Source organism: Nicotiana tabacum, chromosome 7 (genome assembly GCF_000715075.1).
Source record: "Nicotiana tabacum cultivar K326 chromosome 7, ASM71507v2, whole genome shotgun sequence".
NCBI lineage: Eukaryota > Viridiplantae > Streptophyta > Magnoliopsida > Solanales > Solanaceae > Nicotiana > Nicotiana tabacum.
In genome coordinates this window covers 64,098,052-64,148,830 of record NC_134086.1, presented here as the reverse complement: position 1 = coordinate 64,148,830, position 50,779 = coordinate 64,098,052, and the positions used below count along the sequence as shown (strand labels likewise).

General features: G+C 39.3%; 1 protein-coding gene across 3 annotated transcripts; it reads right to left on the bottom strand.

The window, feature by feature from the left end:
- Window positions 1–7,293: 7,293 nt before the first annotated feature.
- Window positions 7,294–24,822, bottom strand: LOC107764482 (chloride channel protein CLC-d-like). Of its 3 annotated transcripts, none has more exons than XM_075257247.1 (23): window positions 24,321–24,822; window positions 23,796–23,868; window positions 21,532–21,753; window positions 21,396–21,442; window positions 21,214–21,312; window positions 20,867–20,941; window positions 18,510–18,598; window positions 17,978–18,118; window positions 17,809–17,879; window positions 17,647–17,726; window positions 17,380–17,529; window positions 16,379–16,438; window positions 16,210–16,284; window positions 15,483–15,634; window positions 10,955–11,090; window positions 10,742–10,873; window positions 10,262–10,339; window positions 10,124–10,179; window positions 9,914–10,000; window positions 9,670–9,826; window positions 9,346–9,447; window positions 9,050–9,096; window positions 7,294–7,626 (listed from the first exon to the last, which is right to left on the bottom strand). In XM_075257247.1, the coding sequence occupies exons 1-23, from the start codon at window positions 24,510–24,512 to the stop codon at window positions 7,551–7,553; spliced, it is 2,397 nt and encodes a 798-aa protein (XP_075113348.1). In that variant the 5' UTR covers window positions 24,513–24,822; the 3' UTR covers window positions 7,294–7,550. The 3 variants fall into 3 exon arrangements, with proteins under 3 accessions (XP_075113348.1, XP_075113350.1, XP_075113349.1); XM_075257249.1 differs by having other exon boundaries at window positions 9,055–9,096; XM_075257248.1 differs by having other exon boundaries at window positions 10,742–10,831.
- Between the last annotated feature and the right edge of the window lie 25,957 nt (window positions 24,823–50,779).

Sequence of the window (50,779 nt, the reverse complement as noted above, 5' to 3'; positions counted from 1 at the left end):
TCCAGCGACATCAAGTTGGTGGAAAGATCAAACCACTTTCATTAGCCTAATTGCCATCAATTACACGAGCCAGTCTAAACTGACAATGTTGAAGAATCAGCATAACCATTGATTTGCTTATTGATTAGAGATCCCCCAAATTTTAGAAATCGTTGACTCTCTTTCTCTCTCAAGCAAGCAAGCAAAAAGGTACAGTAGGATATCACCCTATATTTGCTTATTGATTAGAGATTGCATGACAATGCAAAAGTAAATGGACAACACCAGACAAAACAGTATCTCAAGCATTAGTTGTGACAAAGAGAGTACAATACCCCACCATTGTAAGTAAAAAGATATTATCTTGACAGTGATAACCCACACGATTAGTCAAGTCAAGTTGATGCAGTGCATAAGCACTTCCATTTTTGTTAACAGCATTGAGACACGTAGTGGCGTTAACACTAGACTAGTGATTAGGAAACAAACCCTAGAGTCTAAAGGTTTCAAGTTGAACATGATTGAAACAAATTACTTGGAGTGCAAATTCAGTGACACACTGCATGAGGCAGATGTGGAAGTGAGGATTGATACACAAGTCATCTTCAAGAGAGGAAGCTTCAAGTATCTTGGGTCAATAATCCAAGAAAATGGGGAGCTTGATGAGGATATCACACATCGTATTGGAACGGGATGGATGAAATAGAAGCTTGCATCCGGTGTCCTATGTGATAAGAAGGTGCCACCTAGACTTAGAAAGTTCTACAGAGTCGTTGTTAAGACAACTATATTGTATGGGACAGAATGTTGGCTAGCCAAGAACTTACATGTTCAGAAGATGAAAGTAACGGAAATGAGAATGCTTAGATGCATGTGCGGGTATACTAGGAGGGATAAAATTAGGAATGAAAATATACGGGCAAGGTACGAGTGGCCTCCGTGGTAGACAAGATGAAGGAAGCGAGGGCATGTGAAGAGGAAAACAAATACCCCAGTGAGGAGGTACGAGAGGTTGGCAGTGATAGGTCTAAAGAGAGGTAGAGGTAGATCGAAAAAGAATTGTGGAGAGGTGATTAGAGAGGACATGGCAAATCTTCAGCTGACCGAAGACTTGACCCTAGATAGGAGAGCATGGAGGTCAAAGCTTAGAGTAGAAGGTTATTAGATAGTCGAGCGATTTCTCTCTCTACTCAGGGACGCCATGGTTCTAGTTTAGAGCACATTATCTGCTCCCTCTTCTCCTTATTAGTATTACTATTATTATTCTTTTATTATCTTATTCTCTAATTCTATTACTACTATTGTTTCCTTTAATTTGGTTATCTTACTATTTTTGCTACCAATACTTTTCTTTTCTGCAGTATTTTCATCATAGCGTCTTTACTCTTGTATTTTTCAAACCTACTTTGAAAATGTTTTTCTTTAGCTGGGGGTCTATTGGAAATAGCCTCTCTACCTCACACAAGGTAGAGGTAAGGTAGAGGTAAGGTCTGCATACACTCCACCCTCCCCAGACCCAACTTGTGGGATCGTATTGGTTATGTCGTTGTTGTTGTTAGAGAGGAAGGTAAAATTGCAATGGAATTTCTCATAACGATTTCTAAAACTAGGTCTAATTTTGTTAAACTAGAGGGGAGGCCTAGTAGTTGCCTCCCTTCTCTCGCATCTCCACCCACCCCACACCCACCCCACCCCAAACCCACGCAAAAGACAAAGCAAAATGATTATAGGGTTTTCCTCTCGATTAAATTTTCTCTATTAAAGAATCATGAAGCACACTTGCTCCGTTCCTTGTCACAAATATATATAAAAGTTAAATCCTTTTATTTTTCCTGTATATAATTACTCCTCCTAACAAGGAAGAGTTTGTGACAGTATTCAAGTACAACCCACAATTCCACAATGTGATACAAGTGACACATGCTGAGTACCAGTCCTGCAATGCATCTTCACCTATTGCAACACACACAACAGGGAATGACTCCATTGCCATTACAACTCATGGCCACCATTTTTTCCTCTGTGGTGTACCTGGTCATTGTCAAGCAGGCCAAAAAGTCGACATCAACGTTCTTCGGGCCTCATCATCGGCGTCTCCAAATCCATCTCCTACTTCCAGTCCCATCCCTGCTGTAACATCAGTGCCTGCTCCTTCTCCTAGCCATGCTTCTTATTGGCTTCCTAGTAAAATTGGTATTTTTATGTCTGTTTCCTTAGTTCTTCTTTTTAATTTTGCTTAAGGAAGAGGATAAGTCTTTGAATTTTGTAAGTCTTTTTAGGTGTCTACATGCATGGTTATGGCATTTGTCAATGACCCAAGTTGAAAACATTAGTATCTCTTGTTTCCAGAAATGTAATAATTGTGACACAGTTTATGCCAGTTTTGTCATGTGGTGATATAAAGTTTGTACAAGATTGTACTTTTCGTTTCATGTTATATCATAAATTTTTACATAATAGCTTGCTTGCTTGCTTGGATGGTTGTTATTTATTTGTATCGTATTGTTACTTTAAATACAATTTTTATTTTAATGTTACTTATATTTTATTGTATCGTTAAATTTGTCATAATGTAACGACGAAAAATGTTATTTTATGTAACGTCAAATAAATATATTTTATCCTTATATTTTATATATAATAATTCTATTCTGTATCCTATTTTTTCTTAATAATGTTACACGTTTATTTTTCATATTGTTGGCATCATGAAATAACGACAAATATTTATTCAAACATTGTATTCAACAACCAATACGATTCAATGCAATACAATGTAATACGATATATCATGCATTATGAAACAACACGTAACAATCATCCGAACAAGCCGTAAAGCTTGTTGGTTCTTTTGCTTGTTAAGGGGAAAATGTGAGTTATTAGGTGAATATTTTATGCTCAAATCAAATATTCAAATACTTGAATATTTGATTTGAGCATAAAATATTCTAAGTATTTAAAAAAATGTATTTAACCATCTCCTGACTATTGATGTAAAATGAACGTATTTGCGACTTCTGCACCAATATGTAAACTCTTCAGAAATTGGGAGCTTGTTTCTGGTTTTCAAGTGTTTCCTGGGAGCTAGAAATCGGAACAGATTTTTGGGGCTTGTGATTGTTGGTTTGCCTCTGAGTTTTCACCTTCTGATTGCAGATTTTACTTTGATTTATCTAGCTGATTTTTCCTCCCATTTAGTGGTGCATCTGTTTCAATTGAAAAAGAGCAATCGTTTTGCTCTGCTTCTTTGCTTACCAGTGGTAGCGGCGATAGCTCCTTCTGGTTTTTGGGTCGTGGTATTTTCTGTGTTTTCAGGAATTCTCGGAGTATTGGAGACAAGTTGGGCGCACGAGCACTGACAAAAGAGAGCAACCTGGGCGAGTGTCAGCAAGGGTGGTAGGAAGTGGGCGGGAGCATACAACTACATCGAGCACAGCAAATCAGCCACAGGTTTTGTTATCGGGAGTTGGTACCTCCTGTTTTACTGTTTTCCTTTTGGTGTTAGCTAAATTACTGTTACTTTACTTCGCAATAGTTAAACCTTTAAACTAGGATACTAGTTACCACGTGTTTCCTTCTAGTTTGATTTGTGTACGTTGTGCACTAGCGAGTCTTCTATAGATTGTTGTAGGTGTTGTGGCTACAGTCTGGGGTGATAGAATAAGGGCATGTCCTCGGGTGGGGCAGAGTGTGGGGTGGGGTTCAGGGGGTGGGTCGGGTAGCAGGGGAGGTAGAGGGGGCAAGGGAGCCTATAGGTTGAGAATCGGGTCATGGAACATAGGTTCACTAACGAGTAAATCCATAGAGTTGGCGAAAATCCTGCAGAAGAGGAAGATTAATATAGCGTGTGTCCAGGAGACTAGGTGGGTCGGATCGAGGGCGAAAAATGTGGATGGGTATAAGTTGTGGTACTCTGGTGTCCTGAGGGGTAAGAATGGAGTGGGTATCCTGGTAGATAGCCATCTTAGGAAGTCCGTGGTAGAGGTCAGGCGGGTGAATGATAGGCTAATGACTATTAAGTTGGTGGTAGGTGAGGGTACTTTGAATGTCGTTAGCGCGTACGCACCACAAGCAGGCTTGGATGAGGATATTAAAAGGCAATTTTGGGAGGGGTTGGATGAGATTGTTCGTAGTATACCGCCTTCTGAGAGGTTATTCATAGGAGGAGATTTCAATGGTCATATTGGGTTATCTGCAGGTGGGTACACTGAGGTGCATGGCGGATTTGGTTTCGGAGAGCGGAACGGAGGGGGCATTGCGCTGTTGGACTTTGCCAAGGCTTTCGATCTAGTCATTGCAAACTCGAGTTTTACGAAGCGGGATGAACATTTGGTTACTTACCAAAGTTCGGTGGCGAAGACTCAGATTGACTATCTCCTCCTCAGGAGATGCGACAGAAGGTTGTGCGAGGACTGCAAGGTTATCCCAGGTGAGACCCTCTCAACGCAGCATAGGCTTTTGGTGGTGGACATTTGTATTAGGATAAGGAGGAAGAAGAGGTCAGTACGAGGATGCCCCAGGATTAGGTGGGGCGCCTTAACTAAGGATAAAGCTAAAGAGTTAGAAGGAAGGTTATCGACAATGGGAGCTTGGAGAAGTAGTGGGGACGCAAGCACAATGCGGTCGACGACGGCGGACTGTATAAGAAAGGCGGCGAGAGAGGTGTTAGGGATATCTACGGGACACTACGGTGGACACAAAGGAGATTGGTGGTGGAATGCAGTTGTCCAAGGTAAGGTGGAAGCAAAAAGGCGGCTTACCTAAGGTTAGTAGGGAGCACTGACGAGGAGGAGAAGAGAGAGAACAGTCAAAGGTATAAGGTAGCTAGGAAGGAGGCGAAGATGGCAGTGACGGAGGCTAAGACGACAGCTTTTGCTCGTCTGTATGAGGAACTAAGGAACAAAGGTGGGGAGAAGAAGTTATTCCGACTCGCTAAGGCGAGAGAGAGGACAACTCGGGATCTGGACCAAGTGAGGTGCATAAAAGATGATGACGACAAAGTTTTGATGGGAGATGACCAGATTAAGAGGGGGTGGCAGACCTACTTTCATAAACTTCTACGTGGAGAAGGGGATCAGGATACTATACTTGGGGAATCGAGGAATACTGACAGTCACCATGAAGTAAGTAATTGTAGGGACATTGAGATCGATGAAGTCTTGGAGGCAATGCGTAAGATGAGAAGGGGCAGAGCTACTGGGCCAGACGAAATTCCGGTTGAACTGTGGAGGTGTGTGGGTAGAGCAGGCTTGGAATGGCTTACTGCATTGTTTAGTGTTATATTCAAGACTAATAGAATGTCTGAAGAGTGGAGGTGGAGTACAATGGTCCCGCTGTATAAGAACAAAGGTGATGTCCAAAGCTGTAACAACAATAGGGGCATCAAATTATTAAGTCATACCATGAAAGTTTGGGAGAAAGTGGTAGAAATGAGAGTGCGAAGGACGGTGTCTATTTCAGACAACCAGTTCGGGTTCATGCCGGGACGATCTACCACAGAAGCTATCCACCTTATTAGGAGGATGGTGGAACAGTACAGAGATAAGAAGAAGGATCTCCACATGGTGTTTATTGATATGGAGAAAGCGTACGATAAGGTTCCTAGGAAGGTCTTATGGAGCTGCTTAGAGGATAAAGGGGTCCCGAGTAACTATATTAGGGTGATTAAAGACATGTATGATGGAGCTAAGACTCGGGTTAGGACAGTAGGAGGCGACTCTGAACACTTTCCAGTTATTACGGGGTTGCACCAAGGGTCTGCGCTCAGCCCATTCCTATTTGCCCTGGTGATGGATGCACTGACTCATCATATTCAAGGGGAGGTTCCATGGTGCATGCTATTTGCTGATGACATTATTCTAATTGACGATACAAGAGGCGACGTCAACGAGAGGCTAGAGATTTGGAGACATGCTCTTGAGTCTAAAGGTTTCAAGTTGAGTAGGACGAAGACGGAATACCTCGAGTGCAAATTTGGAGTTGAGTCGACGGAAGCGGGAGTTGAAGTGAGGCTTGACTCTCAAGTCATTCCCAAGAGAGGTAGATTCAAGTACCTTGGATCGGTTATTCAGGGGATCGGGGAGATTGACGAGGATGTCACACACCGTATAGGGGTGGGGTGGATGAAGTGGAGGTTAGCGTCGGGAGTCTTGTGTGACAAGAAAGTGCCACCGTTACTAAAAGGTAAGTTTTATAGAGCAGTGGTTAGGCCTGCCATGTTGTATGGAACTGAATGTTGGCCGGTAAAGAACTCACACATCCAGAAGATAAGAGTAGCAGAGATGAGGATGTTGAGGTGGATGTGCGGGCATACAAGGATGGATAAGATTAGGAATGAAGATATTCGAGAGAAGGTGGGTGTGGCCCCATGGAGGACAAGATGCGGGAAGTAAGACTCAGATGGTTCGGGCACATTCAGAGGAGGAGCACTGATTCACCGGTGAGGAGGTGTGAGCGACTGGCTGTAGTGGGCACGCGGAGAGGTAGAGGAAGACCTAAGAAGTATTGGGGAGAGGTGATCAGACAGGACATGGCGCGACTTAGGATTACTGAGGACATGGCCCTTGATAGGGAATTATGGAGGTCGAGCATTAAAGTTGTAGGTTAGGGGATAGTGTGAATATTTCTACAATACAATAGAGGGAGACAATCCAGTTAGGAGTTAGACTAGGAATGTCATTGGTCGTCTATCGATGTGGGACTTTACCTTCTAGTTGTACTATACAAGCCATCTATTTCGTGGTTCGTATTTCGTATCCTGTATTTCATATTTCATATCTCTTATATATTGTTGTTATTTTTATTACGCATTTTTATGGTACTAATATATCATCTCCTGTTGCTTTTTGAGCCGAGGGTCTCCTGGAAACAGCCTCTCTACCCTTCGGGGTAGGGGTAAGGTCTGCGTACATATTACCCTCCCCAGACCCCACTTGTGGGATTATACTGGGTCGTTGTTGTTGTTGTTGCACCAATATGTAAATTACACACAACACAGACATATACATGCAATCGTGTAAGAGTTAAAAGCATAACCCTTTACCAATATTCTAAGCATATAGAATAAAGATTATTAAAAATTTAAATAAGTATCCTACGTAGTCAAAGTATAACTCTTTACCACTGCTACCATAACTTTTACTCGAGAAAGAAATCAATTTTAATCCCTTTAAATTTCTTTATCTTTTGACTAAAGATACAAAAAGAACTAAGAGGATAATCCAGTATCAGAAATAAATAAAAGCCATCCAAATGCACAAGTGCAAGAAATGCTAGAGACCCACTGGAATCCAAGAATATGTGAAACAGTATCAGTTTACTTTGAACTATTGCTCTATGAAAGGGAGCACAACTTTTCGATTAATTGCAAGAAGTACAAAAAATTGATCTGTTGCTATAACCCCATGACTCAAGGGGAAATGAATACACTATACATTTCCTAGAAGAATCTAATACTGACAGATTTAAGATAGAATCAGATCTATCTACTGCAACCAAAATCTTGAGAGTGGAAGCTGGAAGCTCCACTCTACTGCAGAGATAGCAGCATAATCATTGGGAGCCATTCCATTTTAAAGAAGACCATCAAGAAGCGATTGTCCAGCATCTCCACTCCTCTTGATCCTTCTATTGTTAGTTTGCGTACATCTGATAACCAAAAAGAAGTCAATGTAAGTTGCTTCAGTTTAGAGGAGCACTCGAAACTACCATTAATCCATTGATTGAACAATAACTCTATCCAAAAAATTCTGGCGGATTTAGATTTTGCATAGGTTGATTGATACCTTATTCCCATTTGTTCCGTAATGATTTTTGAATAAAAGAGATCACGATAATATATTTTGTTAGATGCATTAAGGTTTAAGAATTGAGCACAAAAATTCACGGGCTATGCAACAGGCATGGTCTGTGCGGAGCAACTACGACAACTTCTTACAAGTATGAGATACGAGGCTTTACCACTTCAAATAACTTAACCTAGTCACTTTACCTCTAAACTATAGACCCATAATCTAGAGATAGACTAAGGGGTCATTTGGTAGGATGCATTAGATAATGCATGCATTAGCTTTGTGTATTAATAATACATTGTTTGGTAGACATTTTGAACCTATGCATTAGTTATGTAAGCATTAGTTATATATCCTATTTGGTATTATCCTATGCATAACTAATGCATAGAAAACAATGGTATTAGCCGTTTTAATGCATCCATTAGCTTAGTTAAAGACAAAATTGTCCTTCAACATTTATGCTTGATTAAAATATGCTAGTTATTATATTGATGGAAGTTTAAAATAATTCAAATAGTGAGAAATAAAATTATCGCCCTAGTAAATAAATAAATACTTAGCATATTTCCTTTTTTATAAATAAATATTTAGTTCTATTTACAATATAGGTAGACAAATTAAATAATTTTTTTAAAACTTTTTGCGTCAAAAATATTTCTCAACATATGTTTCATTTAGAAAGTTAAAGTGATGGGCTGGTTTTGAGGGCATTTTTGTAAACAAACAATTCTTTTAGAAATTGCACAATGCTTTAATGCATCAAATCAAACAATGAATAAGAAATATGTCAGCATAACTAATACCAGCATAACTAATGCAAGCATAACTAATACCAGTATTACTAATACACCATATTCAACATTATTCTTATGCACCCTACCAAACGATCCTCACTCTTCTCTTATGGAGATACGAGGCTTTACCGCTTCAAATAAATATATCTGTTGGTTAAATGGGACTCCTCCCTCTACTGGTGAACACACGAAACTTGTTTTGATTTTGATTTCCTAACTCTCTTGGGAGAGTAAAATTTAAGTTCAGGTATTCTACACTATCAGGAATCTGTATACTCTCACACATCATATATATTTTGTGTTGTGTTATGAACCACCAGCGATGCTTTACTGTATGGAAGACCTATTTGCATCCACTAGTATGTTTAGACATTTTAGGTACTTGTGTTGTAGCTGTCACAGGATAACTGACAAAAAATCAGGCGCACATCCATAATAATCAAAACAGAATAGATGTCCATCAGTATGAGTAAAGAAAGAGACCTTACACTAGTGGATTGGAGCTCTAAGGCCGCCGGATCATCATTATTCTGCAATATAAAGTCTGGACTATTAACATCAATTGAAAATACGGTAACCACTTTTTTTTCTTTTAAATTAACCGAGAAATCCCCAGTGAGCTGGTCCAACCCATGTTGGCCCACAGGTTTGAAGCTTGGGGTAGTATGGATCTGCCCCTCTATCCTCTCCCAGTTAATACCCCGCTTCGTTCAGATGAATGGTTTGAACCAAAAAATAACCACTTTAAGTATATATGAAGATAGGTCTAGCTAAAGTACCTCAAGTATCAGATCTTTTCGAGTGATCACGCCAATAACACGAGCAGGACGTGGAACAACAAGTAAGTGCCTCAGTCCTAGTTGACGAAAAAGATTATAAACCTGTACCATTAACAGAATGTCAAACATTTTGATCATTTGAAGTTCACCATGGCTAAACTTAGTCCCAGTCATGAGTGAAATAAACTCGTCTTGCACCTTTAGACTCAAAATAACTAAACCTAAGTCTCCAATTTCATGCGACCGTTAGCAAACTAATGCCTTGAAAATTAATAAAGAAAAAGCATTAGAAGAAGCAAAAATTAGAATAAGTGACTACATTACCTTGGTTAATGACATGTCTTCTGGGACCACGTAGGGAGACGGGTTTAAAAATGGGGCTAGATCAATGTACATCTCCAGATCATCTAGGGTGAAATGAATATCATGGAGAGATATCCCTTTACTAGAAACGGGTTTCACAAATTCACTAAGGTTGTGCCTGTGAAATACAGAATCTGTAAAATTTACATGTAGTGGACAAAGAAGCACCAATAAGCAATCCTTGGTAATAGTTCAACTGAGTTACCTGATTGGCAAGAGATCACCTCTTGAATCACAGGGTAAAGGGCTATGCTGAAAATCAACTTTTGATTGTAGAAGCACCAATAAATGACTGCAGTATCAATAAGATAGAATAAATATATTGCTCAAGTCTACTGATTATGATCTTCGCACAGAAATTTTTGTCACTTCAAATAATGCATTAATAATAGAAAAGATCATCGCTATCTCTCACCTTCTTAGTATAAGTCCAATAACAAGTGTCTCCCCACTTCTTGCGTGGTCAACAACCTAAAAATCAACGAGTAAGAAGAATGATTAAACAAGAAGATAGCTTCCATTAAACACTGCAGAGGGACAAAGCTTAACTTACAGGGAAACCATTGTGGTTATTGCTCCTCAATATAGAAACTACATCTGCCACCTTCACTACCCGCGGGAAGTATACAACCTAAAAGATGCAGGAATTAGGGGCGATTAGTGAGCCACAATTTGAACAGCCACTGCACAGGTGGGGGCCAGAAGAGTATTATGCATTCAGATTATTAGTCATGGTTAAATCAGATGGCCTTCCCAGCAGCATGAACGTAGAGGTCATTATTGAAGTATCATGGATACAGAGCTGCTTCTACACTTGCATTTAGCAGAAATAAAATAACAAGAAAGGAAGTAAGATTTCAGCCATCCAAATCAAACAAGAGTGCTAGCTCAATAACTTCAACTAGAAAAGGGTGAAGAAACCAACAACCGTTTTTGGTTCAATTCCGCAAAAAGATGACCTTCCACACAAACAAGGAAACAAGCATCTGCTAGTTGGACCGGACCATGACAAGGGCACTGAAGAAACTCTTACCTTTTGATTCCCACATGCCTCCTTTGCCGTCACATAACGCATTTGATACTTTGGTTTAGATTCAAGTAATGGGATTGCCCTTAATCTAGCCTGCTCTTCATATAATCCTTCATTAAAAGCATCACCAACAGCCTAAACATGGGTGACCCTTAGTCCTATGTCAATGAAAAGACAGCCGGAGAGTATTGTAAGCTGTCCAGCATCAAAACTCACCTTTGAGATAAGAAGAACCAGCATTATCAGAGGTAAAAGCTTTAAGTTATTTGTAATCTCGACCATAATGACACAGAGAGATACAGTCATGCGCATAGAACCTCCAAGAAAAGATGCAGCACCCAGAAGAGCATACCTAAAGTTTCAACACAAAAAATGTTTAGGAGACTTTAGAGATGATTGAGAAGAAAAGAGATAGTCCAGTGAAAGATTATCATGTGAAAATATCTGATATCAAACCTAAAACCTCAAAGTAAAGAGTGGAATAGCTCAAAATTTTTAAACACCCTAGGCTTTTTTTTAAAACTTTTTTTGATAAGATAAGATTATATCTTTCAAACACCTTTATGTGTTCCTCCCTATTTTGGGGAAAAGGTAATAATTTATTTCAATCCATAATATTGTTTTAAAACAATTATGATAAAATGCAATCAATCATTTCAAGACTTGCAGATCCAGCGACATCAAGTTGGTGGAAAGATCAAACCACTTTCATTAGCCTAATTGCCATCAATTACACGAGCCAGTCTAAACTGACAATGTTGAAGAATCAGCATAACCATTGATTTGCTTATTGATTAGAGATCCCCCAAATTTTAGAAATCGTTGACTCTCTTTCTCTCTCAAGCAAGCAAGCAAAAAGGTACAGTAGGATATCACCCTATATTTGCTTATTGATTAGAGATTGCATGACAATGCAAAAGTAAATGGACAACACCAGACAAAACAGTATCTCAAGCATTAGTTGTGACAGAGAGTACAATACCCCACCATTGTAAGTAAAAAGATATTATCTTGACAGTGATAACCCACACGATTAGTCAAGTCAAGTTGATGCAGTGCATAAGCACTTCCATTTTTGTTAACAGCATTGAGACACGTAGTGGCGTTAACACTAGACTAGTGATTAGGAAACAAACCCTAGAGTCTAAAGGTTTCAAGTTGAACATGATTGAAACAAATTACTTGAAGTGCAAATTCAGTGACACACTGCATGAGGCAGATGTGGAAGTGAGGATTGATACACAAGTCATCTTCAAGAGAGGAAGCTTCAAGTATCTTGGGTCAATAATCCAAGAAAATGGGGAGCTTGATGAGGATATCACACATCGTATTGGAACGGGATGGATGAAATAGAAGCTTGCATCCGGTGTCCTATGTGATAAGAAGGTGCCACCTAGACTTAGAAAGTTCTACAGAGTCGTTGTTAAGACAACTATATTGTATGGGACAGAATGTTGGCTAGCCAAGAACTTACATGTTCAGAAGATGAAAGTAACGAAAATGAGAATGCTTAGATGCATGTGCGGGTATACTAGGAGGGATAAGATTAGGAATGAAAATATACGGGCAAGGTATGAGTGGCCTCCGTGGTAGACAAGATGAAGGAAGCGAGGGCATGTGAAGAGGAAAACAAATACCCCAGTGAGGAGGTACGAGAGGTTGGCAGTGATAGGTCTAAAGAGAGGTAGAGGTAGATCGAAAAAGAATTGTGGAGAGGTGATTAGAGAGGACATGGCAAATCTTCAGCTGACCGAAGACTTGACCCTAGATAGGAGAGCATGGAGGTCAAAGCTTAGAGTAGAAGGTTATTAGATAGTCGAGCGATTTCTCTCTCTACTCAGGGACGCCATGGTTCTAGTTTAGAGCACATTATCTGCTCCCTCTTCTCCTTATTAGTATTACTATTATTATTCTTTTATTATCTTATTCTCTAATTCTATTACTACTATTGTTTCCTTTAATTTGGTTATCTTACTATTTTTGCTACCAATACTTTTCTTTTCTGCAGTATTTTCATCATAGCGTCTTTACTCTTGTATTTTTCAAACCTACTTTGAAAATGTTTTTCTTTAGCTGGGGGTCTATTGGAAATAGCTTCTCTACCTCACACAAGGTAGAGGTAAGGTAGAGGTAAGGTCTGCATACACTCCACCCTCCCCAGACCCAACTTGTGGGATCGTATTGGTTATGTCGTTGTTGTTGTTAGAGAGGAAGGTAAAATTGCAATGGAATTTCTCATAACGATTTCTAAAACTAGGTCTAATTTTGTTAAACTAGAGGGGAGGCCTAGTAGTTGCCTCCCTTCTCTCGCATCTCCACCCACCCCACACCCACCCCACCCCAAACCCACGCAAAAGACAAAGCAAAATGATTATAGGGTTTTCCTCTCGATTAAATTTTCTCTATTAAAGAATCATGAAGCACACTTGCTCCGTTCCTTGAACACCAGGGTATCTGCTTCCGTCAACTGTGATAGCTAACCCCATTAAAGAAGTGAAAAAGGAGATTCAATATAGTTTCTAGTGACCATGCACTTAAATACTTTGGAGGAAATCAGAAGTAGGCAGATGTTACTTTTTCAACCAAAGAAAGGGGAAAGAAGAGGAAGAAGAATTGTGTTCCAGTATAGCCTATGTCGAAGTTTTCACCTGAGGATAAATCGATAATGTATCATACTATATTATAAGTGTGAAGCACTAAAGTAAAAGGTGAAAGACCAAAATAGCCATCAAAAGTTTGAACGACTATTTTGCCCTTTGAACAAGCATTATTTCAAGAAGCTTTTTGTATAAAAATGTAAATAGACATTCCAAGTTATCTTTTTTTATATTTTTTTAAATCTCCTCTCATATTTTCAATTAATGCTCTTTTAATTTGAAGGGGACGTTGAGAAGACAAAAGTTGCTATAGACCGTCTGAAGAATTTGAAGAGTTGTCGAGAATAATTAGTAGCCTGATACATTTGACAAACCCTCAATAAAGGATCAGAGTAATCTACTAATTAAATGTCTATACATTATGAAAAATCTGGATATAAATGACTTATTCAAGCTCTGGAATTCTGAGAGCTTTTATCTATAGTTAACTGTTTGGAGTGCTCATTCATCTGCATATTTTATTATCATATGTTTTACTATATTCTTATTACCCTTTCTTTCATTTAATTCCCTTTAAGTTCTTGCATAAAGTTTAAGTTACAATTCTACAACTTAATTGTCTTTCTACATATTTACTTAAAATTTTATAGAAATTTTCAGTAACAAAAGAGTGGTTTTGATGATTGCCTTGGGAAGAGATGTTGAGACGTCATGGCATTTGTCTCCCATTGAAATATTGCTCTGTAACTTTTTTCTCCACTCTTAGAAAAGATGGCATATGCAGCAACGAAGCCAACCAACAAGCTTGGGATTAAGAAGCCACAGGCGCATAGGCACATAAACACAACAGTAAAATCACTCTTTCCTCCTAAAATGTTAAGATGATGGTATTGAAGTTGAGGTTAATGTCTGTCATTAGATTCATTTTCCTTACATAAATTAATTACTGAAATGCAGGCATGCTATATATATTGACTTTTTGGAAGTACTCTTTCAAATTTGTAGCTAAAAAAGTGTTCTCTATTTATAGTTTAGTGTCTTTATATGTATAATAATAATGTTTAGGCTTTTGGGTTTTAAGTGTTCAAAGCTATTTTTGCAGTAATATTGATTTTGAAAACTTCGGTACAACTCATATTTTATCATCTAAATCTATGTATAAATGAATAAGAACTTAAGATTTTTCAAATTACAATATTACGTACAATTTTGTATGTAATACTAACTACCATTCTAACTTCATTTTCCTTATTTTAGGAGAAAAACTTAAGATTTTGTTTGAATGATTGTAAGTCCCCAGACCCTACATGTGGGATTATACTGGGTATGTTGTTGTTGTTTGAATGATTGTAAGACTTCGACTTCTTCGTCATATTTGTATTTTTAAGTGAGAAAGAAATACAAAATTGTTTAGGAGAAAACCACAAAGGGCTGAAAATTGTGCCTTGTAAGGGCTTCAAAGTGTTAAAGTGCTACAAAAGGTGAGAAATTCCAAATTTTCTTTAGGAGCATTTCCATGGGCTTAAATATAGTTTAGATAGCAATTTCATCATTGTAATATGTAAGTTGAACTCTTGCTTAAATCACCTTCATTTAACCCTCCCGTAGAACACTATAAATTCAACTTCTATGATTGTGTAGAGTATCCACGGAATATGAAACAGTCTAATCGTTATTTTACCATTTGCACACAATGTGTCAAATATTTGTAGATTCATTTTTGTTTAGAACATATTTGTAGATCCATCTTCATTTTAAACTAGCTCTAAATAATATATTTGTTTTACTGTAGTCATGGGAATTTTTACTATCTTAGTTGTTTATAATAATTAAAAAACAAAATATTACAATGCAATTATGATGCTGAAGTTTCTATACTACATGATATGTACATTAAAATAGAAGGGGAAAAAAAAGATGACACATGCATATTTAGGAAAGAGCAAATAACCTTATCAATGCTAACTTTTTGCACATCTCTTAGATTTTACTTTATATTTCAATCAAATGTTTTTAAAATATATATAGGTAAATTTGAACTATTTTTCAACATATATTATATAAAATTGATGGAATACACGTGCAAAGCACGTGTCAAAAAACTAGTATGGCTAAAATGAAGGAGTAAACAAGAAAGAAATACTTACGTCCCCTCTTCAATATTCAGCTTCCTGTAAAAGCTAACCACAAACATGCCAACAAGACGTCCATAAGTTGATCCTATCATGATACCTGGCACAAACTGACCTGCTGGAACTGCAGTTCCAAAGGTCACCACTGCCAAGGTGTAAAACATAACCTGACAGACCAATAAACCAACCATTAGTTTCCTGCATAATTGTAACCCACCAAGACATAAGAGGTTTTGCTATAACTTTCTTCCCTAAACTGTATAATTGACACCAGGAAAAGAGTGCTCTTAAGCACAAGAACTCAAGCTGTGTTGGCAGAGAAGCATAAAATTTGAAGATTTAAGAAGAAAATTTTCAGAAATGCACGCTAAACAAAGTGATTCCTGCCTCAATCAAGTATCACTCAACACACAACCTGAGCACAAGAATAGCAAAGTTCCAGTGCAGATAGAGAATCATATCCCACCCCACAAGAAACTCACATCCCGATACTTTGAATTAAACTCAAGACACCATTACAAAATTCTTTTACAATGTTAACTTTCAGAAACAGCAGTTCTATAGGGATTTCAATACAGCTATCATGTTTTGCTAAATTTCAAGCACATGATTTTTCCTAAAAATTATCAGTAACACTTCACCGAAATGGAAATGTTAGGATGACACCAAAAATTCATGAAGCTATCATCTTGCACAATCACGAACGGGAAGGGACTAGGGAGAGAGAACAATTATTCAATACCAAAAATGTCAGTAGGCTTTGAGCACTGAATTCGTGAGCTGTCTTTGCACTGAATAAATTTCTTATGGCGTCATCCTGCAGACATGTATGATACAAAAGCTCCATCAGCGAAAAGGAAACTTGACAGCATTAACAAAAATGAACGCAGGTTCAAAAATTGTTTAAAGACCTGAGTGTTGAAGAATATGGTTGCGAGGTCATTGTACTCTTTGTTGTTCTGACAGTAAAACTGCAAATTCACACAATTAAAGCATCAACAACAAAAGAAGAAAAGCCAAATTGGATATCAAGAAAAACAAAGAAGCAAATATCAACACAACCCAATGACACAAAGATAAATGAAACATTTCTAGATATTTCAGCAACGCCTGGAGTTGGACTAGAAATGTCAGCACATAATTAATCAAACCACAGTCGTAAATCAACTGCTAGTCCTGGATCGAGTATGCATAACAGATTTGTATACACATTCAATTGCTTCGAGCAAATATTTTCCAGATACACTTTTTCAACTTCAACGTCAAATACTCTTATTTTTTAAATTTCAAACCAAATGATGTCCAAACACTAAACAGATTCAAGAACAGTTCTCTTGGAGGTAGGAATAAATGCTTCGCCAATCTAACAGAACATAGATTTGAAACAAAGAGGACAACAGAATTCTGGAACCATGCGGCAAAGACAACACAATTTTACTCTCTATGTTTTACAAGTAATTTGTGTATACGAGCACCAAAGCAAGACCCGGCCTGTGTTGACAAAGAATAGAAGCATCAATAATGATCCAGAACAAGAAGAGATCAGTTAAGAAGTAAGATGGTCAGGTATCCACAAGCACTACAAACAAGCTCTTTAAGTCCATAAAATGCTAAGCCTGAAATTTTTCATGCAAGAAACTAAGGTGCCTGCAATGCCAAACACAAACGGAACTGTTGACTGTACTTCTCCACATCTCACAGCTTCCTACCCATTAAGAGCCAATTGACATGCTTGATATGCATCAAAGAGTATGTGCATAGGATTTAGAAAGGACACCACATGCAGCATAGACAGTTACAAGCTTAGAAAAATGATAAAAACAAAATCTATGAGAACCTAAGCAAAAGGGACTAAATGCTTTAATAACGATAAAATAAAAGAGAAGTTATAGTAAGTCATAGAGGATCTTACATTAACATAATTGCCAAACATTCCCGGTGCTTGCGGACATTCAATGCCAGAGTTAGCATCGGCTTCAGGGCACGGAGTACATTTTCTAAAAAGTGGCAATCCAAATGAAATGGCTGAGGTTATCACAGAGATGATACAAGCTTCAATAATCTGAAAGTGGGAAACCACAAAATTAGTTCATCGAGCTTAGTAAATTAACGTACACTCATCTTTAAGGATGAGAATACACAACTGCAAGAAATTCCTGATCTTAATAAGTAAACTTACTTTAACACGATTTCCTTTCTTGTGCAAATAATTTCTACGCCAGTGTGTCATATAGAGAGTAAGCTGATTGAACAATGCTCCTGCAAAGGTCAATGCATGACAAATTGATTTACCAAACATTTTTCTCCGGTATCTCAACATCTTAATGTCGGTCTAACATACCAAGAAGACCTCCTATAACTCCAATAACTGCCATGGGCAACAACTCCTCAAAAGAATAGTCCTCTTGACCACTGAGAGAATTGCAAGATGTCAAAAAAATAACGACGATATTGTGCAGAAGAGCTAAATGAAGTTAGTACAGAAGACCTAAATGAGTTCAGAAGCTAACCCTGAGATGTCCCATATAATGAAGCCTCCAGCGCCAAAATGACCACAGTTTCCATCTTTACACCATCCCATTGCTGTACGGACAACAACAGCTACAATAGCAGAGGTAAAGAAGACCCGCCACATCAGTTGACTCCTCCACCTTTGGTCAATGATGAAACAACAATGATCAGACAGCATTTAATTTTTCACAATGCGGAACATGCTAACTACTAGTCAAGTGGAAGTAAAAACATTCTGCTGCTATGATTGATTGGAAAAAATAATTCAAACAAATTCTAGCTCCTAGTACAGTGCAGCACATTCAAAAGTGTACAAAGGGAAAAGCCAACAGCACTTATTCAAAAACCAGTCCACCAGCTTATATGACAATTAATCACAAAAGCAAAGGGCTTAACATTAATGGTTTAGATACTGTTCGTTAGCAGTGTCAGAAATACAGTATGCACAAGTAAAAATTGTTCATTAAGGAAAATATTAATCGATTGCACTAAATGTACATGAAAGAAACTCAGTGTAGATATGAGAATTACCAAGAAGTGACCTCTTCAAGAGCAAATAATACCCCACCTACTGGAGCTCTAAAAGCAGCAGCAACTCCGGCTGCACATCCACAAGTCACCTGAGTCAACAGATAAAGGAGGAAGCACTTCTTAGGACAGAGAAAACCCCCTTTCATTATAATTGTAAGGACCAGATCTTAGCTTTCATCTCCAAATTATTTTAGCATTTCCTAAGATTCATAAAGAAGCTGACATCTTATGTAGAAAAATAAGGAAATAAAAGATTTAGATTGTTCAGATTGATTATTGCATCAAGCTTGGAGGGTCTAGATAGTGTTTAAACAGGGTCTGACGTAGAAGTGGAGAAATTGATATCATTTTTACTGACTTACATATCCTTATCTTTTTTTTCTTTTTCCTTTTTTCTTTTTTTGATACCTGTGGCGTCCGGGCCAGATTGCGCGCACCTCAAAAAACACCAACACATGCAAGGAACCTAGAATCAAGCCTGAGACCTCAGTCTGAAAGATTAGGCGCTCACTCTCACAGATCCTTATCACAATTATATGGTTTGATTTATATTTACAAGTTCAGAGACCGTAGCAAGATTCTTATAGATTCTTACCAACTTCAAATAATTAAAGAAGAGCATGCCATGTACAAGAGGGAACCACTAAATAACATTGGTTTAGTTTTTTACACTATCGAGTTGATAAAAAATTGATTTCAGTCGTGTACGTTGAAACCTGCGAAAGACGGTAAGTAACCTGATACAACAAGTTAAACCACAATGATGTGTAAAATTATTTACATTGACAATTCATATAATCAGGACCCAAAATTAAATTGCATGATTATTATTGCAACAACCAAGAAAAATGGAAAAAGAGCTGTTACTCACAATAAAGATGTGTCCTTACTTTTAATAAATATATAAATCTGGATGCTTAAAACAAAGGATAATTGTGCAACATCCCAACTTTATTTACACATAAGAAGGTGATAATCCACTTCTGAATTGTTTTAGCAGCAAAATATTGTATCTAGGTTATTTTTTAACTCTAATACTCCACTACATGATTTTTCTGACTGTCTTCCAATTATTACTACACTGCATACTATTTTGCTTCTAGAACCAAGAGTCCCACAACTTAAGAAGTACCACTATTGCACATGTACTACCTTAGTGACTCCCTTTACTCAGGTTGAATAACCAATGGACCATAATAAACATGATTTAGAAAAACCCTATTTGCACCTAGTGTAGCTTAATGCATGACATGTGTAATCCTTTTACGTTCATTTTTCCATGGTTAACTAACCGAATATCTAAGGAAGTTTCAAATATCAAGGAAAACTCATAAAGAAAAATGAGATGAATGTTAACCACAACGAATTAAAAGGAATGTTAAATTATAACCCGAAATATAACTTTTTAAAATTAGTTAATACCATAGAAAACTAACTTTTTAAACTGTTTAATTTGGCTCCAAGAGTTAAATTAATAAAACTTTCTCATACACCGGATGCAGAAAAGTATTTATGAGCAAGAAACCGCTCTCCACACTCTTCTTAAAAGTTAGAATGATTGTAAAGGCATCATTTTTTAGGATTCTTTTTAAATGATAAAAAAGTAGCATAAAAAAGGGAGATGCTGCGCTAGGAAAAAGCTATTAACCAGCGGGTATTTCAAATCTCTCGGTTCCACTTATTCAACTGTCAAGACAAGCAATACAGCTCCAATGCCTCAACATTTAAATGAAAGAAAAATGACCAACCAGGGAAGTGTAAAAACAGTGCTCGAAGTAGTTTATTAAAAGCTGCCGTTTCCAATTAAAGTGATGAAGCGATGCGAAGTGAGGGTTTGCTTCATTTATGAAGCCATGCGCTTCAATCAATGACACGCATCACAATCACAATAGGACGCAGTCGGTTCTTCAAATCTCAACTTTGAGAAGTTGGATTAATATTGGCACTAATGTATATCAGATATTGAAATTAGTAATTAAACCATATATGTTTGGTATTTTTTAAATGTTGTGAATTGTGCGCTTCACTTCAAAGAAGCGTGAGTCTCAGTTCTCGCTTTTTGCTTCAATCCCCGGGACCTTGTCGCTTTTTTGCGCTTTTCGCTTTTAAGAACACCGGGCCTCAAACAGTCAAACTACAAAAATTGAGCAAGTATTGGAGACCCTCAATTGGCACTTCTTAGACAAACAGATCAAGCGAACTAAAACAGTATAGGACCTAAAAAGCTGGAATCCAAAGAGCTCCTTGGGGAAAACAGGTAGAGAATTTGAGATGGTAACTGGTAGACAATATTCCTCCAGGTAGAAATGGGAAGAGGTATTCTATCTCAATTAACATAAAGGACATCAGTCACTCACCAAATCACGACGATCCCGTTCACTGCTAAAAACTTGGAGCCACCTTGACCGCAGGTGATATTTTGTGGATCCGCCCTGTAATTACAGAAAAATACATGAGCATTCAGCAAGCATAACATTTGGAGTTACACACTGGACATATTTCAGATGATCGCCAATACAGAGCAAGTATCACATCTTTAATTCAAATGACAGGTAAAAAGAAACAGAACATTGAGTCAGCAATAGATATTGTGTTTCAAAAACTAAAAAGAATATAAGATAAAATTTGAATTCTTGAAAAATTAAAAAGTGAAATGCAGTCAGAGAAAAAAAAACACGAGTAGATTTAGACACTGTATACTCACTTGTCCAAGCAAAGAAGCAATACAAGCACCAATATGTACAAGCGGCCCTTCTTTGCCAAGGGCAAGACCACCTCCCACTGAACCTATGCTTCCAAAAATCTAAAAGACCGAATAAGAATAAAAACAAATTATCTAATTTAGAGTGACAGGATCCACAACAAAGCTTAGATGTGCAACCATACCTTTCCAATCAAAGTTCTGAAAAGAAGGATACCATGTGTGTCAATTCCTACACATACAGACCAAAATGAGCAACCCAGAAGAAGATATTATCCCCACCAGAGATTCAACAACCAATATCAGAAAGTACAAGCTTACCGTTTAGATAACCCTTTATTTCAGGAATCCCTGATCCTGACGCTGCTGGTGCGAAGTGTGTGATAATATATACAGAAGATAATACTAGCACCAAGTTGATCAAAATATACACCAGACATCCAGCAAAATATGACTTCTGAATAATTTGAAATGTCAATGAGAACTTCCATCCCGCAAAATTTTCAACAGAAAGATTAATGAAAACAGCAGCAAGTCCTGTGCCTGAGAAAATGAATAGGACTCAGTTCATAAGAAAGCAACCATTAGGCCTAATGCTAGTTGAAACACATAAATTAAAGAGAATAAGATTGCTAGAGTGAAATGGAAATAATGTTTTGCCCTCTGCGTTGTGTTATTAGTTCTCTCAACTCCACCATTTCACTGTTTAAACATATAAACCAGAACACAACAAGAAGGTATTGTATGATAAAATGAGCAAACAAATTTAGCAAATTAATTTCGATGACACAAGGAGGAGGGCGGAATATGAACAATTCACATCCAATTCCTACTGATTTCCGTTGAATATATTTGCAACCCTCTAAAATACAAGTCACTAGATTTTCTCATGATTATGACTTAAACTCATGGTTCACCACACATATATCCCAACAACAAGATTGGTCCTAACATCATACGTTGAAGGACAAAATAAAGATGATCAATTAAGCTACTCCGGAACTTCCAGCCCATGAAAAGAAAATCATTCCTTCTGGTGAAGAACTTTTCCTACTCAGAGAGAGAGCGAGAGAGATAACCATTACTTCTGAGGTACTAAACAGTGATAAAGCTCCAAGTTAAGCCAGAATATATATAATTTGGCAAAATGGGGACTGACAAATTCATTTTTTAAAACTCTTATAAGCTCAAAAATGATTCTCATATAGTTTCAGAGTCATACGACAAAATTCCTAAGACGAGGATAATGCACACTACATTTGGACTTTCAAAATTTTCTGAGAAAAAGTTAACAAATTTTTCTGGTCAAAAGTACCTGTTCAATAGGTAAGAAAATGATATATAAGTCAAGAACAAAATTATGAAGCACTATTCACCAAATGGAACCGCCTAAATGGGCTTTAGCAATTTAATCTCATTCGCCTAAATCAAGTTATTACCTTAATGTCTTGTGTAGGATCATATTTTCTGAGATTCTTCGGACTATAACAATAACTATCCACGCTATTTACAAGTAGTTGCAAACCTCAGAAAAATTCAGTGTCCGTCTTTAAACATGAGACCTCTATTAATAAAGAATAAGCTAGCCCCCGTACAGTAATTAAATGATTATTAAGATATTCCTTTACAATAACATTAAAGACTGATTTTTGGGATTCATTTATGACCGAGTAGAGGCAAATCAGAGCAAAAGAAGAAACTTTAATTTCTCAGTTTCTGAGTGTTAAAAGATCTTATCTATATAATGATACCTTATTCTAGAATGAAAGAGCTAGTTGAGGCTCCCAAAACAGAAACAGAAAACAAGAGAAAAAAAATTCCTAGCTTCAATTTATATCTAATAACGTCAACCAGGCAACGAGTAACTCCACAATCCAAATTAATGTGATTCATCTATATGAATCCTCCTTCTCCATTTATATGTTCCATTCTATTCAGGGCATGCAAAGATTGATTCAAGATGCATTTTCAAGATTACCAGTTCTCTATTGCTGAGGATATAAGCAGGTATAAGAAAGAACATCTTCTTCCTCCTGTAATGTTTCAGCTAAGTAGGTCATCAGTTATATGTCAACCTATTTACATGCAACGTATAGGAGTCAACAACAAATCAAAATAGTTCAAATGACACATGTGATTCTGGAAATTTATTTGTTCTTCTCGACTCTAATCCCCATCCCTTGAATTTTATAATATCGCGTTACTATTGACCATGTTACTCCATTTAAACTCATCTCATGTCAATATTATGATCCTCCGTATCTCTTATCCCGTGGCTGAAAAAATGAGGTTTTTTCTGGAAATGGGCATAAGATATTGATGTTCTCTTTCCAAATAGAGGGAAAAAACAGCAAAAAGGTGCTCTCGCCAATACAATCCTATTAGAACTGCTCACAGCGTGGAGAACTGTTATCACAAATATCCATCCTTCCAGCATTTTCATGTGAAGCAAAAACATTAACCTAACTCCAAAATTATCACTTTGAGGCAAACGGGGTACCAGGGACAAGAACATACAATAGAAAATCTATTCCTATAGGGTATAAAGAGAAATAACCATAGATTAAGTTGACACCAAATCTCACCAATTCCAATTAGTAACGCCAAGAACCATTTCACCACAACAGCATATCCCATATAAAGCTTTCCTCTTTTAGCCTGTCCATATAGCACACATCAAACACAACTTCAGATATCTTATTTTCCTAATATAAAAGCAACTAACCATTTCATTTCTCTTTTTCTATATACAATTCTAATATAAAGCATGCATATTTAGAACAAGAACTGAGTTTTTATGTAATTATCTATTCAAATAGTATCATATTTTCCTAATATAGAGCTAATACTTTTTTATGAGTTTAAGTTCTATGCACTGACGTAATTTAGAAGGTAATAAAAAGGTAAATCTCTAAGATAAGCATTACTGGTAACTTGGTAACTCTAAAAGTTGTAACTAACCTCCTATAACAAGTTAAAAAATACTGATAGCTAAAAAAGACTTTATACTTACAGTGCATATAACTTGAATCCTTTTTAATAAGTAATATAAGCTATTATCTTTAAACAAAAAGGACTAAGAATTGAGCTTTGCAAAAAGGATCTAGCACCTGTTCTTCCCTGTAAGCATAATTTTCAACAACTTCATAATCGAGACTTTCCACAGTGCTCCCATTGCCCTTTGTTGATGACGGACCCACCTCGCCGCCGTCTTCCTCCTCCTCCTCCTCCGCCATCGCCGGAATCCGTGACCACATCAGCTTCGCCGTGTCCACCCCATTTTGAAAATGATCTGATAACATATCTATATCTATATCTATATATGTATTAATATATAAGTTTAATGAACCCCAAAACCTCAAAAATTCGAACCCCTTTTGATGAATAAGCCCAAAATTATAGCCTAAAACGCCAAAATTAGAGGTGAATTTTGAGAAAATTGGGATCAAGATTGGGTTTTTTCTGGTTTCTGCTGACTAAGAATTTTAAGTGTCAATGTCAGGGTAGGGTGATGAGAATTTCTTTTCTTCCAGAATAAGCGAGAGATGGGCATGTATATATGAGTTAACATTCGTGAATTGATGTGTATTTCTCTGTTGAGTCTACTAGTCCGGTGAGTCCACCACAAGTTTACTTTACTTCTTGTGGTAAAAAATGTTTTAGGGAAAGGGGAGTTGTTTGAAGAAAACTAAAATAATGCAAAAAGGATATTAGAAATAGTTGAAGTCATGTTCTCACTGCATACAATTTGAATATTCTATTCTATTTTTCAAATTTTACAGTACATTACAATGGTAATGACTTTAATGTTTTGGTTAATTCCTTTTTTTTTTAAACTTTCATCAAATTTAACCGATAGAGTTTTTGGGGATAATTGCATAAAAGTACAGTCAGCATAAGTGTTTTTCATCCACGTAGCCATCATTTTAAGTTTTCATTCGTGTAGCCCATAAAAGTTTTACAATATGACATCATCGTCTGGATATAACTTTATAAATCTATATGTGATTTTTTATTCTTTGCACACAACCAACTTAAATCGATCATATACATTCCTATTGCAATTACAACAATGCAAACCAACTATAATACAACTTGAAAAAAATTTAAATTTTCTTCTGTTCTGAGTTCTAAATAGCAGAAACAAAAGAAATAAAAAATAAAATTGAAAAAAATGGGTACAAATTCGCAATTTGGCAGAGAAATCAACAAAAAAATTGACTTTATACATCGATTGTTCGAGAAAAAGTAAGAAAAAATTTAATTTCAGTTTTAAGTCCACATATGTTGTACATGTATAAAAATGTATAACTTAGTATAAACTCGTATATGGAATGTATAATAATGTATTCTAGTATTTCACCAACATAGAAAAGCAAAATTAGCTTTAACGCACATGTGAAATAGGAACTTACTCCAAAGAGAAAGACCATTGCACCAAAGTCGAACAGAAATCGCGTATAGAAAGAGTAATGTTATATAACACTACTTACACACCTAATATACAACATTATACAATATTATACACTTATTATAATTTTGTATAATGTTGTATAATATTGTATAATGATGTATAATGTTGTATATGAAAACTGAATTTCACCTTCAATTTCCTTTTTCAACTGGTATGATTCTCAAAACCAATATTAATCATGCTCAATCAATCCAGTACTCTAGATTCTAGTTACTAAAAGCTTTTTTAATATGTTTAGCTTCACCCAAATAATTTCACCGATATTAATCAACACCCATTTGATTTTTTCACCAAAATACATCTTCCCCATGTCTATTAAAAAACTCATAAATTAGAATAGGCTTAAAATCTCTGTCTAGAACTTCAATCTTGAAGAAATTTCAACAAAAATAAGAACCCAGTTCGGTCTTTTCAATCCAGAATTTCAATCTTGAAGAAATTTCAATAAAAATCAAGAACCCAGTTCTTTTCCAAATTTTACCTCACCAAATTCGCTCTCAAAGAGTTGCAAAGTAGTCCAACTGAACCAAATCTCTAGGTTGAAGCTTCTTGGACTATTATCAATTAATTTCAATAGCACCCACTCGAATTTGAGCACGATTCTTTCATAAATTTTCAGATTTGAAAAGCTTCTAACTCCCTCAACCTAATTTTGGTTTGGATATCAAAATCTTGACTTCACAACAAACTTAGAAGAGGTGGCCACTGGAGTGGAGAGAAGAAGAGGAGAAAATCTAGAAGAGATAAGTGAAGATTGTTTGGGTTAAACATTGAAACTTTTATTTCAAGATATATACAATATGAGCCTCAGCGTGTAAAATCCCAAAATATGGGCTCTTTATGGTTATAGAACTGGGTCGGGTGATATACAGTGTAATTGTTCCTTAATTTAAATAGTCACCTATCCAACCATTTACGTGAACATATTTCCTTTTTAATGCATGTCAAAAATAATAACCCCCCTTTATATTTAGAAATAATTTATTTTTATGCAATAATTTATAGCCACGCAAAATATATATGTTTCATTTTACACCACAAATTCAACAGTCTTTACTTTTTTTTATAAACTTCATGCCCAGTTAAATAGGTTCACAAAAATTGAAACGGAGGGAGTATTTAATTAGGCAAAAGAATTTATTCTTGACAAACTTAAAAGACTAAAAGTCGAAGACGTATAGATTTGAAGGTATCAAATGCCACATTGTCTTAACATATACCTCACACGTAGAGGCGGATACAAGACATAGAGGCTCCGGATGCCACAATTTTTTAACATAGCCATGTTACAATTTACATTATTTAAATAGAGTATAAATTTAATCAATTTGATTTATTTGGATTTCGGTTCGGGTTCTTTGTCTTTAAGGTTAATATAGATAAATCGATCGAGCAAAAAAAATATGTAATAATTATAATAACTTGAAAAAAAAGCTTAAGATTTGTACAAGAAAAAAAAGGCTCGTTATCGATATATATATTTGGATACTCAAAGAAAACACTTATACTAATAAGTCTAAATATTAAAACAGGAGTAAGTTTACAGCCATTATTCAATTTATTATTTTTTTATAAAAATTAAGTTCACTCGATATTATATATAATTGTCCTACTTTAGAGTATTTTAATAAAATAAGCTTTTATCCTTGATTAGAACCGTAACTTATTCAAGAATTTCTATTTATATTGTTTGGTTTCTACAAATCAATTTATCGGAGTTGTGCTCCTGGAGAAAAAAATTAATTTTTTTACCATCTATTCATAAATTATGGATGAGTTGGGAATGCGCAATAGTAGGAAATTTTCTTTTTACGAGGAAAAAATAGATTTGTGAAAGAATTTTTTTATATATGTTATATTTAATGTTTAAAGGGAAAAAAAGGAGAAAAGAAATTTTAAAACGAACTAATAAAACCAAAGAAGAAACAAAGGAATTTGTAGCAGTTAAATGCACCAAACAAAGGCTTCTTAAAAATTTGTGCCAAGTTGGACTCAATCTCCTGTCGGAAAGGTGGAAATGACAGTGCCTTTCCAGTGGCACCTTGAATCATTTTGTCATTGGGTTGCCACTTAAATTATTTGTATACATTCCTTATATAGATATGCATCTATATATACTATTGCATATTCTCGGCCAAAGCTTGCGAATAGCATACGAACCCATTATTTACATATAGATCTGCCCCTTCTCACACTAACCACGTAGCATGAGTAAGTTAATGTTATTTATTCAATTTGGTCCTTTTTAAAATTAATTTTAATTAATTTAACAAAAGATATATTCATATATTAAAAAATTATGCCCCATTAACATTTTTTAACGTCACATCTCATTAACATATTAGCAAAAAATTAATGACATTTAGCATACCCAATATTGCTCTTTTTTTGTTTAAAATTATCCATATAGAGGAGCTAGGCATAACTCCAGCTTGTGCATTCTAAAAATGATAATTATACATATGAGGATATTATAAGCTCTTTGTAATAACTCTATTACAAAGCAACACTCTTTGACTAACTCTAGTCAATACAACCAATATAATAATGGTTGAATATTGTCCTACAAAATACTTCTCTAAAGCCGTGTAGGTTTATAAATAATGAATAAAAAGATAAAAAATCAACAAACTTAGAACTTACAACATCTTCAGTGTTGGGATTTGGTCCTTGTGTTTGTAGCAACTTTATTCTTAATGGCAGTTACGAAAACAGTGGTGGCTGGCACATGAGATGATATATTTTTCAGATTGTCCTCTCTCTCTCTCTCTCTCTCTCTCTCTCTCTCTCTCTCTCTCTCTCTCTCTCTCTCTCTATATATATATATATATATATATATATATATATATATATATAGAGAGAGAGAGAGAGAGAGAGAGAGAGAGAGAGAGAGAGAGAGAGAGAGAGAGAGATATCTTTTGGTTTGGCCTCTAGCAGCAGCAGTTGTGCTGCTACACTGCTGTCAGTTAGTACAGTGAGATAGCTTTTACACCTGTAGGATTGACTATATGACGGCTAGGGAAGTGATCATATCTAGTACCTTATGTGGTTCTTAAAGAACGGTTGTCCAAACATCAAAACATATCGCAATAAGCTCAAAGGAACTGATCACATCTAGTTCTTATATGGTTCCTCAATGGAGTTTGACAAATCATCAAAAGCAAAAAGTAGCATAACTTATCAATTTTCCCCTTTTTTATGATGACAAACTCACATGTTCCCTTTATGGATCAGGCATAGATTCGACATTGTTAACATCAACTGCCCAGAATTGATTTCTATTGTTAATCCCCCCTCCCTCCTCCCCAATTATTTTTCCCCCCTTTTGGCATTATTGAAACAAAGTTAAAAGAAGTTCAGCAACATTAACTCATTCTAATTGTGTACACACAACATGATCAAAAATAAAAATGCAAGAGAGTAATATTGCACAATATAGATAGTAATTGCTCATTGAAGATAAATATAAAATAGAGTTGCAGTAGTGCCAACAATACCAATATTACAAATTTAAACAACTAAAGTTCCAAAGTCAATAACCAACAATCATCAAAAGAGGATAAATTTTAGATGGTAGTGAAAAGGGGTCAAGATATGGAGCACAGGGGTAGGAGAAAAGGATTAAAGAATAAAGGCCTTGATGAACTTGTCCATTCTTTTATTGCAGTTCTTTGATCAGTGATCATCTGCTCCTTCAGGTCCTCGACTTGTTTTCTCAACTTTTCATTTTCAGCCTTCAACCAAAAAATTTCCTCTGTTAGGGGACCATTGGAACCAGGTTCCATCCTTTCTAAGTGAGCTGGGACCTCAAGATAGCATTCTCAGCCTGAAGTCGTCACTTAATCTCTGTCGTTGTTGTCTATTGAGCCTCAATTAGATTGGAGATGGTCGAATTGTTTCCCGCTCCTCCTTTCTTCAACATGAATTCACATTCTTTTCAATGTGTTCATGGTAAACATTTGCTTCTTGGTCCCCAGAGTATTTTTTCCAACGGCATATCGAAATTCTCAAAGACTCTTGTAAGGAGAAACCCATACGAAAGACCGTGCTTGCCATCCTTAATATTTGCCACTTTTAACATATGCTTAATCATGAGTCCTCGAAGGCTGATTGATGTGTAGGAATCCCGTGCCTCAAGAAGAACGAGGTCTGCTATGGAGGCAATAAATATCCTCTTAGATTGAGGCAACAACACCTTGTTCACCATCTCGAATATAAGCTGATATTCTGGCTTAAGTTCCTTCTTGTACACCATTTCTCCTGACAAAGTGTCCTTCCTTTTCACAATCAACTTCTTAAAAGTAAAGGATGTAGTTCCCTCAATTGTTACCAGCTCATCAGTGGGCACTTCAAGAATTCCCCAAGTGTGTCTTCATCTAGAACAAACTCCTTCCAATTGAAATTCAAGCACAATGTGGCCTCATGCATAATAAATAAACCAGCATAGGATCTCCTCACTTCATCCTCACATACCTTTGGACTGGGGAGTGTAAATATGTGACTCTAATTTTGAAATTCTACAATTTCAACAATTTCTTTCATCCTTGTCTGCTCAGCAATCGTAGGGTCAAAGACTTGACCTAACAACACCTTTTGAAGTTTGAGAGTTGCCTTTCTTTCCAACTCTGACAACTCCATATTTGCCTTTTTGGAGGAACCAGGTTCCTCGCTTGAACTTTTCCTCTTTTTAAAAGGTCTTTTCTCCTCTTTTTCTTTCTCCACCTCCTCATCAACTTTCACTAGGAACTGCTTTCTTAAACACCTTTCCCTCTCCTTTACCAGTAGAACTTTTCTTGGAATTCTTTCTAACAAGAGGTAACGCTTCCTTCACAACCTCCTCATCATCAATGTCCACCACATCTGTTGGTGTCACTTCTTCCTCATCCACCAACCTACTCTTAATGTCACAACCCTAAACCCGGACCCAGTCGTGATGGCGCCTCTTGTGAAGACAAGGCTAGCTGACACTTCCCATTTCAGTAACAGTTAAATAGTAAGAAACAATCTAAAGCATGATAACATAATCCAAGGTTTAAGAAAATGATAGTATAATATGCGAAATACAACCCAACACAATCCGATACCGGGTGTCACTAGTCATGAGCATCTAATCAAATCCGGAATACTCAGAGAAAACTGCAGAGTTTAATATAGAAACTAAGAATTGTAAGCACGTGATTTTTGCTTTGCGGGCAATCGCTCCAAAAGAAAATAAAAATAGTGACAAATGGTTTCGCTGTACAATTGTTCGAGTTTTCGTGACATGTGTTGTTAGTCATTTGTGGATCTGTCCATTTTTGCATTTAATCATTAACAAACAAAATACAAAATATGTATGTTAGGACGATTAAACCATAATTCGGTCAGTAAAAGAAAATTCAAAAAAATATATATATATGTGCATCGTTCGTTCTAGGCTTTTAGTTAACTTACTTAAATATTTTTGTGATAATTGTGTTAAAATGTTGCATTGTTGTTTAGTTTTAATTTCGTTATTTTATTATTTTTGTTATTTTTATTTTGTTTTAAAAGAAAAATGAAATTAGAAAACAAAGAGTGAAGGAAATCGGTTTGGGCCCAAAAGAAATGAAACAAAAACAGGCCCAACCAGCACTCAGACCCAGTCCAAATCCGGCTGCCCAAGCACCAGTTCAAACGACGCCGTATAAAGGCGTTCGATCTAAGCCATTCGTCCAGGCCAATCCAACGGCTCAGGACCCCTTTCAGCAACCCGTGTTCAAACCCGACCCAATAACCAGTCTGACCCAACCCCTCACTTAAACCAAACGACCCGTCTCATTTCTCAGCATCAGATCTAAGCCGTTGAGATCATATGATCTAACGGCTCAGATCCAATCAGCCTCCCCGTATATAAACCTCCTATCATACCCCCGCGCCCCCTATTCGAACCCACCCCTCACTCGTCTCCTTCCCCAAACTGAAACCCCAAACCCTAGCAAGCCGCCCTAGTCTCCCTCACCATTAAAGCCGGCGGCACGAACGCCGGTGACCACCTCCTGAACACCCTAAGACCCCCTCACTCTCCTGAACATGGATCTGGTACCCCCTAGCCTCGAATCACCTTCCTTCGTCTCGAATCTTCATTTGAAGATTTGAGTCGAACCCGGACCTATGCCAAACCACCCCATCTTCATACCAGACACTCCCCTGACCTTCCTCGTGACCAAACCAAGCTTGGTTTGGTCCGAATCTACCCACAACTCCCAAAAAATCAGATATGAAGATCCAAAACCTAGAACACTAATAGCCTTGGAATCCGGCCGGTCTTAATAAGGGTTCGAGGTTTAATGGATCTTAACCAAGGTGGTCTCATGTGAGAACACCCTGGTTAAAATTTGTTCGGCCTCAAGTGGTCAAAGTTGAGTCTGATTTGGGTCCGTTTTGATTTTAAACATTTTTCGGTAAGTTTTCGTTCCCTTTTCGTTTATATTAATTGCTGATTAAGTCATTAGCATTGCTTTGTGGTAATTGTTTGTTATTTTCTGATAGTTTCTTAATTTCTTTCCTCTCAGTAAAGACCTTTTATTTGGTCGATTGTTTCTGTGTATGATTTAAATGTATCCTATGATAAGCATGTCCGATTAGTATAGTCGTCGCATGAATAACTTATATAGGCCCCAGTAATTGAACAAAAGTTGTCTGATACCCTTTAGGTCCCTGAACGTATTGTTTATATGAGCGACTAATTATTACCTGTTATAATTAGTATAGTCGACTCGATAAATGTCGTCGATTAGTTTTCTATAACTAATAAATCGAATGAGCTAATAATGTCGCATAACTAATTGAACTTTGCCACTAACTGAATGCCCCAGCATTGTTTGAAATGGTTTGTTTGCATTGTAAAACTGACTGAAAAGGTTCAGTCCATGCAGTCTTGAATTTGAACTTTCATCAGTTCAAAAATGCCCTGATGCTGCAATAGGCAGGGCAGTAATAATCAAGGATTAACAAGGGTATTCTGGGGTGTTAAAAAGGACATAAAGATTTGTTTAAATGAGCTGACAAGTAGGGCACTAATTTGGGATTAAACTAATACCAATGGGGAACAAGACACAAGAGTATGGGGTTTAAAATGAATAATAAAATGATGCCCATAACTCTTGATTAAACAAAAACCAAGCGTGGGGAACAAAGGGGCTGGCACCAAAGATGCTTAGGCATGGGCTTAAAGGGTATGGGTATTCTGCCAATTGGCAGGGCAGGCAGCTTAACTGCACTGGTTCATTTGGCTTATAAATAAGCTGTTTTAGAACTTCAAAAGGGGCTGGACTTTTAGTCTTCAGAAAAGGAGAAAAAAAAAGGTTGGAAAATTTTTAGTCTGAAGAGAGGTCTAGTGAGTTCAAAGAAAACTGAAAAACATAAGGTAGTTTCCAATAAACATTGTAACCAAACACTACCTGAAAGTTGTATAAGAGTGCCTATTGGTCAAGCTGTCTTGGCCAGGTTCTGTTGCTTGCATTGACTGAGTCGTTTGTGGTTGTTGAACTGGTGGTTTTACTGCATTAAACCCTCAGTTATTGCTACTATTTCCTTACTCTTTCTTGAGATTGCTGGTTTGGTACTCGACTATTTGCTGGTTCTCTTTGTTCTGGGAAATATTGTTATTTGTCTGTGGACTGTTGGACACCACTGGGTTTGTTCATCTGTTGTTCGACTCTTTGCTGAGCTTCATCATTATTGGCTGATTGTTTGTTGCTGTGTTGTTGCTGTGAATCTGCTGTTGCTGTTGTTTGCTGTGTGCTACTCAGCTGATCCTTTTCCTTCTTCTTCTGTTCCTCTACATCAGGTACACAACCAAGGCACTATCAAATGTAATTGGAACATTGCGCATGAATGCAAAAAAGAAAAAGACTTGAAGTTGATTTTCATACATATATTGTTATATTAGATATCATGTATTGTATGATAATTTTCATTCTTGTGTTGACAATCGAAGCAGCCTGTACGCCTAGTGTATATCAATATAAGTTAGCTAAATGGTAGCTTACATATGCATGCTGATAGGTGATAATATGCTCAATGAGATAGGTTGCATCTCAGATTTTAGTTTACTTTGCAGTATATGTTGTAATGTATGCCAAGTATGAAAATTGTACATCATGGATTAAGTTCTTCCTTTTTCGGATTGATGGTCTCATATAACTAGTAAACCCCCTGTTAAGACAAAGAACACCAAACTTGCAATCTCAACCTCATAAAGGTCGAGTTCAGGCCAAAACAGGCCAAGCCGGCTTGCTTCGAGCAAGCAGTGCCCCAGGTCTGGCCAATCACGCTTGGGCGGGATTTGGGCCCGCGATTATTTGTTCGGCTGACTGTGCATGCAGCCTCGTTTCTGATTTTAAGCATTTCTGAATGTTGTTACAAACAACTTGCAAGCATGTAATTAATTAGGACTATCTACTGTTTTCAATTGATAAGGACAAACAAGACAAGAAACGTAGTTGCTATAGGATATCCTTTTAAAATAAGAACGAGATGAGCCTCAACGGAAATAAACAAAACGCGCAGATGCGGGGCCCTTGTTAGATGTATATTATCGAAGCATTTAGTTTCCAGGACGAGTTGTTTAGCAAATCTCACAACCCTCCTAAAATAACAATACGTTAGACTCTTTAAGACGCGCCTTAATAAATCTTACCTTCCTAAACCCGGGTGCACATTTATGTGACCCAAATCCAATTCTCAACGGAGTCGAAATGTGTTTCTAATCACGGGTACATTGATTGTGACGTGGTTCGAGATGCGTGTCCATGACGTTGCAAATGACGTTGCAAATTCATTTAAAAAAAAAAATAAGAATGAGATGAGCCTCGCCAAATAAAATACAAATTGCGGGGCCCTCAGTAAATATTTGCTTTTAAAATTGTTTAGACTTCGGGATTGACCGTTTAGTAAAAATTCACGGTCTTACCCAAAATACATACGCTAGTCACTTTAGGCGCGCCTTTAATAATTTAACTTCCTTAAACTCGGGTGCACATTGATGTGACCCAAATCCAAATCTCAACGGAGTCAAAGTGTGTCGACGACCACGGGTACATTGATTGTAACGCGGTTCGAGATACATTTTCACAACGTTGCAATTCTTGATAAAAAAACAGTAAATGATAAAAGCGGTTAAAAGTTAAATTTTGCACATAAGTTCACACTTGTATAAAATCAGATAAATAAGCCGAATATAACAATTGAGCGACCGTGCTAGAACCACGGAACTCGGGAATGCCTAACACCTTCTCCCGGGTTAACAGAATTCCTTATCCGGATTTCTGGTACGCAGACTATAATACAGAGTCATTATTTTCCTCGATTCGGGATTAAAATTGGTGACTTGGGACACCCTAAATCTCCCAAGTGGCGACTCTGAAATAAATAAATAAATCCCGTTTCGATTGTCCTTTAATTGGAAAAACTCCCTCGTACCCTCACGGGTATGTAAAAAGGAGGTGTGACAGCTCTGGCGACTCTGCTGGGGATCAAACACCCAGAACCACTGGTTCAGGGTTAAGAATTCGAGCTTAGAATAATTGTTATTATTTGGCTTTATTTATTATCTGATTATTACATGTTCTGAGCCTAATGTGCTAAATGCTGCTTTTACCGCTTTGATATTATTTGAACTGTATATAAACTGTGCCGAAACCTTTCTCTTCTTACCTCCGGGGATGTGCTCACTGGTTGAGACTCCCTATTCTGTTAGTGTCATACCCTAAATAAAAGAGGCTCGGAAAGTTTCTAAGCCGGCTGGCCTTTTGGTTCCCGGAAAGGAGCTCCTTCCTCAACTCGAGTTGTCCGCTCGGGTACACTGTCTAGAACACCGACCCAGGTTTTGAACATAGAATAACGTGACTTCATGCCGGATCCCTAGTAGGGACGCTTATTTGCATCATGTTGCATATGACTTAGGGGACTCAACGCAGGGGTTGGGTCCGTCTAGGACTAGCGACCTGTTATGAAAAGGCCATTCTGATGCATCCTATTGTTTTCCGTGCATTTATTTGTCTCATGCCCGCATGCTGACCGGTGTTTGAATATTTGGAATATTGTGAAAAAAAAGGAAATAACGGTTAGGAATTGATTGTTTATTTTTGAAAAGAGAAAAAACAAATACTGTCAAAACTCTGCCGAAATTTTGAAAAGTCGTTGTTCTGTTTTGTTTTTCAAAAAATAAAATATAAATAGAAATATATAGTTTGTCTTGTCATAAAAATTAAAAAAAAAAGAATCTTATTTTTAAAATGGTTTTTTTTATGAAAATTCGAAAATAATAATAATAATAATAAAAAAAGGGAGTCTTATTTTGTCTTTACTTTTATTATTTGTTGCAAATATATGTATATATATATATATATATATATATATAAAAAAAAAATTCAAAAAATGTTGCAAATATATGTATATATATATATATATATGAAAAATTCAAAAGTTTTTCTTTACTTCAAAAAATGTATATATATCTTTATTTGTTGCAAAAGTATTTGTCTTGCCAAAGGTCTAGAAAAGTTCTTTTAGGCTCCCAGTTTTCGAAACAAAAATCCAAAATATTTTCCGTTATTGACTTCTTTAGAAAGTTTTTTTTATATATATACGAAAATTCAAAATTCAAAAAATCGCATATATTTTTGTTTTTATCAGAATAAGTGTCGTTTGTTAAAATCTTATTAATAAATGTGCAGAATGAGCACGACTCCGAATGAACCCTTTTCAATCATGAGCAAAATCCCCCTCCAATTGCGGCTCTGGTGGAATGATTTAAGCAAAGAAGGGCATGACGAAATCAAGAAGTATCTGAAAGGCCTCACGAGTTTGTTGGATATCAGGCCACGAGGAGATATCATAAGGGCACTAGTCCCCCACTGGGATCCTGCGCACAATGTCTTCCGTTTCTCAGATTTTGAACTTACCCCAACTTTAGAAGAAATAGCAGGGTATATCGGCAGCGCTGAGACTCCTTTGAGGCACAAATATCTGATTGCTCCAAGAGCTGTAGCAATACACCGGTTTCTGGACTCCTTAAAGATAGTCAGAACAATTCATAACCCTGACTTGGCAAAAGGTTTTTGCAGCATGAGTTTCATATATCAAAGATATGGTCACATAGGAGGATTCGACAAGCCAGAAAACCAGTTGTGCAGCAAAGGTAATCGCCAAAAGTGGGAAGAACATAGACGGATTGCTTTCATGATAACTTTCTTAGGACTACTAGTATTCCCAAGAAAAGACGGGAATATTGACATAAAGATAGCAGGGGTCGTCAGTACGTTGCTCACACAGAGTGATAGTACGTTGGCGCCCATGATAGTATCTGATATGTTCCGGGCTCTCACATCTTGCAAAGCCGGAGGAAGCTTTTTCGAGGGTTGCAATTTGTTGTTGCAAATGTGGATGACCGAACACCTATGTCACCGAGCCCAGTTTCTGAGCCATGGATCCGCTGGAAAGACCTGCATAGAGGAGTTCTATACCAGAGTTAATAAGACCTACCTACCAGAAGGAGTCACAGCATGGACCTCATATTTCCATACCCTCAACGCCGGTCAAATACAGTGGGCGCTAGGATGGTTACCGATCGACGAAGTCATATACATGCCAGCAGCCAGACCCCATTTTCTCTTAATGGGACTCAAGAGCATTCAACCATACGCGCCGCATCGGGTTTTAAGGCAACTGGGGAGGTATCAGATAGTGCCGAAAGATGAGGATCTAAGCACCCAGGTGATCGAGATCAGTCCCGACGGCCAGTTTCCCGAAGAAAGGGTGCGTCAAATTTGGAGCCAATGTCAATACTTAGAAGCAAATACTTGTGTAATGAATCGGGCAAAAGGGGAAGTTTCGCCCGGGTATCAGGCCTGGTACAAAGGGGAGACATCATCTGGAAGACCGACCAAAAGACCTCACCTGCAAGAATTTGCCAAATCTTCACAAGAGCAGTGGGGCTGGTTGGCCAAAGAGCGGGAATATCTTGCCGAAGCAGGCAAACTGAAGCAACAAGTTCAGGATATAAGGTTTGAGTGCCAATTACAGTCTGCTGCCCACAAGGGAGAAAAGAACAGATTAATCAGAGAAGGCGAGATCCTCAAAGCTCAGATCCGGAGAATGAAAAAGGAGGCTAATAGCCAGCTGAGAAGTCGGGCAGATAAAAGATTGATAGCAGGGTTAAAGGATCAGGTTGCGGAATGCCAGGAAGATTTGGAAAGAGCCAAGGCCAGCACAACAAGATTGCGGACCAAGTGGGCAAAGGGTGCGATAGCTCGGAGGCAGCGCCTGCAACGAGTCATAAGGGATTATGAACTGAGCATCGGGACATTAAGGGAAACGAATGCCTCTCTTCAAGAGAGGGTCTTCAAGCAAACACGAGATGCCCAAGCCGACAGAAGGCAATGTTACGATGCAATGACCAGAATGGAAAGGCAAATGGAGATGTTCCAGGACCAGCTTGCCAGCAATGCACAAACACTAGGATTGAAGAACCGACAGATAAGGCAGTTGTTCGCGGAAAGGGACAACATTCGGGGAAAGATCGACGAGATTGGGCATTACATCTACATGAGATGCCTGACATGCGAGCAAAAGCCTCGGAAGACCCTCCTTGTTTCCATCATGGGTTGCGTCCACCGAATCATGAATGAGTTGAAAAACCTGCAGAGGGACCTCACACCAAGGGCCGCGGAAAGGCCGAATGATGCCTCGCGGGTCCCTAAGTTGGAAAATTAATCTTTGGTTGAGTCCTGTTTATTTGGCTTTGTCGCTTTTCCATATGTTGTTTTCCTTTCTTTTAGTCAAAACGGGTTAAGAACTGTGGAGTCTGTACTATTGCTATTCCTTGCTTGAAGTAATTTGTAATAGCAAAATTTTGAGAATGAATTTAATGATTTCACAAGAATTGTGTGTTTCTTTACTTTAAGGCAGAACTACGCCTGGTCTGATTCACGCGGGGACGTGATACGTAGGCAATCCCCATAAGATTCGACCGCTTTTAATAAATAAAGAAAAGAAAATGTAAATAAAATAAAACGTAGGGTTTCACAAAATACTTTAAAGAGACGAATGAGTAAACCGGGATGACGCATGTTGTTTGAAGCAAAGCATGTAGAAACGGTTAACTGCCTAGGTGCATTGCATCCTCTATGTGTTATGATCAAATCTGTTAAGCTCTAACGCTAACAAAGTTTGTTGTTGTCTGACATCAGACAGTTAGTGGTTAAAGAATTCTGGCAACACATTCATACCAAACCAGATCCAAAGGACCGGTAGCAACAAGCATGACTACTTCGGAGAATAGCAACGAGGAAGAAAGGCCGATTAGCCAGTTGTTAAAAGAAGCAATGGAAAAGATTGAAAGGATGGGACTAGAAATGAATGCAATGCAACTAGCCGTAGCCAAAACCCAAAAGAGCCCCGAAATACTAGGACACATGCCGGAGTACCATCACTCTGGCCCTTCCACAAGCCGCCCAAATCCCCTCTATCATCAAGAAAGAAGCCCTCATGATTCCCAAGCTCCACCACCCCATCAACCTCTCCCAACACCCAACATTCCCATTTTTGTGGGACCTACATCAGCCCCTTTGCAGAGAACGACCAGTGAGCCATTGTTTCAGGCTCACGATACACAATACTATCCCCTGAGCCTACATTCCATGCACCCGAGCCTCAAGCTTACAATCCACATTTAGAAATGCCGGCAGAGGTTGAGAAGCCGGTTAAGGCCCCTGAACAGGATGAAGTGTTGAGAAAGTTCAAAAGCCTGGAGCAATCCTTCAGGAACTTGCACGGGTTGGGCAATCAAGTCAGCGTGGCATACAAAGATCTGTGCCCTTTCCCAGACGTCCAACTCCCGGCTGGGTTCAAGATGCCCAAGTTTGATTTATATGAAGGGCACGGTGATCCCATGGCACATTTGCGGGGATTCTGTAGCAAAATGAGAGGGGCAGGAGGCAAGGACGAGCTTTTGATAGCTTATTTCGGCCAAAGTCTGAGCGGATCTGCACTGGAATGGTATACCAGGCAGGATTTCAGCAGGTGGTACACGTGGGATGATCTGGCGCAGGCTTTTGCAGGTCATTTCCAGTACAATCTGGAGATAGTCCCTGACCGTCTCACGTTATTGAGAACTGGGAAGAAACCCGGGGAAAGTTTTCGCGAGTTCGGGTTCCGCTGGAGAGAACAAGCAGCTAGAGTCGATCCTCCCATGAGAGAGGGAGAGATGGTGGACTATTTTTTGCAGACATTGGATCCAACCTACTTTGGTCACTTGGTGACAACGGTTGGAAAATCTTTCTACGAGGTGGTCAAAATAGGGGTCATGATAGAAGAGGGTTTGAGGTCGGAAAAGATCTTGAACTATTCGGCACTCAAGGCCACAACCCAGGCTATTCAAAGCGGCACGGGAGGTGCGCTGAGAAGAAAGAAAGAAGAGGTTGCCACGATCGAGGCAGGCAGTTGGTCCAGGGCTGGCAGGCCGCACTACAACCAACCCAGGCCTCACAGGTCAAACTACCCATACAACCCACCACAAAATTTCTATCCACCTCGAGAACCACATTGTTCCGTACACCAAGCCCAGGTATACACTCAGCCTCCGGTTTGCCCACAATGGCGCGCACCGGCTCCCCAGAACATATATGCACCACCACAAAACACCTACCCTCCACCAAGGGCATATAGAAACCCTTCAGGGGCAGGCTTCCGGGGAAATCCAGATGCTAGGAATGACAGGTTGCGGAAGCAAAGAACCTTCACGGAGCTGGGAGAAACCTACACCGCTTTGTTCCACAAGCTACGACAATTGGGTTTGGTTAGTCCTGTCCAGACTCGAGAACCAAATCCCCCACCTCAGAATGTAGATCGATCAATCAGTTGTGAATACTGTTCAGGGATGCTCGGGCATGATACCGAGAAGTGCTGGAAGTTAAGGCATGCCATACAGGATATTATTGACACCAATAAGATCGAGGTCCAGACACCGGAGGCTCCTAACATCAACCAAAACCCACTGCTAGCGCACCACGAAACTCACATGATTGAGTTGGTGTGTGAGGGAGGAGAATTAAGAAAACCCTCACAAACAGTGATGATGATCCAAGCCGCCCCGAAAAAAGTCTTAACCAGTGGAGGAACGAGTGTACAATCGCAGGGAGAAGGCGTCAAGCCGGTAGTGATATTGGGGAAGAGCCCGTCCATCATAGCAAGCAAACCCGAGCCAAGCAAGTTGGTAATACCAGGGATCCTGCCCACACCGGCAGTCGTGTTGAAAGGGGTATGTAGAGAACGGGTGACCATAAAGCCTGTGGTCCAACTGCCGATGATTGACAGCAGGGCTGTGCCTTGGAAATATGAAAAGGCAGTGGTGACGTACAAAGGAAAACAGGTGGAAGAAGTCAGTTGTGAAGCGCAAGGGCTGACTCGATCAGGTCGATGTTTTGCTCCGATGGAGCTAAGAAAAACCAACCCAGTGGCAACCAAGAAACCTGTGTCCGAGGAAGAGGCTGAAGAGTTCCTGAGGAAGATGAAAGTAAATGACTATTCTGTGGTCGAACAGCTGAGAAAAACACCGGCCCAGATCTCACTGTTGTCGTTGCTGATCCATTCTGAGGAGCATCGTCGGGCCCTGTTGAAGATATTGAACGAGGCTCATGTACCCAGTGTGATTTCTGTAAACCACCTGGAAACCATTGCCAGCAAGATCTTCGAGGTGAACAGGGTAACATTCTCAGATGATGACCTGCCGGTGGAAGGTACAGAGCATAACAAAGCTCTATACCTAGCTGTCAAATGTGAAGACTCGGTGGTAACTCGAGTATTGGTGGATAACGGCTCAAGCGCCAATATTTGTCCATTATCCACCCTGGACCAGTTAAAGATTGACCGTGGAAGAATCCGGGAGAATAGCATCTGTGTCCGGGGGTTTGACGGAAACGGAACAGCCACTGTGGGGGATGTTGTACTTGAACTGACCATTGGGCCAGTCCTGTTTACCATGGAATTCCAGGTGTTAGATGCCACAGTTTCTTATAACCTGCTGTTAGGACGACCCTGGATTCATGCAGCCAAAGCGGTGCCTTCCACCCTACATTAGACGGTGAAGTTCGAGTGGGAAAGACAAGAGGTCGTTTTGCACGGCGAGGATACAACATGCACCATGGGCGGAACCATTGTACCTTTCATAGAGACCACTGATGACAAAGGTCCTTGGGTCTACCAGATTTTCGATACAGGGTCGACCAACAAAATTTCTGAAGGAGAAATCATCCCACACCCTAGGGTAGCTGCCGCAACAGTCATGATGGTCTCAGAAATGCTGGGCAATGGATTTGTGCCGGGAAAAGGCCTGGGAGTCGAGCTTCAAGGGATAGTCCAACCTCTTTCCCTTCCTAAAAATCTGAAAACTTTCGGATTGGGGTTCAAACCAACCGCAGCAGACAGGAAGCAAGTGCGAAAAATGAAGAAGAGGGTCTGGTTTCTGCCTAAACCAGTGCCACGCCTCTCAAGGTCTTTTGTTAAAGCAAGTGCCAAGGGGTCAGCGATCCCAAAGATTCGAGGACCTTTGATCGGTATAAATGAAGACCTGAATCAGAGTTTTGAGAGGCTATTCACGGATGTCAGTATGGTGGAAGCTGGAGAAGGTTCCAGCAGAGCAGAGATACAATTTGTGGGGCCTGAGGCCAAGACCAACAATTGGACGGTTACTCCTCTTCCTGTCCGAGGGGAGTCTTGGTAGTAGGCTTTGATTAATGTCTTGTTTGTTTGTTTGTTCGGATTATTCAAGGGTGTAATCCAAATTTTACTTTCGTTTTTGTAAAAGTGTGAACCCTTTTTATCCCGCAAGTTTAATAAAGTTCTTTTCTTTTGTCCCATTTTAATTTTGTTTTGTTCTTTTTCTTTCTGAACAGTTCTCTTTTTACTGGTTCTAATGACATGGCATGCACAGCGGATCTTCGACCTAGTCTAATAAATCAATCTGAAACCGACTCAATGATGCAAGAGGTCGTTTGTGATGATGAATTTGAATGTGACGAAGGTGAAGCCTTCGAAGAAATAAACCGAGAACTGTGCCAATTTGAAGAGAAACCCAAGCCTAACCTAAATGACACCGAGGCTGTGAACCTAGGGAACGCTGATAACGTCCAATAGACCAAAATTAGCATCCACATTGAGCCGAATGTCAGAGCAGAATTGATCAAAATTCTCAGGGAATTCAAAGATGTTTTTGCCTGGTTATACGATGATATGCCTGGATTAAGCACCAATTTAGTGGTTCACAAACTACCCACTGACCCGGCATACCCTCCGGTCAAGCAAAAGCTAAGGAAATTTAAAACAGAAATGAGTGTAAAGATCAAAGAAGAAGTGATTAAGCAGTTGCAATCGAAGGTCATTCGGGTCACTCGGTATCCCGAGTGGTTGGCCAATGTGGTACCAGTCCCAAAGAATGATGGAAAAATCAGGGTGTGCGTTGACTACCGCAACCTCAATAAAGCAAGTCCCAAGGACAATTTTCCGCTGCCCAACATTCATATCTTGATCGACAATTGCGCAGGGCGCGAGATCGGATCCTTTGTGGATTGCTATGCGGGTTATCATCAGATCCTAATGGATGAGGAGGATGCTGAGAAGACAGCGTTTATTACGCCATGGGGAACCTACTGCTATCGGGTAATGCCGTTCGGATTAAAGAACGCCGGGGCAATGTACATGCGGGCAATGACTGTCGTGTTTCATGACATGATACACAAAGAAATTGAGGTGTACGTCGATGACGTGATCATCAAATCTTGGCGTCAGGAGGACCACGTAGCAGACCTAAGGAGATTTTTTCAAAAACTCCGAAGGTATGATATCAAACTTAACCCGGCCAAATGCGCATTCGGGGTTCCCTCAGGAAAGTTGCTAGGATTCATCGTCAGTCGACGGGGGATTGAGTTAGACCCATCCAAAATTGAATCCATCTGAGATTTGCCACCGCCGAGGAACAAAACAGAGGTAATGAGTTTGCTGGGTAGACTCAATTACATCAGCAAATTCATCGCTCAACTCACAGCAACTTGTGAGCCCATATTTCGGCTGCTGAGAAAGGATGCTGCGGTAGGTTGGACAGCAGAGTGTCAGGAGGCTTTCGACCAAATCAAAGGGTATCTGTCTAATCCACCCGTATTGGTCCCGCCTAAGCCCGGGAAACCCCTAATCCTTTACCTGACGGTATTGGAAAATTCATTTGGTTGTGTACTGGGGCAACATGATGACACAGGAAGGAAGGAACCAGGCCATCTACTATCTTAGCAAGAAATTCACAGTACATGAGGTCAAGTACACTCAACTCGAGAAAACATGCTGCGCCCTAACTTGGGTAGCTCAGAAGTTGAAGCACTACCTGTCTTCATATACTACTTATCTCATATCCCGCTTGGACCCATTGAAGTATATCTTTTAGAAACCTATGCCCACGGGAAGGTTGGCAAAATGGCAAATTCTGCTCACAGAGTTTGATATCATCTACGTAACGAGGACGGCCATGAAAGCCCAGGCACTAGCAGACCATTTGGCAGAGAATCCCGTTGATGAAAAATACGAGCCCTTAAGAACGTATTTTCCTGACGAAGAGGTGATGCATACGAATGAGTTGGAATTACCTGAGGAACCGGGTTGGAAACTTTTCTTCGATGGAGCTGCAAACGCAAAAGGGGTTGGAATAGGAGCAGTACTCATTTCTGAAACAGGACGGCATTATCCTGTTACGGCTCAACTACGCTTCTATTGCACCAACAATATGGCCGAGTATGAGGCTTGCATTCTGGGTCTGCGCTTGGCTGCTCGACATGGATGTCCAAGACGTCTTGGTCTTGGGAGACTCGGACCTCTTGGTACATCAAATTCAGGGTGAATGGGAAACACGAGATCTAAAGCTCATACCATACCGACAATGCTTGCATGATCTGAGCAAGCAATTTCGATCGGTGAAGTTCAAACACATCCCGAGAGTTCACAATGAGGTTGCGGATGCCTTGGCCACCTTAGCATCAATGCTGCACCACCCTGACAAAATGTATGTTGATCCTCTGCACATCCAGGTCCGTGATCAGCACGCCTACTGCAATGCCATAGAAGAAGAAGCAGATGGCGAACCCTGGTTTCATGATATCAAGGAATACCTCAGAATGGGGATATATCCAGAACATGCCTCTGGAGACCAAAAAAGAGCCCTTCGGCGTTTGTCGAATGGTTTCTTCCTCAGTGGGGGAATATTGTACAAAAGAACCCCGGATTTGGGATTGTTGAGATGCATAGATGCCAGTCAAGCAACGAAGGTTATGGCTGAGGTACATTCTGGAGTTTGTGGGCCACACATGAGTGGATATGTGTTGGCAAGAAAGATCCTTCGAACAGGGTGTTATTGGCTAACCATGGAACACGACTGTATCACTTTCGTGAGGAAATGCCATCAGTGCCAGATACATGGAGATTTGATCCATTCTCCGCCAACAGAGTTGCATACGATGTCAGCACCCTGGCCGTTTGTGGCATGGGGCATGGATGTCATTGGGCCCATCGAGCCAGCAGCATCCAACGGTCATAGGTTCATTCTAGTGACCATTGATTACTTCACCAAATGGGTTGAGGCTAAAACCTTCAAATCAGTAACCAAGAAGGCAGTGGTGGACTTTGTTCACTCCCATATCATCTGCAGATTTGGGATCCCAAAAGTGATCATCACGGATAACGGTGCGAATCTTAATAGCAGCCTGATGAGAGAGGTATGCCAACAATTCAAGATTATACACCGCAATTCCACCCCATATCGTCCCAAGGCGAATGGAGCAGTCGAAGCAGCCAACAAGAATATCAAGAAGATACTGCGGAAGATGGTGGAAGGATCCAGACAATGGCACGAGAAATTACCCTTTGCCTTGTTGGGTTACCGCACTACCGTCCGGACTTCCATAGGCACAACTCCTTATTTGTTGGTGTATGGAACTGAGGCCGTGATACCAGCGGAGGTCGAAATTCCGTCCCTCCAAATTGCCGCTGAAGCCGGGATTGATGACGATGAATGGGTCAAAGCTCGATTGGAACAGTTGAGCCTGATAGATGAGAAAAGATTGGCAGCAGTGTGCCATGGTCAGCTGTACCAGAAGAGAATGGCAAGAGCGTATAATAAGAAGGTGCGCCCCAGGAAGTTTGAAGTAGGGCAGTTGGTATTAAAGAAGATCCTCCCATATCAGGTCGAGGCAAAAGGCAAATTCGCCCCAAATTGGCAAGGGCCTTATATCGTGACCAGAGTATTGTCCAACGGTGCTTTGTGTTTGACAGATGTCGAAGGTAGATGTGTCGACATGGCTATCAATTCAGATGCAGTCAAGAGATATTATGCGTAACTTCTTTAATTATGGCAATTTTTGGTCTATTTGTTTGTATTTGGCATTTGTTGGATAATGAGATGACGGAGGCAATTCTTTCTTCTATCCAAACACTGTTTAACCCTTGCTTCCCCCTTTGAGCCTTGAGTAATTCTTTCATACCCCTCTTTTGGAATCACTAATGGAAAAAAAAAAGAAAAAAAAGAAAAAAGAAGAAGATAAAATCACAAGAAATACAAAACCGTGGGAACTACGTTTGACCTGATTCCTCAAAGAGGATACGTAGGCGCCTCACGGCTCGGTCATAGTGTGCATCATAATGAATATAGGATGCATAATGTACATAGTGTGCACAACATGGCACAATGTGCGTAACGCGCATAGCTCAACATAAGTGTAAAGAAATAAAATTCCCCAAGCAAGAAAACTGGGGCAGAGGTTATGTTTTAAGTTCCAACAAAGATTTGATTCCTAAAGTTGTAGCACATCACCCTTCAAGTTGTTTTATTTTTATAAGCCTTTCTTTAGCCCCACACCAAAACCAACATCAACATCCAAAAGACCTCCCGATCAATGTTCGAGAGATGCCAAGTCCGGCGAATAAGGCCGAGAATAATACACTGATCCCCAGCAAAGAAGAGGATCGTAAGACTGGAAATGAATTGATGGTCAAGGGAATCTCCAGAAAGGAGGGACGTATCTACAACACCCCGATTTCCCGAAAGAAATAAAATGAGAGAGTCTTATCGGTGAAGACCTTCACAGGCACCGAGAGGCGATGTAAGATGAGGGATATGAAATGAGAGTCTTATTGGTGAAAACCTTCACAGGCACCATAAGGCGCCGGGAGATGAGAGAAACGAGAGAGTCTCATTAGTGAAAACCCCTCGAAGGGCACTATGAGGCGACAAGACAGATCAGCAAAAGCTACAACATCCGAAACGGACACTCCTTTATCATCCCCAGCAAGTCAGACCATCGGGCGAATCGATTGATACAAATAGACTGGGTCGGGAATCTATGGTGCACGTCATGATCACGAGGACCAGTCATATCCTCCAGATAAGTTCTTTTGAGTTTCTTCTCCCACCAAATGCTGGTTCAGAAAGATCCGCTCCTTTTTCTACCTTTTACTTCTTTTTCTAAAAAGTGTCTTGAAAGGATTTTTCAAAGCTTACTACCAGAAACCGGAGGGGAATTCATCCAATGCAGGATAATACAAACAGTCCTAAAGGCCGGTCCCAGGCAATGCAGTGATCATACCCGACATTATAGGAGGAAGTAAGCTCATAAAGGGAGTGGTTTCAGGAGTTAAAAGCAGACTCCCACAGCATGTGCTTAAAGTGAAAGCAGAAAGGGGAATTAATTGAAAGCCAATCCCCAGCAGGCTAGAGACCCCCCCAGCAGGCAACTCTGCCCGTTAATCGATTATGGGGACATAGAGCAAGAAAAGGGGAAGAGAGAAAAGTTGCTCGCCGGAAAGGCACCCTCTACCACCACAATGAAAACTAATTAAATCCTTTTGTCTGCTGCAGGAAAACAAAGGATTGATGATGGCAGCAAGATGCAACGCCATGGAAGTCACCAAAAACCGGGGCAGAAAATTTTCTGCCAATTGTCGAAAATTTTCTCGGAAGAACGGGGGAACAATCACCAATACATTTAAGTTCTAGGTCGCCCACCAGTATAATGCGGGAATACATTTAAGTTCTAGGTCGCCCACCAGTATAATGCGGGAATACTTTTAGTTCTAGGTCGCCCACCAGTATAATGCGGGAATACTTTTAAGTTCTAGGTCGCCCACCAGTATAATGCGGGAATACATTTAAGTTCTAGGTCGCCCACCAGTATAATGCGGGAATACATTTAAGTTCTAGGTCGCCCACCAGTATAATGCGGGAATACTTTTTAGTTCTAGGTCGCCCACCAGTATAATGCGGGAATACATTTAAGTTCTAGGTCGCCCACCAGTATAATGCAGGAATACATTTAAGTTCTAGGTCGCCCACCAGTATAATGCGGGAATACATTTAAGTTCTAGGTCGCCCACCAGTATAATGCGGGAATACATTTAAGTTCTAGGTCGCCCACCAGTATAATGCGGGAATACATTTAAGTTCTAGGTCGCCCACCAGTATAATGCGGGAATACTTTTAAGTTCTAGGTCGCCCACCAGTATAATGCGGGAATACATTTAAGTTCTAGGTCGCCCACCAGTAAAATGCGGGAATACATTTAAGTTCTAGGTCGCCCACCAGTATAATGCGGGAATACTTTTTAGTTCTAGGTCGCCCACCAGTATAATGCGGGAATACATTTAAGTTCTAGGTCGCCCACCAGTATAATGCGGGAATACATTTAAGTTCTAGGTCGCCCACCAGTATAATGCGGGAATACATTTAAGTTCTAGGTCGCCCACCAGTATAATGCGGGAATACTTTTTAGTTCTAGGTCGCCCACCAGTATAATGCGGGGATACTTTTAAGTTCTAGGTCGCCCACCAGTATAATGCGGGAATACATTTAAGTTATAGTCGCCCACCTGTATAATGCGGGAATACTTTTTAGTTCTAGGTCGCCCACCAGTATAATGCGGGAATACATTTAAGTTCTAGGTCGCCCACCAGTATAATGCGGCAATACTTTTAAGTTCTAGGTCGCCCACCAGTATAATGCGGGAATACATTTAAGTTCTAGGTCGCCCACCAGTATAATGCGGGAATACTTTTTAGTTCTAGGTCGCCCACCAGTATAATGCGGGAATACATTTAAGTTCTAGGTCGCCCACCAGTATAATGCGGGAATACTTTTAAGTTCTAGGTCGCCCACCAGTATAATGCGGGAATACTTTTAAGTTCTAGGTCGCCCACCAGTATAATGCGGGAATACATTTAAGTTCTAGGTCGCCCACCAGTATAATGCGGGAATACTTTTAAGTTCTAGGTCGCCCACCAGTATAATGCGGGAATACATTTTAAGTTCTAGGTCGCCCACCAGTATAATGCGGGAATACATTTAAGTTCTAGGTCGCCCACCAGTATAATGCGGGAATACTTTTAAGTTCTAGGTCGCCCACCAGTATAATGCGGGAATACATTTAAGTTCTAGGTCGCCCACCAGTATAATGCGGGAATACATTTTAAGTTCTAGGTCGCCCACCAGTATAATGCGGGAATACATTTAAGTTCTAGGTCGCCCACCAGTATAATGCGGGAATACATTTAAGTTTTAGGTCGCCCACCAGTATAATGCGGGAATACATTTAAGTTCTAGGTCGCCCACCAGTATAATGCGGGAATACATTTAAGTTCTAGGTCGCCCACCAGTATAATGCGGGAATACATTTAAGTTCTAGGTCGCCCACCAGTATAATGCGGGAATACATTTAAGTTCTAGGTCGCCCACCAGTATAATGCGGGAATACTTTTAAGTTCTAGGTCGCCCACCAGTATAATGCGGGAATACATTTTAGTTCTAGGTCGCCCACCAGTATAATGCGGGAATACTTTTTAGTTCTAGGTCGCCCACCAGTATAATGCGGGAATACATTTAAGTTCTAGGTCGCCCACCAGTATAATGCGGGAATACATTTAAGTTCTAGGTCGCCCACCAGTATAATGCGGGAATACATTTAAGTTCTAGGTCGCCCACCAGTATAATGCGGGAATACATTTAAGTTCTAGGTCGCCCACCAGTATAATGCGGGAATACTTTTTAGTTCTAGGTCGCCCACCAGTATAATGCAGGAATACATTTAAGTTCTAGGTCGCCCACCAGTATAATGCGGGAATACTTTTAAGTTCTAGGTCGCCCACCAGTATAATGCGGGAATACATTTAAGTTCTAGGTCGCCCACCAGTATAATGCGGGAATACATTTAAGTTCTAGGTCGCCCACCAGTATAATGCGGGAATACATTTAAGTTCTAGGTCGCCCACCAGTATAATGCGGGAATACTTTTAAGTTCTAGGTCGCCCACCAGTATAATGCGGGAATACATTTAAGTTCTAGGTCACCCACCAGTATAATGCGGGAATACATTTAAGTTCTAGGTCGCCCACCAGTATAATGCGGGAATACATTTAGCTCGAGATTTTGGAATCAGTAACCCCACCTGAAGACGGAAGGTTACAACAGAGAGCCCCAAGTAGGAAAACAATAAAATCCCCAGCGCCAAGAAGCAGAAGACTGCAAAAGCAAGCGCACATTCAAAAGGAAGAAGGAACACGTCTCAGAAGAAGCAGTTGGAGAACGCTATGGCATGCCCAACATAACAATTCTGATGAAAAGCCATACCACTGAAGAAACCATTGAAAGATTTAAAGAAGAAAGCCATGTTCCCAGCAAATCAAGCAAAGTGATGAGAACTGACATTCAGAAAAGGTGAAGGACCAGCATCATCTCCAAGATCACAAAATAAAGGCGTCAGAGGAAAGCGTTAGCCGACAAGAAAGCAAGACAACAAGAACAAGTTGGAGATAGATGAGATCTCATACTCTAGCTTAACTTCTTGTTTTTCCTTTCAAGATCAATGTAACAAGGAGATCAGTGAGCGGTAGCATCCTACAGCAGCATGCAACCGAGCACAACAGCAACAGGCACTACAGTCACACGGTAGTCCCAGCTACCAAAATTTCCCGAACTACATTGACCTGATTCCTATTCAGCCCAGGATATGTAGGAAACCTCTGAAGCAAAGGTTCGGTCAAATCTTTTTC

Coding starts and splice junctions, on each gene's coding strand:
- LOC107764482 (XM_075257247.1), bottom strand. CDS start 24,512: ATGTTATCAGATCATTTTCAAAATGGGGTGGACACGGCGAAGCTGATG. Junction 21,754..23,795: donor GGCGTTACTAATTGGAATTG/GTGAGATTTGGT, acceptor TCATTTTCTCAG/GCACAGGACTTGCTGCTGTT. Junction 21,443..21,531: donor AATAAAGGGTTATCTAAACG/GTAAGCTTGTAC, acceptor CTGTATGTGTAG/GAATTGACACACATGGTATC.